Source organism: Cyprinodon tularosa, unplaced genomic scaffold, assembly GCF_016077235.1.
Source record: "Cyprinodon tularosa strain WSP-4 unplaced genomic scaffold, ASM1607723v1 ctg39, whole genome shotgun sequence".
NCBI lineage: Eukaryota > Metazoa > Chordata > Actinopteri > Cyprinodontiformes > Cyprinodontidae > Cyprinodon > Cyprinodon tularosa.
This window is the reverse complement of record NW_024039107.1, coordinates 1-69,679: the sequence shown is the minus strand read 5'-3', so window position 1 is coordinate 69,679 and position 69,679 is coordinate 1. Positions and strand designations below refer to the sequence as shown.

Genomic DNA, 69,679 nt, shown 5'->3' with positions numbered 1-69,679 from the left:
ACAATCCACTGGAGTTTTTTTCCTAGTTTGAAGATATTTCGCATGAAGTGACTGACTTATCAGCTTCTTTTGCAAAGATTTTGGTCCAAAGACTGTAACTTCTGTTTTGTCTGCATTCAGGAGCAGAAAGTTAAGAGTCATCCAGGTTTTTGTGTCTTCAAGACATGCCTGTAATCTATGTAATGGATTAGCTTCATCTGGATTATAGACAGATATAGCTGAGTATCATCTGCATAACAGTGGAAATTAATCCCATGCTGTCTAATAATTCTACCGATTGGAAGCATATAGTAGAGTAAAGAGAATTGGTCCTAGCACTGATCCCTGTGGTACTCCACAGGTAACCTTTGAGCATGAGGAAGATTTGAGCATTAACGTGACCAAACTTAATCGATCCAGTCTAGTGCTGTTCCTTTAATTCCAACAAAATATTCAAGTCTTTCTAAAAGAATATTATGGTCAACTGTATCAAATGCAGCACTAAGATCCAACAGGACGAGCACAGATACAAGTCCATTATCTGAGGCCATGAGAATATCATTAGTGACTTTCTCCAGAGCTGTTTCAGTGCTATGATGAGCTCTAAAGCCAGACTGAAACTCTTCAAAAAGTTCATTATGGTGGAAGTGATCGCAAACTTGTTTGGCAACTACTTTCTCAAGAATTTTAGATAAGAAAGGAAGATTAGATATAGGTCTATAATTGACCAAGTCATCTGGGTCAAGAGACGGTTTCTTAAGCAGAGGTTTAATTCCAGCAACCTTAAAAGCCTTTGGTACATATCCCTGTAACAGAGAGAGATTAATCACATCTAAAATTGAGGAGATCAAAGGGAATACCTCCCTAAATAAACTGGTTGGAACTGGATCTAACATACAAGTTGAAGGCTTAGATGAAGATAATTTTTTTCTGAAAGTCCAACTGGATCAAAGCAGTCTAAAACCGGTTCAGATACTATGTCTACCTCAGATTAGACTTGGAGACTTAGATTTAGACAGATTTATTTGGTCATTTTGTATACACCCGTGTAAACAAAAATAAATTTTGTTTAGAACAGCTCTCTAGACAATTTCATTATTTAAACTGCAGCCTTGATAAGGTAAGCAGCTGTGATAAAAAAAAAAAAAGCCACACCTTCCAGAGATAAACCAGTCCTTGTTAGAGGAGTGCTAATGATCTTATTTTTAATAAGATCAATGTTTTTGATAAAGAGTTCCGTAAAATCATCACTGTTAAGAGCAGGTGGGATGGAGGGTTCAACTGAGCTATGGCTCTGGGTGAGTTTGGCAGCTGTATTAAAAAGAAAGCCAGGATTATTCTTATTCAGGAGTTACACAGAGGAAGACATAGCATTGGGGTTGGAATCACACAGGTTTAAATTATAGACTAAAATGGAAGAATGTGCATAATTCAAGCTAAGTATTACATAAGAGGTGAATGTAGTTCCTCTGCAGCAGCATAACAATCTGTTTTCATCATTGACCGTTGGGACAAACAATGTAAAGGTATTTTATTTCTGAAACCTTAAACTTTTAAATGAATCTCTTAAATATTTAAACTTTTTCAAGATTTAACAAAATATAAAGGAATATTTTAGTCTGATTAAATGTTGGTGAGTGAGGAAAAAAATGTTTTTTTTTTCTCTCCATTCGATATCTTATCTGTATCAGTTTTCATAAAAAGGGAAAAGAAAAGTTATGTTTTCTTTATTAGTATTTTTAAGGATGTGTTTTCAACTGGGCATAAAAAAACTCAACCAGTTCACCCTGTTCATGAGACGAGGGGAGAAAACGTGTGAAAATGCAACAAAAGTGGTGATGATGATGATGCAGAAACGACCTGAGGATGAGTAACGCCCTTTAGCTTCGGCTACACCTCCGTGCATCTCCAGCTTTACATCGCCTGGATGATTTCACAATGGCATCACCCAGAGCCTCTTTCTTAGCGGTCTCTATGCGTAGCACCGCATCAACCTGCAGCTTTCAGCGTCAACCTGATTGTTTGTATTGGTAAAGAGCAGCTCTGTCATCAGAGCCTTTGGGGAAACTCTTGATCAGATCAGCAGAGCTCAGACGCTCACGCAGCACTCTCACAGCTTCCTGCTACCCACTTCCCTGTGTTGGAAACCATTTGCATGTCCTGTCACTTCACCGCTCGTTGTACGATTGTGAAATGTGAATTGAGCTTTTGCATACAGGCGTGTTTCACTGACGTACATGTGTGGGGCTCGATTCTGAAGGCTCATGTGACATAAGGCTGCTGCTTTTGATCAAAATATAAATATATTTTCTTTCTATCTCAGCAGAGAGTAAATAAAAAAAACAACAAACAGCTGGACTGTTTTGAGGAGCGTCACTAACTGGAGGAAAATTTCCTCTTTACACATTTTAAAAGGTGCTGACTGTTGGTGCCAGAAAGCGACCTCTGTGTGTTTTCCTCCAAATGCCACCAAATCTTTTCTAGATGACTCTCTGTTCATCTCCTCTTACTGTGGAATGTCCCTCAAAAGTCCTCATGTGAAAATATTCTGGTCTTCAGCACAAACTTCATTCATGACACATAATAGATGCAGTGACGGTTAAATACTCCCTCTGTATACGCCTGAGATTTACCTTTAGAGGCTGGTTAAATCAATTCAGGTGTTCTTTAACCCCTCCGTCCCTCTGTCAGGTCTAGAAGCACAAGATCTATATTCAGCCATTCTGCAAAGATACTGCTACATGTCTGTACATGCCATATATGAATTTGACCACTTAAATTGAACTCTTGAATTTTTTTTATTAGTGTAAATCAATTTGAAAAAAAAAGCTATTAAGTAAAAAAAATGGTGAAAAACTAAATGAAAAAGTTAAAAAACAAAGCTAAAAAGTTAATAAACTAAGTTTAAAAAAAGTAAAGTCTAAGATTAGATTGTGACAAAAAAAGTTTCTTTCACTTATGAAAGAAGCGTTTTTTATGAATTTCTTATAAAAGCACTTTTGTTATTTTTCTTAATATTTTAGGGCAAGTGGTTGTTTTTTATTATTACATGTATTTTAATTTTTGCCATAAAAATATACATATTTATTGAATGTTAACAAAAGTAATAAGGTCTTATCCTGTCCTCCAACAACACTCTTGGCTTGAAGTGTTGATTTTCAAAGTATTTCAATTAGCGCTCTATAAAAAACAAAACAAAAAGAAGCACGTGATATTTTGCACTATGATTGTTTGCCATAGCCCTGTTGATGGAATGCCCAGCTCCAGCAGTTATTTGGGTAGAGGTGAGGTCCCCCATGGACAGGTCTCTAGTCCATCACAGAGCAGGACAGAGACACAAATCCCCTTTAATGGTGTCAGGATCGACTCAGAGCTGAACCTTCAGAGCCTCATAAAGTCAGTTACTAAATCAGCCTTTTATCATCTGAAGAACATCTTCAGGATTAAAGGAACAGCAGGATCTAGAAAAGCTCATTCATCCATTTATCTTTTGTAGAATTGATCTCTGCATCAGGGTCTTCTTAGGTTTGCCTAAAAAAAGTCCATCAGACAGCTGCAGCTGATCCAAAACGCTGCTGCCAGAGTTCTCACTAGAACTAAGAAAGTAGAGTACATCAGCCCCGTTCTGAAGTCCTTCTACTGAGTCCCTATAGCTCAGAAAATAGACTTTAAAATGCGGAAGTCATATTTAAATGTCAAATTATTCTGGTTTAAACATATATATATAAATGTACTCTTTATCAGACTATATTGACCCAAAAGTTAGAAAATTTCTATTCTAAAGAAATCCTTTCTTAAAATCTGTTTTTTCTCTTGTTATTTTATGCAGGCCAGTTAGTTATACGTCAGCTTGAACACCTAAACTCAACTAATAATATATCATCGATCATCTGACATATTTTCGGTCATAGCATCTTGATTCATATGTCGCAGCTAATATACGCAACGGTTGAAATCAGAATCCTTTCCTTTCCCATTGAGTTGCGTCCCAGTGTTCACGGGGATGGACGTCTGTGTCTTCTGCAGGCGTAGAGCTAACAGAACTGGCAGCGTTGCGAGGCAAGGGCTCAAACATGTACGGCTGGAAGCCTTCTACACCAAACCAAGCTTCTGCCGCCCTGGCGTCCTCTTCCTCAACATCTTCATCCCCGCTTTCCTCCTCTAAATAAAAAATGAATGACGGAGGAGACTCATCCACGACCTCCGACACTAAACTCTCCTCCTCTTGCATGTTTCCGCTGTCCATAGCGTTCCTTGACAGCGTCGTTTCTAAGTCACCAATTTAGTGCTACTTGGTCCCAATGGAATTTCCCATTGGGAACCTACTAGCACTAAGTTGCTAACTGGTTAGCAAGATGCTTCTGACAAACCGGCCACAACCAAACGTGCTTGCGAACCTTCCGCCACAACAATCCCGCCCCCTCGATAATCAACCAATCACATTCACTTTATTCACTCGTGTAAAGTCGGGCACCACTCGGGAGAATTTTGAAATGCAACCGTTGGAAAAGCCGCTTCCCTACGACTTTAAAATCATTCTGCTAGTCTAAAAATCACTAAATACATCAGCATCTCAATCCATAACAGGTCCATCCAGAAGAAGAACCAAACATGGAGAAGCAGCATTTAGTTCCTATGATCCACTGATCTGGAACAAAGTCCCAGAAAACTGGAAAAGAGTTAAAAGCCTGAGTTCTTTGAAGAAGAGATAAAAACCCATTAGTTTAGAGCTGTCTTTGACTGTTGGAGCTAAAACATTTGGATCACAACATTAAACCAATAATACTTCATTTAATAGTTTGACAAATTTTTTAAATATCTTTATTTTGCTTTTATTTTCTTCTATTTTATGATCTAATTCATGTAAAGCACATTGAACTGGTCTTAAACTAAACGGTACTGTATAAGTAAACCTGCCTTGCCTTAGATAAATCAGTTTACCTAACATTAAGGTTTTAGGTGGTAGCAGGTTGGAGTACCTGGAGGGAACTCGGATGCACCAGGAGAACATGATAACTCCACAGAAAAAGACCCAGATTGGAACTAGAAGGCTGTGCTACCATGCAGCCCAGACTCTATAACAAACAATAAAATCTTAAACAGTTAAACCACCGGCAGCGCATATCAGGAAATCGTTTAGATGGAGATCTAATAACCTGGAAAACCTGTTTTAGACCATTTAGAGAGCGATAAACATCTGGCTTTTCTATCATGAGATGATTTGTTTTCATTGTTGCCTGAATTCAACAGGAACCTGAACTCTTTTCAGAGATTAGCTCCGCCCACGGTCTGTGTGATCATCACCAGCAACTGTGGTGTCGCCTTAGTTTTAGAAACTGTCTTTATCTATTCATTTACTCTGCTGGGATTCAGCACTAATTGGCTTTCTGACCAATTAACTGTCCAAACATCCTCAAATAACTGAACCTCTGCTATAAATTATTAGGAACCTAAAAAAGTTTCAGGAACAAGCAGGTCTTAAACAACTGTAGTTCCATTACCTCCCATGATGCATTGCGTTGGTGTGGAGTGGCTAAAAAGCTTCTTCATCTATTAATTCAATTCAATTCAGTTTATTTTTCAAGGCACGTTACAGTTCACCAGATCATCCAGTCACTTTGATTCAAAGTTTTCTATCAAAGGAAAACCAGTTGATTGCATCGACTCATTGACTCTTCAGCAATCCCTCACACTAAGCATGCTTGTAGCGACAGTGGAGAGGAAAAACTCCCTTTAACAGGAGGAAACCTCCAGCAGAACCAGGCTCAGTGTGAGCGGCCATCTGCTGAGGCCCACTGGGGTTCAAGGAGACAGAAGCAGAGATAGAAAACGCAGCTGTAAAAGGCGTCCCCGTCCAGGAAACACACAGCCAGGCAGACGAGCTCTGAGCCAGCTCCCATGTCAGAGGATGAATTAACATACAGTACGGTCATGGCTCTGAAAATGATAAAATCGCCCCATTTCCTGGAGGACAGTGGTAATCACTCTGGATGAAAACAGGTTTTCTGATTATTCCCGCTTACTTCCAACATTTTTCATCCCGCTGACATTGCAGCGTTCATCTGTGGCTCAAAAAATAATAAATTAATATTGATAATACTTTCCAAAAAAAACATAACACACTTTATTTCATTAAAGCAGAGGTCACCAACACACCCCTTGTGGCCCTCAAGGACGACAAAGGGGGCCCTTAGAGTCTTCTGAAAATAGAACGACTCAACAGTGAGCTACGTTTGAAATTTCATTGTATTCAGTTGCTCTTCTTTTTTAATCAGTTATAGAACATTTCATCATTTAATCATATATAACATTTAAGCATTTATAGATATTTCAAAATGAAAATGTCTAAATTTAAAGAAACGATAAAGTGTGTTTATAATGTATGAAGATTAGGTGAACATTGACCCTTCCAATTTTAGGTCAGTATTGGTAGCCCCTCCTGTGACTCAGTACCCCTGAATTAGCCCTCAACTGTAAAAAGGTTGGTGACCGCTGCATTAAAGTTTAAAAAAACATAAAAATAAAAAAAAAGTTATATAGCTAGCTTAAAATAATTGAACAAAGGTGTAGGGCTGAAACAATTAATTGGATTAATCGTGATTATTCGAATATTGAAATAATCCTCAACTAATTCTGTAATGGACTAATAGTTAACTAGAGTATAGAGACTCTCTGGCTTTAGCTGACAGAGCAATAAACTTAGAGCAGTAATTATAACAAGATTATAAAACAATATATATATTTTGCATTTAAGATAAAAAAAAAAAATCCTTTTCTTCTGTCAATATGCTAAACCCAGAACTCGTCAAGTGGAAAAGTTTTAGTCTCTGCTGCTTTAATGTAGTAAATACTGTTCTTTATGGAACCTTTATTCGATTATTAATCGATTAAACAAAAAAATAATCGACAGATTAATCGATTTGGAAAATAATCGTTAGTTACAGCCATAAGCTCCTATCAGACTAAATTTATTTAAAACTTTTTTGAACATCTACATATAAAATATCAATGGATTTTTCTATACCGTTATTTAAAATATGTACTTAATTTAATCTATATGATTTTGTTTTCTGTTAATCTATAAAACCACGTTAAACGTATTTAAATAATGACTCATTTTAACATGCACATGTGCTTTTGCACAAAGCAGTATGTTTTACAGGGAGTTGTTTTTTTTATTTCTCATAGTTTTTTTTTTATCAAATATTAAACTTTGAATATAATTTTAAATAGAAGTTTCTATGCTGCATCAGTCCAGGTCCGTTTCTTCTCCAAACCGGCTGATTCTGACCAAAGAGAACAGCTGGAAACACCGAGCCTCAGAAAAAACGATTCAGCTGCAGCTTAAAGAGAAAAGACATTTAAATGTGTTTAATAGCTGGTTATGGAGGTCATGGAGGTGATGTCATCACTTGGTCTGACAATAATGTTGCTGTCAGTGTGTGGGAGAAAAAACCCTGGTGATGATTAGGATTTAAAAACAGAAATAAAGAACCAATTGGCCAAAGTTCAAGATCACAGAAAAAATAAAAAAGATAAAGAGAAAGGAGGAATAAAATTCACTTTTCTGTTGGATTAAGGGGTAAAAAATGCTCTTTTATAACAGTTTTCCTAATTAAAGAAATGATGAAGGATTAACCATAAATCATGTGACATCAATAACACTGTATGTAGGCCTGGAGATAAGATGACATTTATTTAAAATGGCGTTAAATCCTAAACGGAAAGTTATTGTCTTGTTAGTAGATCGATCTGCCCTTTCAAACTGTTTTCCACTGAGCATATGAACCTCTAGACCAGGGGTTCCCAAACATTTCAAACTGCAACAGACTGCAGACCCCCTAATAAAGCAATTAAATACTTCAATCCATATTTATTTATGTAAAATATATAAAAACAAAGTCTTTATATTGATTTTACATAGTTGTTTTTGTGGACTATATGTATATTTCTACTTATTTAATTGAACATTTAATTATTTAATATTTTAAAATGATTTTAAATGCAAAAATCTGTTTATTTCCCGGTGGGTTTATTTATTTAAAATTAATTATTTTAATGATATATTTACCATAGAAACCACATCTTAATGATTATGAAAATCATTTATAAATCTCCCCAGGGGGCCCCAACCCCTACTTTGGGAACCTTCTGCACTAGAGGATCAACCTGCTTCCTCACAACCAGTTGATTTGGCTTAAATCTCCCAGTTAGTCTACTGGTTTCAAGCTTTATAATGTTTAGAGACGTCGTTTAGGAATATTCAAACCATTAAAACTTGTGGTCAGAGTCGCCTTTACTAAGTTCACCTGCTTTATAGGGATCTTAAAAAAATGTATTCTTATAATTCAAATCTAGCGACAAACATTTGGAGTGAAGCTGAATGAGATCATCATCCAATATGGCTTCCAAGCCAATAACAGGAAAAAAGATTTAGATTTTGCTCTTTAAATCCCCTGTTCACCCCCACACTATGAAATCACCAATTAAATCCATGACAACCTGCAAGCAAAGCGCTTTAGCGTGCGGATAACCGACATCCTGAATGCACCTTCCCTAAAGCACGGTGGTGGCAGCATCATGCTAGAGACTGGCTTTTTTTAACAGGGAAAGGGAGCTGGAAGTCCTGCTGGACAACCAGTCTGAATCCCAAACCCAGTGGTAGGTCCAGTAGACGCTCAGCCCTTTAATAGGTAGTTTGCATCAGTGCAGAATCGCTAGAATTTGGCAGCAGGTGTAACGGTGAACTAGTGGCGTGGGAAACACGTGCATTCAAATAAAAGTTCCTCTGGTGCGCTGCATCTTCATCGCACCAAGAAAAAATCCCAAGTTAGGAAAAAGAGGAAAAAACGTCATTAATCCCTAAATGGAAGGTCCTCTTTGAAATATTTTCATTTGCCTGGATAGGTTTATTTTTAAGAAAATGGTAAATGTTTGAAGTTATGTTAACCTGCAACACAGAGCTACGGGCACGCATGTGTTACCATAGGAACGACTGTTTTCCATTTAAGTTGGAGGGATGAGGCAGTCACGTTTTTACCCCCCCCATGTACATCTAGGCGTCTTCCACAGCTGAGAGGGGGACTTTATTACGAGGGACACTTGATAGTTAAGGCTGATTTAAACACAGAGAGAACGCGCAAGAACGCTGGGATCCTTTCTCCACCTGAAACCCCGCTCTTTTTGGCCCTCATGTCCCTCCGTTGTCGCACAAACTTCCTCATCGCCTCGGCCGCGTCTAGACCAACCGCTAGTTCCTGATTGTCCCTCTTGCTTTGTGGCGTGGAATAACATAGCCCAGACCATGCTATCAATAGTGGGCATAAACAGGCTTGGACAATGCATGTAAGACGTGAAATGTTAGAGATTAGATGCAAAACCCCATCATGCACTGCAACATATTGTTGCAAAATATTCAAGCATAAACTCACCAAATATAAGAGGATCATCTTAGTTTGGTTTAAAGAAAGAATTTTTGCTTTATTATAATTTAGTTTATTGCAAGGATTTTACAGTTTAAAGAAATAGAAAATGACAGCATATGCCAACGTCACAAGGAAGTGCATGAAGACGAGGGCTACATATACTGCATGCATCATTTAGCTAGTTAACATTTGATTACTTCTTGAGTTATTTCCTGTCACAGGTAGGAGCCTCGGTTGGAGAGTAAGTGTTGGGGCCGGTGTGATTTAAGGAAGGCGCACGCTGGAATTAGGACCGGCTCGGTATCACAGATTACCAGTTCAAGCCCTGGGCATAAATAAATAAAAAATACACTGCTGCAGCCCTTTAGGGGTTAGGGAGCAGTTTTGGATTCAACCATAGTCAGGGCTGCAATTTGATGCTTTACACTCATGTAAGAATGGCCTAGTTAAAGTCCAGACTTAGATCATAGAGAATATGGAACCAAACTTTAAGACGTTCTCCATTCAATTCTGCAGATGTTTAAAGTTGGTGGGAAAAAAGATCGGAAATCTTAAATCCAGAAGAAGCAAAACTTAGGAGGGCTGAATGCAAATGCACGCCACACTTTTCAGATTTCATTCATAGAGCAAAAGGTGCAAAAACGACGCTTCTTCCTTCTACTCAGGTGAAGCATTTCTTTCTGTTTATCGATATAATAAATAAAATAAGAAGCCATGAAGCCTTTTCTTTATTAAATGTTGATTTCTGTCATTAAAACCTGTAAGATGAGCAGAAACCTTGATCAGCTCAGACTTGCTGCTGAAACCTCTCTGCGCGCTTCGTCAGGGAGCGTCTCCGCGTGTCTCTGTGGGTGTAGAACCTGCCTGTGTTTGGTATTCCGTGCAGAAAGCCTCCCACGCCCCGTGTGTCCACCCACGCGCGGATTTGCGTCACGCAGGGAGCAGCGTGGGCGAGAGACAGAGAGAGAGAGAGGAGAAGCAGGCTCTGTGGCGACCGCGCGGAATATCCCACTTTGTTCGGCTGCGCGTGAAGCTGCGCGCGGTGAGGACGCGGAGCGCGCGGAGGCTTTCCAAAATAAAAGCACCTGGGTCTGGATTATAGAGATCAATGAGCAACAGTGGGGAAAAAAAAGGAGTTTTAAGGCTAAAAGGTGTTTAAAAAATGCTAACCACATAAAGCTTTATTATCAACTTCAAAAAAATAACTTTTTGTAAATTCATCCAAATAAAAAGGAAAAAAAAGCCCAAACAAATTTTTTTTCTTCCATGTTTTCTTTTTATTTTCTTATATTTTTAGGAGCGTAAACCTCCAAAAATTGTTTAATCAGTTTATTAATATTTAACTCAATGCAACTTCTTTAAAACATTGAATCCTAATCCATTCTAGTTTGCATAAAAAGGCGAAATATACATTATAACAAAGCAAAATCCACACATTTACTTATTTTCTAAACTGAATAATTTAGTTTAAACAATTTAAACGCATTTTTTAAATTCATTTTTTGCTTTGCTTTAGGATCTTTTTGTGTTTAGGAGCTTCATTAATGGGCCGGTCCATTTTCTACAAAATTATTAAAAATAATCTAAAGATTACATATTTAATTTACTGTAAGAGGCTTTTTTTTTTTTTTTTTTTTTTTTGCAAACGGCAACAACAACAAAAAGTCCCATGTGCTAAAGACTCTGGGCACCCATAGAAAAACTCACTCAGTTGTTTTGGTCTAATCCACAAAACTAAAAGCAGAATTTTGTTTAAAATTGGTCAAACTGCATAAAAAGCTATAAACAAACTGCATAAAAAACTTTCAGCTTAGATGAAATACTGAGGAATGTTTGAATAATTGTGCTATTAACAGTAATTAATCACTAAGTAGCCCTACATCATACATCCTTTTTCTGTTTAGAAATGTTTTAAAGATAAATTCAACATCATCTTCTTTTATTTAACAACTAAACCAAACGTTGACATAAATAATTAATCTAATGAACATCTGGTTTCCAGATCCATCCTGTTTGTTCCGTCAGTCATTATCAATTATCATACCATTATAAATGAGCTTTTAATTCATATAGCGGCATCTGGCTGTTTTTTTTTAAAGATTACTTTATACTTTTATACTTTTAGTAGTTTTTGAGGCACATACTTTTTCACTTTTACTTGAGTAAAGAGGTCAAGTTGATACTTCAACTTTTACCAGAGTGTTTTTAAACTGCATTATCTATACTTCTACTGAAGATTTTTACAGTACACCATGTTTTTTTTCTCCCAATGCTGGTGAAGGTTCTCAGTTATCCCGGTCATAGTCATTTAAAAAAAAATAATTAAAAACAATCAAATGGACTTGGTTTCCAAGTTTGAAGACATTTCGCTTTCCATCCAGGAAGCTTTTTTAATTCAAAATTGGTAAAACCTCGAACTCAATGCTATTCCTGACATTTTGAATTGAAAAAGCTTCCTGGATGGGGAGCAAAATGTATTCAAACTTGGAAACCAAGTCCATTTGATTGTTTTTCTTTTTTTTCCCCCCCAATGTCTACATTTGATCACTGCTGCACTTTAAGAAATGGAAATGTCATTACAGCTGTACAAAAGGACAATAAATTTAGTCTTAGTCAGTTTAATCACTAAACTGAGCTTTTATTTTGTTGCGCTCAGAGATGGGAAGCGAAATGTCTTCAAATTTGGAAACCAAGTCCATTTGATTGTTTTTCTTTTTTTTTCTCCCAGTGTTTACATTTGATCACTGCTGCACTTTAAGAAATGGAAATGTCATGACAGCTGTACAAAAGGACAATAAATTTAGTCTTAGTCAGTCTAATCACCAAACTGAGCTTTTATTTTGTCATGCTTAGAGATGGGAAGCAAAATGTCTTCAAACTTGGAAACCAAGTCCATTTGATTGTTTTTCATATTTTTTTTCTCAATGTCTACATTTGATCACTGCTGCACTTCAAGAAATTGAAATGTAACGACAGCTGTACAAAAGGACAATAAATTTAGTCTAAGTCAGTCTAATCGCCAAACTGAGCTTTTATTTTGTCGCGCTCAGCCGGAAGTGTTTGCGCGCGCCTGTGCGTGTGGTTTGACCTTTGAAAAGAATGCAGGGGAGTGGAGAGGCGCTGGGAGAGGACTCTCACACACTCCCCACATACACACTGAACACACAGTCCGAGGGAAGAGGCGCACAAAGCCCCGCAGCTCTGCACCGTCTGCGCTCCTTTCTCTCGCAGAACCACAGAGGAAAAGTTTTAAGGCAGACAGGAGAGGATTGGACCAAAAAAAACACGCACAGCCGCTGCTTTGCTCCTGCTCCTGCCTGCGTCCTGGAAGTGGAAAGGTTTTACGCGCTCCGGTCCTGCTGATCTCATTCTGTGGGATTCCGTTTCTCATATTATTCTGCGCTAAATAACAACCAGTAGTTCTCTGGAGAAAACCTGAAGAGGAGGAAGAAGGAGGAAGATCAAGGATCCGGAGCAGGGCGCGCGCCAGAGGGGCCAAAAACTCAGCAGGTAGGAACGGAGAGCTCAATCAAACTATTGCTGTTTCCTCTTTATTCTTCATCTGCTGCAGAGGATGATGTATGATGCAAAGATAAACCATGCTTTGGAGAACAGAGAAAATAATAGCAGATAAATATGTGTATGCATAAATATGTTTAATCAGATTCAGTTCTCATAGAAATAAAACCGATAGATGCTGCTTAAACTGGGTATATTCTACACTTGCGCACCAAAAAAGAGTGGAAATAAAACGCATAAAATTCTTTCCTGTGCAGAATAATAATCAGAATGATTGTAGATTCCATGTTTACAGTATCATCAGCTGTTTGGCTTCCTCTAGCTGCTATACAGGAACTTTAACAAAGCATGTGAGCATCTGCTAAAGAGAAACACACCATACTGATTTATTTATAAAGCACTTAAGAAAACATCAAAGGTCAAAGACAATAAAAACACACTGACCAGAGAGTAAATGCTGCTCATAGAAGGGGGTGGAAATGTGGACAAGAAGCAGAGAAAACATCTTAAATGTGTTTTTTAGATGTAAAATCCACCCATCCCTGGGTACCTCCAAAAGTCCCCTTCTTCCAGGAACCACTTAAAACCTCCTGATGAGTGTAGAGATCCAGGTAAAGTGCGGTTAGACAATTAAGACATATAAACAAGTTAAGGGTTTTAAAGTCAACTAAAAAGAAATCTGAATATTGTGATAAAATAAGCTGACGTTGATTTACTTTAATTTAAGATAAACTGGCAGTCATCTGCATATAGGTAACATTCATTACATTACATTTATTTCCAGAAAATGAAGGTAGATACAGTGATTAAAAAAGAAAAAAGAGAGGGCTGAGAGGAGTGCCCTGTGGTACACCCTATGGAAGTGAATGTTTTTGAATGTTAATAGGTGTCAGTTTGAACCCTTTATAGGGCAAGTTACAGTTTTTGATCACTTGCGTACCCCTTACATATGGAGTCCCCCCCTCACCCCTCTCCTCTGTCCCTCAGTGAGATCTAGAAGCACAAGATCTATATCCAGCCATTCAGCAGAGATACATTGACCAATTAGATGAGCACTTGAATGATACATCACCTATTACAAATTAATTTTGAAAATAAGGTTTACTTGGTAAGAAAAAAAGGTAAAAGGCTAAATGAAAAGTTAAAAGTAAAATTAAAAAGTTAATAAGCCTAGTTAACTATTATATTTAGGTCCAAAAACAAAAAAATGTCAGTGCCAGTATCAGCATTAATGCCTCTAAGGTTGTGTTGGACCAAAAGAAAAATGTGTTTATTTAACTCTCAGAGTGTTTTTCCATATTTTCTTATAGAAGCACTTTTGTTATTTTTTAAATATATTTGGGCAAGTTGCTGTTTCTTTTTATTACATTGACATTGATTTTTGCCATCTGAATATCCATATATTTTAAATGTTACAAAGGTAATCAGGTTTTGTCCTGGATTTCAATAACACTATTGGATTGAAATTTGGATTTTCAAAGTATTTCACTGAGTGTACTATAAAGGGCTAAGGAAGAAATGTTATCCTGAAAAGCTTTGTGTCAGAAAGCTATTGCTTCTAACTGACAGGTCAGGTGCAATCCCAAAGGGTGTGGTGATGTTTTACACCTTTTAGTTAGGGAAGAAAGAGCAAGACATTAGGTCCTGCTAATACCTGCTGGGCTAACGATAATTGTTTATTCTCTTTTAGAATTAGGAAGGCAATGCTTGAGGATAACATCAGCAGTCATCTGCATAGAAATGATTTTAAATGTTTCTGGAAACTAGTGCAAAGTTTCCACAGGTGAGAAGAGTAGTTATCCAAACAGTGAGAAAAATAGGTGTCCAGAAATGGTGCCTTGTGGGACTCCCCGTGAGAAACAATCATTAAAGCTGAGCCTGAAACTTCAGTTCCAAGAGAGGAGGAGTCCCTCCCTGTCTGTTACCATGGCGAGCTTCCAGGGATGCAACCTGAAATTTGTTTTAGCTTTTGTTTTTTTCCAGAATCAGAGCAGTCAGATGATTCATTATTAAAGTTAGGAAACTCCACCTCTGTATGTCAGAGCGAGGGATAATCCCTGCATCTCCCAGCTACAGCTGATTTCTGCCTGGAAGGATCGCTTCAGTTTTAAAGGAAGATTGTCTGTTTACCTGCAGCTCTGATCTCATCCTACAGCTAGGTGGGAAACACCTAAAACATCACACAAACAAACAATACTTTGGTTAAAACTGAGTCTCCCAGGGATTAATATAGAATAATCTGCTTCCTGAATGCATTTTACACAAAGAGATGACATGTTTCACACCGTCTCTTTGCAGAGATCCACTCTATCACATTTAGGACACCAGAGGCAGAGAAGTTTAGGCAATTTTTTGCAGAAAATTTGTAACTAAGGAGTGAACATTTGAAGGTTGTGTGAAATCACCCCCTCCTCACTATTAAGGAGTCTACAATGATCCGTGCAACAATAGCAAAAGGTGCCAAATGAGCTGCTAACATCTGTGGAATAAATCGCCTTAAGTCCAAACTCACCGGCGTTTATCTGCAGTGAGTGACTCCTAAACCGACGGAGGAGGACGAGAGCGCCTTAAGAAGCTCCACAAGCCCACATGTTTTTATCATCAATGCTAATGTTCTTTAAGTGACATTTCACGTTCCCTTTATTTTCCACCTCTTCTTTTTCAAATCTGCTCACGTCCCGCATATCCTGGTTTGATTTAGAGCTTCAAAGCTTCAACTTTTATCTTTATTTTCCTTTTTTTTTTCTAAGATTGATCTAATGGAGAAAGTTATCAGTCCTCTTTAGGTTTATAAACCCACAATAACATAATCGTGGAAGTTATTTTTTTACCACTGATGGAATAACTGGTGATTCACGAGGGAGTCGGCAAGGAGATTTAGAACTGCTAAACAAATAAATCGATAAAAAGGTGATTGTTTTGGAGAAAATGAGCTGTTTCTGGGAAGTTTTAGAAGGAAAGCTGTGAAACTGTGACTCTTGATGAGCACCATCGTCCATGGCTGACCTGCACATCTTTCCATGTAACTCTAATACAGATTTTTAGACGGATATCTTCACCAAAAACACAAATATTTGCAAAATCCATGTTTAATGAACAGAACTCGTCCAGACTCTCCTCTGGCTCCTCTGCAGATCTAAACTCCTCCAAATGTGTGCAGCATCATGAAAAACAGAAATCTGAGGAAAGCAGTGGAGACCAGGGGTGCTGTAAAGAGGGGGCTGAAGGGGGGCCACTTCAAAGGAAGCATTATGTTTATTTTTAGGGCCGAATCAATTAATCTAACAAATCGTGATTAATGCACTGCAAAAAATGTAAATCTAAATAAGTGCATTTTTTCTTGAATTGAGGAGATAAGTGAGACACTTTACCAATCGAACAAGACAGTTTATATTTGAAACAAGAAAAAAATTATGCATTTTCTTATTTCAAGTGCATATTATCTAATTATCTTATTTTAAGTGTAAAAATACTCATTCCATTGGCAAAATATCTTATTTACCTGCTCAAATTAAGGGTAAATACACTTGATTTAAGATTTTTTGTTTTACTTATTTTCAGGTCATTTTTGCAGTGTGGATTATTGAAATAATCTTCAGATAATTAAGTAATTGAGTAATCGTGATCTTAAAACATGCCTTTAGCTGACATAAAAATCCACTTAGAGCTGTAGTTATACCAAAATTAAAAAATATATATATATTTTTTGCATGGCTATCAAAAAAAATGTCAATATGTCAATATGCTCTATAATCCAGAACTCATTAAGTCAGGAGTTTTAGTCTTAATTCTTTTATTATTATTAATCGAATGATCAAAAAAATTATTGTCAGATTAATCAATTAGAAAAATAATAGTTGCAGCCCTTTTTATTTGCTATATGAGTGAAAGAGCAGAAAATTATTAATCATTATCTGGATTATAAACCCATAATTCCATTTGTGGTTTTGCAAATTTAAGTTAGACAAATAAAGATTTTTATTTTTATTTTTTCATTCTAATTTATTCTTTTATTTTTTTACTTTAAGAATTTTAGATAATGCACTTTAATTTTTCATGAACTCATGATTTGACTGAATCATATAATTTTTTCTAATAAAAATATTGTTTAGAAAATGAATAACCTTTATCAAAAATGCTTTTTTAGGAGGGGTAGTTTTTTTATCATCTGGGTTGATTCTGTTTTATTAAAAACTGACTCAGCAAATAAATTAAAACTGTAGGGATCTTAGAGGGTGTGTTTGTTTAAACATAATTTTAAAAAATGCAGTAAACAGTAGGTGAACTCTGATTGTTTTTTATTCATGTGGGTTTAAATTATTTACATTTTAGAAGGTTATTAAGAACAAATCATTACAAACTAGAACTAAATGAGGGATTGTATTTTAATTTCTTTTTTAACAGTGCAGTAAAGTTCTAGAAAGCCTTTGGGAAGCTTTAGTTCTGGTTCTGTTTGGTTCTCCTCCTCTAGACTCCAGGAACCGTTTGGTTGAAGCAGATTCAGGGTTTATTTCTTCTCTGTAAGTAAAGTTACTTTAAAGATCTCAAATGTTTTTCACATTTGATCCAAACTTCTTTCTCCTTAACCTTTTAAATATCAAACCGATGAATTCATCGATTAACCCTCCTGCTTTACAGCACCTCTGCGTTTCCATCCGTCCCTATATGCTAATTAAAAGCTGGACTCCGGTGAAGCAGCCTCCCTCCCTTCCATCAGTCTGCACATGTTTGTTTGCTTTAGGTTTTCCAGGAGCTTTTATGTTCGTGCTGCAGATAAGGAACTCACTCCGTGGCATGACTTAACTCTCCCACAGAGGGTTTTTTTCCTCCTAACGTCTTTGTTTTGCTGCTCTGATCTGCTGGCAGACGTCCGTACAGGTCCTCATAAGAGAGTCAGTGCTGAGTCACAACAAACTGGAATAAAAGAGGCGTCCAGGCTTTACATTTGATTAAACCTACGTGTGGAAATAAGCTTTAATCGCCTCGTGTTGATGTCCAGTGCAGCTGTGGCTAATTGTAAGCTGTGTAAAAATGTTCTAGATGGAAGAATTTATCGGCTGTAGAGGTTTATTTCTGTCGGTTTTGTCTCGGGCAGCTTCTGTCTGTGTCATTATTGGAGCCGACGCCTGCCTGGCTCCACCGGCCTATTCTGGGCGAGGCAGGCCCACCACCTACACATCCTGCAGGGGTGGAGAGAGGCATGTGGTCCTCCCGGCAAGCCGGGCCGGCCGGCTGCCACTCCTCAGTCGGCCGAGCCTCGGCTGGGCCTCACATGCACCCAGGAAAAGTCAAAGCCAGGCCTGTTCTCCCTGCCTTGGTCTAAAGGGGCGAGCGTCCGGCGGGGACCGGCTCTGACAATGGAGGATAAACAGAAAGAGATATTTGTCTGTAGAGATGCCAGATATTTCTCATTTAAATCAAAGTTCACTTATTAAATAATATCTGAAATGTCACCTCCAAAGACCTGTATATAATATATTTTTGTTTTTATTTGTTAAAATGATTTAAATTATTACCGATTATTTATTTTTTTTGTTTTTCTTGTCAGAAATCTGAATTTTTCTTAGTGGTTTGCATTTCAAACTAAAATGTCAATTTATCCTATCTGCCCTTATTCCCGTAGGGGTCACAGCGGGGTCGGCTAGTCCTATTGCTCATTGGTGGAAAGGTCGGGTAATCCCTGGACTTTATAGTCCCTCAAAGGCCCAGAGATATTATAGAGTTAGCATATTACGCTACATTCATTCATTTATGAGCACAGACTGAACATCCAAGCATAAAGAAGCAATAGTTGGTCTGCAAATGTTTGGGCTTTAAGGACGAACATCTTAAGGCTTCTTCAGAAGAAATAACAGATTTTTCCTTTAAAATGAAGTGCTCTACATTCAGAGCAGGACTTTTCTGGCATATCTGCCACTGGAATGTAAAATTCCCCTCAAAATTCAATCCTGTGCTGCAGTCCTGCCTCCTGAAGCTCCACCCCCTCCCTCTCTGCTGTGCTACAGCTCTGCCGTACAGAGGAGGCTTTACTATAACATCAAGAGTTATAAGTAAGCTTCAGAAGGAAACTATGTTGGAATAGTGGTTTCAGTTTCATGAAGGGTTTGTTGTCGATCAAGTTTGTAGAAACCACAACCACATAGTAGATCATAGAAAAACAAAGCAAAAACAAATGTTTAACATTTCATATTTTGTCTGATGAAGCCACATTTTCTCCTCTTTTGATGTCCAGTTCAACAAACACAGTTAAAGCTCATCTCTGAAACTTCTGTCTCCTTCTGTCGTTCCTAAAAAAGACTTAATCCTGATAACTATGCCGGAATATTCTCTATATCTCTGCGTCTCCTCGGACAGACTGCCAGTTCATCCCAGGTTCCCATCATAACTAATCCTGTGTTCTTCCTGTCTCAGGTATGGCGGCGGTGTTGCCGAGGACCCTGGGTGAGCTGCAGCTCTACAGGATCCTGCAGCGAGCCAACCTCCTTTATTACTACGAGGCTTTCATCCAGCAGGGCGGCGACGACGTGCAGCAGCTGTGCGAGGCTGGGGAGGAGGAGTTCCTAGAGATCATGGCCCTGGTCGGTATGGCCAGTAAGCCGCTGCATGTCCGCCGCCTGCAGAAAGCACTGCGGGACTGGGTCACCAACCCCGCCATCTTCAACCAGCCGCTCACCTCGCTTCCCGTCTGCAGCATCCCCGTCTACAAGCTGCCCGAGGGTTCCCCCACACTGCTCAGCGCTCAGGACCGCACCAACACCGCCAGTGTTAAGATTCCCAAAGCCCTCGTTGCCGCCGATGCGGGGAAGCTGGACGTGGCAAGAGATAAAATTTCAAGCGGGTCGCCGCTGCAGGGAGGCAGCGAGGTGCGGTTCTGGTCAGGCCACAGCAACGACAGCGAGCACAGTCTGTCTCCATCAGATCTGGGCTCACCCTCCTCCCCCAGAGACGCCATGGAGGCCTTGGACGCCGCAGCGGTGCAGTCGGTGCTGGAGTGCGTGGACAGGATGGCGCCGGGCCTTCCTAAGACGGACCTGGCTGAGGTCAAAGATCAGCTGAAGAACAACAAGAAGCTGGCAAAGATGATCGGACACATCTTTGAGATGAGCGACGACGACCCGCGGAGGGAGGAGGAGATCCGGAAGTACAGCGCCATCTACGGACGCTTCGACTCCAAGAGGAGGGACGGCAAACACCTGACGCTGCACGAGGTGGTTGACGGAGACTGACGCAGTCCTGGGGACCCGGGGAAGGTGGTTCTCTGTGTAACCTGACTGGTTTGTGTTTGATGTGCAGCTGACGGTGAACGAGGCTGCGGCGCAGCTCTGCATGAGGGACATGGCTCTGCTGACGCGCCGCGACGAGCTGTTTGGACTCGCCCGGCAGATTTCCAGAGAGGTCACCTACAAATACACCTACCGCACCAGCAAGTAAGAGCCGCCTGCACCCGTTACTCCTCTATCTCGCCAGCTTCCTGGGAGCGGCTAACTTTGTCTGTGGTCGTGTTCCTCTGCAGGTCTCGCTGTGGAGACAGAGACGAACCGTCCCCGAAAAGGATCAAAACCGAGGTGAGATCAGAGTGATTACCCTCCATCCCACCTCTGAACCCTAAACTAGGACTAGTCTCCTTTAGTCCGGATTCTGCAGATCCGATATATTTTAAAACCATCAAGGCCTTGAGCTTGAATGTCAAATTAAAGCTCCACATTTCTGAAGTTCAGAGCAAAGTAGATCTGGCAGATGGAGCTCCTCTGTGAGCTCAGAGCAGCATCAGCCTGGACCGGAGTACAAAGCCGACTCTCAGCGCTGAGATCCGGTTCTGAAAGGCTCCTCTTAGACTGCGAGCCGATGATGGAAGCCATGTGGCGGCCGGCGACTCTGGAGAGTTTCAGAGAAGCAGATGAACCGACACCTGCTCAGAAAGAAAAAAAAACATAGCAACTCCTGCACAGATTCACAGCTGCAGCAGGAATGAGACACTTTTAAAGCGACAGGCCTCTAATTCTGCAGTAAACTGTTAAAAAAATGGGGGGAAAAAACAAGAAAAGTAAAACTAATGAAGCCACTCATTGTGATAGAGACTAAGGGAATGTTTCTGTGCTTCAGGAGAACTTCTTCGACATCCAGGAGGCGCTACAGGCCATCCACATGAGGCAGGAGATGCTGAGGGAGCAGCTGGCCTGCGCCAAGTCCAAAGGGGAGGAGACGGTCGGACGCAACCTGCAGGTAGGGGGATGCCATCAGAAGGAAGTCCTGAAAGACAGACACTATAGAAAATATTAAAACCTGACCAATCAGATAACGTCCAGGAAGGAAGCCTTCCAGTAAACACATTCATAGATGATTGAGGATCTCTGACATTTCTAATACTGCAGAATCAAATGTTTGCATTAAATGTTGGGTGTTTAAGGGTTAATGTCTGACCTCATTTTATTTATAATTAAAAAAAATATTAAAATTATTCACAAACTCATAAAGCAGATATGATGCAAAAGCTTTTGGCTTTTTTCTTTGATAGCCATTAATAAAATCTGAGGCAACATATTGCCTTAAAGTCGTAGGGAAGTCATATTTAAATGTCAAATCATTCTGGCTTAAACATGCATATAAATATACTCTTTATCCGACCATATTGTCCCAAAAGTTAGAAAATTTCTATTTTAAAAAAATTCTGTCGTAAAATCTGTGGGTTTTTTCCGTTATCTTCTGCAGGCCAGTTAGTTCTACGTCAGCTTGTACCCTAAATTCGGCCAATTATATATCAACGGTCATCTGTCAATCAAATTTTTATTAATTTATGTCGAAGCTAATATACGCAACGGATTTGCTCCGCATATCCATCTGGAAACCTTCCGTTGAAGTAATTTTGGGAAGGGGCGAAAATACTGGTTAGCTGATTGGCCTATGTTGGTGATAGACGGGCCAAATAAACCAATCAGATCAACGGAGCATATGACGTACTAACAGAGCGACGACGAAAACACAACCACAAGCCAGGCTACTCTTGCTGCTGCAGGTAAAGGCGGGTTAGCTCAGCAAATAAGCAACATGTCGGCAAAGGATATTTATATACTCTGTAATTCCGATAAAACTTGCTCGATAGCCACGCTAACGCTAGTTTCATCGGCTGAAGCCGCCATGTTCTTTAGACTGAACTGTCACGCTTCTCGTTGCGTCACACCTCAACCCGCCTCAAAGCCAACGCTGATTGGACGTTCGTTTGGTGAACGGCTTCAAATTTTCTTTAACGGAGAGTCTCCAGACTGATCTGCGAGTGAAACCTTGAAAGCTCGCGAGATCAGGATGGTCTCACGAGGCTAGTTGCTAAGTGCTAATTGGTCCCAATGGAATTTCCCATTGGGTACCTACTAGCACTAAGTTGCTAACTGGTTAACAAGATGCTTCCGACAAACTGGCAAAAACCAAACTTGCTTGCTAAACTTCCGCCACAACAATCCAGCCCCCTTGATAATCGACCAATCAGATTCACTTTATTCACTCGTGTAAAGTCGGGCACCACTCGGGAACTGCAACTGCATTCGGAACTGCAATGGCTGGAACAGCTAATGAACATAGATGGATTATAAATCAATATCCCACAGAGTTTAAACCTACCTGGAGAGAAGCAGCCAACAGGCTGATAACTCTGGAGGAGCTGCAGAGATTGTCAGGTCAGACATTGAGAGGAAAACTATTAGATATAATCCCTGCCATGCTGGCATTTTTGGGAGATTGACTTAATGAAACCCTTAAGGAGTCCAGTTCTGCTACGATAAGAACAGCGACAAACGTTCCGACCTTTAATGGTGGCAGCATCATGCTGTGAGGAGGCTTTTCTTCAGCGCAGTAAAGCTGATGGGAAGACAGTTGGAGCGAAACCGGGACAATCCTGGTAAAAAACACACTACCAGAGTTTGGATCCTGTGTTAGAATGGCCTAGTTAAAGTCCAGGCTAAAATCCAATTAAGAATGTTTGACCAGACTTCAAAGTTCATTTTCAAAGATTTGTGTCAAGAAACTGTAAAAAATCATCAAGTTACATCTTTACTTTGTGTTACGGCATCATAAAATCCCAACAGAACACAATGTTTTTTGGGGTTTTTGTTGCCAGGCAACAGAAAGCATCCCCACAGCATTACGCTACCACCACCATGTTTCACCAGGACCATTTTTTGAAAAGGTTGAAATAGTTTGGAAAATTAAAGAAACCATGGATGACCTTTTTCGGTTTTAATAGCTTCTTGTGTTTTTAGGATGAATAAAATCTTACAGAGCAACAGGAAACATGAGAGCGTATCTAGAAAAGGCTCTAGAAGAGGCTGTACTCTCCCAGACCTCATGTGGCTGCAGTTTTCACACTTGTGATGCTGATATGACTTCTCAGAAACCTCATTCAGAAGAAGAACTGTTTAACGCCGCTGGCTGTCAGATCGCCCAAATGTTAAACACATCATACATTAATTTAAAGAGCAGCAGAGGAGTCTTATTGGTTATTGGTTAGTTCATGTTAAGTTTGCACATTCCAGTAGCTTTCTACTATTTGGAGCCGTTCTCTGAATAGAAGCCCTCTGATTGGCCAGATGTAGCTCCTAAATAGAACTCAGAACAGCTGTTTAACCCACCTGCAGATGTGCATCATCATAATGTCTTACTGTTGCAGGGAGTCTAGTATTAGTAGAACCCCCCCCCGTGCTCCCGGTTGAATCTCTCATTTTCTGTGTCAGATGCAGCTGGAGCGTCTGCTAGCCAGGCAGATGGAGATCCTGCAGGACGCCGCCGTGCAGGAGCGGCTCCAGGCTCTGGACTGGAGGATCCCGCCGGCCGCGTTGAAGTATCTCAGCGACGCCCAGAACACCAACGGAATCACCGCCGCCGACTCCAGCAGAGACAGCCAAGGTAGGAGGAGAAAAAACCCCCTGCAGAGACAGACAAGTGTTTGAATATGTTAAGAGATTTGGCATGAAACCAGAAAATGTGAGGAATGCAGCAAAGTTTATATCATAACCTGCTTTTTTAAGCACTTTTCACACCTCTTCTTTGCTCACTGCTGCCCCTGTGTCCAGATAGAGGAAAGCCTCCAGCTGCGCGTTGTTTTCACACGCTCTTGTTCTTTGAGCAGGGATAAAAACTAACAGCGTGAACCGTGCAAAGCTTCTCTCTCCTGCTGGATGCGCTGGAGTGGATGAAAACTGAACCTCCTAAAAGGTGCAGCTTCTCCACTCTCAGCCGCAGCAGCTGTCGCCCCTTTCTGTTCACAAAAACAGCGGCGGGGGACAGAAGACGAGAGGAGAGAAGGCACATCATTATTCAGATCTTTCTTCTCCTCCAGGCCTCATCTCATTTTCATCCTTTTTCCTCCCTCACCCACTCCCGACAGCTCATTATAACGCTGTTCCCACAAATCCCACAATGCATCTGTAATTATGGCGCCCACGCCTGTTTACCTCTAGCCAGAAGCCTGGAGGGGGGCGTCTCTCTCTCTCTCTCTCTCTCTCCGTCTCTCGCTCCTCCTCCGATTTTCCTCTACTTTTCTTCCTCTTTTCTTTCCCTTGAACTTTTAGTGACTCTGTCTGTCAGTCATAGATAGATGGATAGGTGTTTACAGTTAATGTGGCATTAATGCAATGTCTTTGATTCTTCTTTTGTTTTCTAGATGATCGACCAATCAACTTGCGAGTGGTCAGTCAGAGCATGCAAGAAGGCGACCTCCCATTGGGCAAGCAGCTAGCTAATGAGCTGAAGCGCCATCATAACCACAACCACAACAATAACAACAACAACAGCAGCACAGATGAGGCCAAAACACCAGCAGCAGGTTAGTGATCTCATCCTCTTTATTAACGCCGGCTCTGGCGTTTCACCAAGTTAAACGTTCAAACCTCTTTATCTGATAAAAATCTGTTGTTTTTAAATTGAACCTGTTTGTATCTGAGTTTAATAGAAAAACTGCTTTTATCTCCCTGTGGGATTAAATTATTCTGGCCCCAGGCGGTAAATAAATTAGGAAAAAGACGAAATCCCTCATGCGTTTGTCAGCCAATGGTAGCCAATTTCAGAGCCAATCAGAAGAAGAAGGGGGCGGGTCTCCAGAAAGCGTTTACCTCCTCCTCTCTTTTCTTGCTTAAGTCGGCGGATAGATTGTGGTAAGATGCTGAAGGGAAAGTCACCTTGCACCGTTTACGGCTCTATTCAGCGGAGAGACGTGTTAAAAGTAACAAAAAAAATAAATAAATGAAACTTTGTGATGATTAAGAGAACTGAATTGCATGGAGTGGGAACAATGCAGTTCATGAACTCCGGCATGCTGTGCTCCAGGAAGCTTATTTACGCATCCAGCGGCAAAAAGGTGCTACGCAAACATGAATTAGACCCTGGTCATCAAGCTGCTGTTCGTGCAGCCGTGCACACTACACAGGAGCTATGGCAACAGCTGATGTACCACCGTCAATAACTGACCGTGTATGCTAGTTATAAGTAAGGTTTTGTGCTTTCCTCTCCGAACACGACCTCTCATTCACAAGTATATCTAATAATAATAATAACCATCGCCCAATCGCCCGGGGCAAGCAGTTTTTATTGTTGGGAGAGTTAAAATTTCATTGCATTTGTTTCCCCAGAGAATGGGACGTCCCATCGGGCACGATTTTTGAATATTAATCGCATTTTTTTTCTGGAATGGTTGTGTCATAAACCGCTATGCTGACGATGACGTGCTTTATTTGTTTCCCCAGAGAATGGGACGTCCCATCGGGCGCCATTTTTGAACATTAATCGCATTTTTTCCTGGAATGGTTCTGTCATAAACCGCTATGCTGACGACGACGTTCTTTATTTGTTTCCCCAGAAAATAGGACGTCCCATTGGGCACCATTTTTAAACATTAATCGCATTTTTTTCTGGAATGGTTCTGTCATAAACCACTATTCTGACGATGACGTTCTTTATTTCTTTCCCCAGAAAATGGGACGGCCCATCGGGCGCCATTTTTTAACATTAATCGCAGTTTTTCCTGGAATGGTTGTGACATAAACCGCTATGCTGACGATGACATGCTTTATTTGTTTCCCCAGAAAATGGGACGTCCTATTGGGCGCCATTTTTGAACATTAATCGCATCTTTTTCTGGGAAGGTTCTGTCATAAACCGCTATGCTGACGATGACGTGCTTTATTTGGTTCCCCAGAAAATGGGACGTCCCATCGGGCGCCATTTTTGAACATTAATCGCATTTTTTCCTGGAATAGTTCTGTCATAAACCGCCATGCTGACGATGACGTGCTTTATTTGTTTCCCCAGAAGATGGGACATCCCATCGGGCGCCATTTTTGAACATTAATCAAATCTATTTCTGGGAAGGTTCTGTCATAAACCGCTATTCTGACGATGACATGCTTTATTTGTTTCCCCAGAAAAGGGGACGGCCCATCGGGCGCCATTTTTGAACATTAATCGCATCTTTTTCTGGGAAGGTTCTGTCATAAACCGCTATGCTGACGATGACGTGCTTTATTTGTTTCCCCAGAAAATGGGACATCCCATCGGGCGCCATTTTTGAACATTAATCGCATCTTTTTCTGGGAAGGTTCTGTCATAAACCGCTATGCTGACGATGACGTGCTTTATTTGTTTCCCCAGAAAATGGGACGTCCCATCGGGCGCCATTTTTGAACATTAATCGCATTTTTTCCTGGAATAGTTCTGTCATAAACCGCCATGCTGACGATGACGTGCTTTATTTGTTTCCCCAGAAGATGGGACATCCCATCGGGCGCCATTTTTGAACATTAATCAAATCTATTTCTGGGAAGGTTCTGTCATAAACCGCTATTCTGACGATGACGTGCTTTATTTGTTTCCCCAGAAAATGGGACATCCCATCGGGCGGCATTTTTGAACATTAATCGCATCTTTTTCTGGGAAGGTTCTGTCATAAACCGCTATGCTGACGATGACGTGCTTTATTTGTTTCCCCAGAAAATGGGACGTCCCATCGGGCGCCATTTTTGAACATTAATCGCATTTTTTCCTGGAATAGTTCTGTCATAAACCGCCATGCTGACGATGACGTGCTTTATTTGTTTCCCCAGAAAAGGGGACGGCCCATCGGGCGCCATTTTTGAACATTAATCGCAGTTTTTCCTGGAATGGTTGTGTCATAAACCGCTATGCTGACGATGACGTGCTTTATTTGTTTCCCCAGAAAATGGGACATCCCATCGGGCGCCATTTTTGAACATTAATCGCAGTTTTTCCTGGAATAGTTCTGTCATAAACCGCTATGCTGACGATGACGTGCTTTATTTGTTTCCCCAGAAAATGGGACATCCCATCGGGCGCCATTTTTGAACATTAATGGCATTTTTTCCTGGAATGGTTCTGTCATAAACCGCTATGCTGACGATGACGTGCTTTATTTGTTTCCCCAGAAAATGGGACGTCGCATCGGGCGCCATTTTTGAACATTAATCGCATTTTTTCCTGGGACGGTTCTGTCATAAACCGCTATGCTGACGATGACGTGCTTTATTTGTTTCCCCAGAGAATGGGACGTCCCATCGGGCGCCATTTTTGAACATTAATCGCATCTTTTTCTGGAATGGTTGTGTCGTTAACCGCTATGCTGACGATGACGTGCTTTATTTGTTTCCCCAGAGAATGGGACGTCCCATCGGGCGCCATTTTTGAACATTAATCGCATCTTTTTCTGGAATGGTTGTGTCATAAACCGCTACGCTGACGATGACATGCTTTATATGTATCCCCAGAAAATGGGACGGCCCATCGGGCGCCATTTTTGAACATTAGTCGCATCCTTTTCTGGAATGGTTGTGTCATAAATTGCTATGCTGACGATGACGTGCTTTATTTCTTTCCCCAGAAAATGGGACATCCCATCGGGCGCCCAGCAACGCAGAGAAGAAGATCATCAAATCAGAGCCAGAAGACTCCACATAGTGCCTCCCGCCTCTCCATCAGCCTGCCCTCTTCATTCTACTCCAACTTTGACAGTATGCAGTTTTCACCCATCAACGGATACTAAGCAAGCACAGCCACAGTAAAGCCTTAACAACCAACGTTGCCTCATGAATAGCATTTATTTTTATTTGCCTTTTTGTTTTTAAAAGTATTAGCCAAAGCACCTAGAGGGCACATCAGGAAGCCCCTCGGTGCTCTGCAGGTCTTTGTGTTTTCATCAGATGTTTTGTGTGATTTTAAACTCGGTACCTCTGGCTGGGAGCTGCTTTCTGTGGACAGGCTGTGCTGCCGGGCCCTGAATCTTAACTCCGGTCTCTCTGCGGAGGCTGAAGCATCGGTTTGTGTCGATACATTAACAACTTCTATTTAAAAATGTGTTGCGAATGTGATGGAACTGCTTGTTAAAATTCACCCTGTTAACGTGCTCAGTGGGGTGTTCGGTGCAAAGTTCACTAAATCAGTCCTACCTTTGTGCTGCGAGTCAATCATGAAGGCATCCATAATGGATTTTAAATGCTCCTGTAATGTCTTATGACTCTGCTGGTATTTGGAAGCAGAGGGTGGAGGAAAACGGAGGCCGAGTTAAGGTGCAGCCCAGCAGCAGGTTGTCATTTTTTTAACCTCTGTGTCGTTTCCTTCACACCCTCACACATCTGAGGCGGGATGGAGCGCCGTGTCTACACTCCTGCACGATCATGACGGGTCATTTGTGACGGGGATGGACAGCAGCGAACGTCTCACTCTGTAATTTAGCAGAACGCTGCTGTTGGAGGTAAAAAACGCGATGCAGTAAAAGAATTAAAGCTCACAGGTTTGGTGGGTTTTGGTTTTAGCAGCTGCAAGATAGAAAAAGAAAAAAACAATAAAAAAAATCAGAATAAAAAAGTTTATTTCTGTTGTTGAAGCAACAGCTTGTAAATATAACAAATAGCCTAATCTGTCAGCCAGGGTTTTCTGTGTCCGGTGTAACTTTGCTGTAGATTTTTGGTGTCGGTTCAGTGTTCATGTATGTAGAGCTACGACAGAAAAAAGTAATCTTAATTGTCACTAAGGAAAAAAAACAAACAAACTGGTGTATAAGAACCTGCTTTTAGCCTTAGCTCTAACAGTGTTTATGGCCGATTTCCAACGTGTTGTTGATGTTTAGGCGTAGAAACATGGCGGCTCAGTGTTCTTTCTGTGTGTAAATACATCTGTTGACCCCCCGTTCACATAGGTTAGTCTCGCCCAGAGAGATCAATGCAATATTTATGTAAGTAATAAGTCTATTTGCATCCTAAATGCGTTGTTTTTGTGATGTGCTCTGTAACTGTACGTCTGTCGGCGGGGGCGGGGACTCTTTGGGAGATCAGTCAGCGCTCTGTCTGGATTGGAGAAGCTCTGCAGGTTTACAATGACTCCACGTCTCCCTGGGTTTTTAAAGAGAGCGCTTGCATGTCGTCTCACTGATCACCGTTTCTTTCAAGTGATAGATTAGGCTTTCACCCAGTTATGCACCTGTTTTTTAAACACTAATATATTTTATTTGTTATACAGCACATAAACATTAAACTTTATTTTTTGAACTCTATGTTTTGGAGTGTTTCTCTTCTAATCCACCTCAGTATTGTTGCATTTTCATTGATTTTTGGGTAGAATCAAATTTTGACTTTAAAGATGTATTTAAAACCAGTTTATGCATTTATTTTTATATAAAAAAATAAATTTTATATTTATTATCATTGTTTAGTGGAAGTTAAAAGATAAAGCGCTGGGAAAATATTTATCGGGTAAAAAAAACTATTTTTTAACAATTTTTAACTTAAAATATTCCCTTAGATTAGATAATAATCCTCCATCTTTCCATATTATTACTACATATGACAAAAATGTACACCATAAAACATCATTTTTAGAGGAATCATTAATATTTATAATATTTATAACAGCAGAGGTAATGATGGAATTTTAAAAAACTCGAATCCGAAGGACTCGGAAAAAGCTACTTGTTTTCAACTTACAATAAACAAAATAAAATTCTTTTTTTAAATGAAGAGAAAAAATAGTAAAAATAACATTTTTTACTAATAAAAACAAACCTAACAGGATGTTTAACGGGTAAAAACAAAACTATATTTTATTAAGTGTTCTATTTTCTAAACTGAACACAGATGGAGTCATTTGTTTACATAAAGAATTTTTATTTTTACAAATATTAATCTATTTGATTTTTCCCTAAGCAGGAAAAAAATACGCATTTTTGACAAATGGCATTCGAGAAAAATAAAATGTCATCAAACTTGCCTCCCACTGGAAAATTCCCACTTATTTTGGATGAAAGGGGGGAAATCTTTGGGGATTTTTCTCTGAAACAAATAAGATTTTTCTAAAGAGGCTGAAATCTGAAATTGATGAAAAAAATCACATAATTGGGGACTAAATTTATTAGCATTGAAACTAATATATATAAAAAATGATTATAAATGAAAAGAAGCACATTTTCTGCCTGGTTTTGGTTAAAAACTCTAACCTCATCACAAATGTCTCTTTTTAAAGAAAATAAATAAAAACTATATATAAAAGGTGTATTTTGCAGTGTTAAAGTAACACTTTTTAAGAGTTAAATTTAACATCTATCTGAATGCATTTGGTCCCACTCAGAATCAGTGTTAACTCTCTACATCAGGGGTCACCAACGCGGTGCCCTCAAGGACCGCATGGGGGGCCCTCAGAGTCTTCTAAATAAACAACCCACCAGTGGGCTAAGTCTCAAATTTTATTTTATTCTGTTGCTCTTCCTTTTAATCATTTATAGAGATTTCATAATGACAATGTCTAAATAAACTTAGAAATTAACAGAAACAATAAAAATATGTTGATAATGAACAAAGTTTAGGCTAACGCTAACCCTTGCAGCTCATGGGTCAGTAATGGTCGCCCTTCCTACGTCTCGGTACCCTTGAAGTGGCCCTCAGCCTTAAAAGGTCGGTGACCCCTGCTCTACATAGTCTATATCTCTTTCTCTATCTTTTTATGTTGAATCTAGAAGAGTCAATGTTAAAGTTAATGATAATGACTCTTATTGCCCTAGAAAGACACAAACAGTTACTTTTCAGCACAAGTACTGGAAAAAATCTAAATCTAAATAAGTGCATTTCTTCTTGGATTGAGGAAGTAAAAAAGACATTTTGCCAATGGAACAAGACAATTTACACTTTAAATAAGAAAAAAAAACAATTGCATCGTCTTATTTCAAGTGAATGTTATCTAATTATCTTATTTTAAAAGTAAAAATACTAATTCCATTGGAAACTACCTAATTTATCTACTCAAATTAATGGTAAATACACTTAATTTAGGGAATTGTAACTTATTTCTAGATGTTTTTTCCAGTGTGGACCCAGACAGAGAATTACACTCCCTGAATGTTTGTGGTCAACTCTGTCAGGACATTTCTTTTATTGTTGAACTTCAAAGAAGAATCCGGAGAAGTTAAAGCATGACAGTTATAGTGTAGTTTTATTGCGGGTGATGAGCAGATAAGGCCCGACTGTCCCTGGGAGAAACAGTTGAAGTTAAACCAGTACAGCATTCCTAGCAGGGTGAATGCCTGTAACTTAGATCAAATAAAAAGATGACATTTTTAACAGTCAATGAACCTTGACGCTGCATATTTAACACTGTGTAGAGTCTATGGGGATAAATGTTTGGTTTACTCTGTATTTCCTCCCATCTTCTGTCCTTTCCTGGCTGAACAGATGAATCTCAGCGTAAAGAGATGAGGGATGTTTGAAGGTGTGGGGGCCACCCTGTTCCCCTCAGGTGCCTTTACCCCCCCCCCCGGTAAAGAAAGAGCTTGGTCATCAGAGGCAGGTGAGCTGGAAGCAGCAGAACCAGGAGGGTTTTTCAGCAGGAGATGAATCCCTGTGCAGGCTATTTGCATCAGCGTCACATCTACACATTGTGAAAGTGGCTGATGACTCACTCTGACGCAGGCCTCCTTCTCACGTACCTCCCATGGTCCTCTCACACGCTCACACACATACGTAGACAGATTTTCTCTGGAGAAAAGCTCGGCTCCTGAACGCCCACGCTGAGCTCTGCTCACAGTGGCAGCCCGGCTCAAATGGCCGCCCCTCCTCCTCCTCCTCCTTCCTCCTCTAAGTCACAGATGATGGTGATGTGTATCCATGGCGACGGCTGGAGGTGGGCGGCGGCTCCACCGGCTGGTGGGCGGAAGCCAGCCACTGAGCAGCGTGGGAGGGATGTGCAGCCATCACCCTGCTTTAGAGGAAGCTGACTGCTTTAGAGAAGGTGTGGGTGTGGGTGAATTATCGCCTCTCCTCCCTGCAGCTCCATCAGGGATCGCCTTGTTTCCCTCCCTCCTTTCCTTTGTTTTCTGCTTTAAAGCTGCAAGTAACAACAAAATTTAACTTAGAAAGCTTCTTTAAGGTTAAATAAAAGGTTTTAATCACCAGTTTTTATTCTCAAAGTTTCCCAACTTTTAAAAAATAAATACACTTTGTGTTGGGCCATAACTGCAAAGTTTCCCAACCCTTTAAACCTTTTCATACAACCTGAAAGAACTAGCAGCTGGAGCCGCACTGAGATATGGCTTAATTGGATTAAGACTTTGCATGCAACTGTAATAGAGTGAAATTAAACAATGAATTGAAGGTGCAGAATGCTTGAAGCGTGTTTGGACACATCTCATTTTAATCCTGTCGATGGTGGTTGCAAAAAAACAAGCACAAAGCTACAGATATGAACATCAGGCAACTGAATTTCATAATTTCCTCTGCATCTGAACAAAACAAGGGATTTTTTTTTTGTTCGTTTTCTGTAATTTTCACTGGAAGTCCCCTTTATTTCTGATCAAACGAAGGAATTTTTTTCTTCTCTTTGCTTTCAGATCTCAGCCCATGAATATTTCATGTCCAAGTTCACAGGAGTCAGCTCTAATCTGTTTTGTTTTATCCTCCTTCGAGGTGCAGGTGGGAGGAGTTTGCAGAGATTTAGATAAAGCCTACAAGAGCCAAGAGAGGAAAAACAGATCAGCAAATAGTTTCCAATGAACAAATCGTTTTAGTGGGCCATTAGTTTACGCTCTGTGTCAAATATCACCTACACGGGTTAAAAAGGTCAGAATAAAGATTTAAACTGCAATATTAAGTTCCTCCAGCAGATGGCGGTGGTGTTTTTAAATGCCAGTAAAGGTCACATTCACTTATGAGTCGACTGCGTGCAGTACCCAAATCTGTCCACAAGGTGTCACAGCAGGATAAGATGGTCCCCAGCAGCAACGGAATTTTATCTCTTTTCTCCATCTTATCTTTTAAATTGTTTTTTAACACGAACTTATCCGTTCATTTTTTTTTAAAGAAAACCAAATAAAAGTTTGTAAGTTTATTTTTTAAATCATTGTTTTCAAATAGATGTAAATGGTATAATTTATTATTCCCTTTCTATAATTGCCATTTTATCTGTTATTTATTTTTAGGTGTTTTAATGTAATAAAAATATTGTGTTTTGTTGGAATTAAAACGCATTAAACGGCTCTGATAAATAATAAAACACGTAAGGACACATTTTTTAGTATTGTTATCAGGTCAACAGTGGGTGGGACGGTCTTAGTGATTGACGGTCATATCAGCCAATCGGATACAAGCAGGGGAGGAGCTCGTCCAATGAAATGCGTTGCCGGGAGAAAGGGTAGGTTGTGTCATTCAGAGCCGTAGAGTCGCAGGAATAACCATTAGTAGGAATTTATCAGGAGCAAAAAGTCACTTTTCCTGGTTTATTTCAACCTTCCTGGAATTGATAAAGTCAGAGGAACTCAGTCGGTCTTTAAAGGCAGTCTTAAAATGTTGCCTTTCCGCTCTTCGGCGGCTGTCTGGGAGCTGCTCCAGAGCCCGCTGAGGTTGTCGCTCAGAGCCGCGCTGAGAGGTCCGTTCAGCGGGTGGGCAGCCCCGCAGCCCGCCGGCAGGGAGGGCGGATTCCGGGGCTTCTGCAGCCCGGTTCAGGGCCACAGCGATGCGGGCAGCGAGACCTCCGCGGACAAGTGAGTAAGCCGGGTTATGGTGGAGACACCAGCGGCGGTTTGAAACCTTTATGGTTCTAATAGTCACTGGAATTATGTTTGTAATAAATGGGACCATCCATTTAAAACTGAGAAAAAAATAAATATAAATAAATAAATAAAACTGAACAGACTGGTATAAAAATGGAGGCATGTGAGGTGAAATAAGCATGAATCGTGACCAGCATCATCATTATCAGCTGGGGACTCTGGTTCAGACATGAAGCTGCTTTCTGATAACAACCAGCAGCTCAAAGTCTGATGAAGGTCAGACCTGACTGAGCAGCTTTAACCCAGAGGGAACCACAGATGGATGTCTGCTGCCTGTGGGAATCCATCACTGTTGCACGGTGGAGACGGAATCAGTCTGTGGTCCTGCAGTCAGAGGGTCCATCTACCCCAGAACCACCAGCAGCCTCAGACTGGGAACCATTTTTGGCCCTGGTACCGGCCCGCTGATTTAAACTTTAGAATTAAATAATGACCCAGTTACTTGGTTTATTTTATTGTTTTCTAACAAAGAAAATGTATTAATTTGTTTAAACTGTTTCATTAACTCCTACATGCTGTGAAATCAGAGCCACATATCAACCTCCGTTATTCCTAATTTAAACTTTTAACACGTTTAACTAAGGTGACCAGATTTCTGAAATCAAATCTGGGGACATTTCTTGCTCGTGGATAAAAATCAATACATCTTATCGAGATGAAATTAGGAAACGGGGACAGTAATGGTTTCATATATTTTTTACATATTTATTAATATTTAAACAACAAAAATCAAGTGTAAAAGCCAGGAATGTGCCTTTCCAAATGTTTAGTATATCCTAAGATTAATAACATGAATAGTGTTATTAGTAGAAAACTAGAACTGTGTCTCTGGGTTGGGGCAAAGTGGTGGGGGTGGGAGCGGAGGGGTCAAGGGTCATTAGCAGGGCTTTCCAATTTTGTCGGGCCCAAAGAGCTCTGCCGCCTCCTAAGGGGAGAGTGACATGAGGAAAAGAAATTTAGAAAAGTACATACAAACATTTATTCTATGCCTGTGGCTGTCTGTTGAGACAGAGTTCCCCCACCTCTTCAAAAAAGTGCAACAAATACTTATTCTGTTTACATCTACTGTACATACCTATAAGAAATATTTTTTTTCTTCATTAACATAAAAAAACAAGTAGTAGTCAAGCCTGCAGGTAAAGGTTCATATATGTTTCTTACTGTCACCTAGCCACATCAGGGGCCTGTGTGTCTCAAAGTAGCAGGTTCATTTTTCCTACTAACCTGAGTATACAGCCACTCTGTGTTCCACAGCATACTTTGCACACTACATCACTCAATATGTTAGTTTATCACTCAAATCATGTCAACGCTTTATCACTTGAACTTTATTAATACATATTATACATTTTAAATGTTTGAAACAGAAATATTAACTGAACAGGGTCTGAGGCAGTGGCCCTGGGTTATCAGAGTTCCTAGTTTCCTCCTCTCTCATTCAATCTCCTTTCTGTCTTTCTATCTTCTTCCTCACTCCTCCAGCATCAATCTTACATTATTCTAAAACAGAGACATTATATAATCAAAATCACCTCCAAAAAAATTAGGATGTGCAACATGAAAACTTATTATTATTAATATCTCATCTAAATACTAAAAATGCTAATAACCACAATATTAGGAGCTACAAGCAAAAACCACATAATAAATGAACATTAAACAGGTGGTTATCTCTTCCTCCATCATTCTTAGATCATGTAGATCTTGTCTTATTCAGTTCTCCTGTTACTGAGTCCTATTTTTTCACAAGGAACTTTCATATATATCCAAACTGAGCAGTAAAAAAGCACACCAAAAACTGGAAGTCTATGCTCATAAATCACAACCATAAATCATCAAAACAAATTGAAATAACTCTACTTATAATAACTATCTCAAATATAAACTAAAGGTCACCTATCCATTCTAAAACATCTTTATACAAACCCTTGTTGATCCCTGGAGAACCAGCGTACCAGATTAGCGCCTTACAAGGAGTTTTCAATCATTTTGCTACATTTTAACCCAGCGTCTTTTACTCATGCTCAACTCGTGGTCTTGTCTTACTTTTTATTATTGTTTTAACCTGGACACAAACCAAACATTTATCACAAGATCAGCCCGATCAGAATAAAATTAATTGATTAACACACTCACCATCACTCAGCGTAGCTCCCCATCAGTTGCCACAGGTTGTAAAAAACGAACTTCCACTTCTTCTTCTTCTTCTGTTTTAAAAGTGATGCGCTCTTCTTCTTCTTTGTGTTTTAATGGCAGCTGACATCCAAAAGGATCATTACCGCCCTTCTAGTGGTGCGCTCTGTTCCTTATCTTTATGTTATCAGCTGCGCAACCAGCTACCGTAATACCTATCTTTGCGCGCAACAGCTCTACCGTAATAACAGTCTACACGCAACATTTTTCGCCTCGGTAAAATCGGGGACATTTCCGGGGACAGGTTTAGCCGGGGACAGGTGGTCCAAAACGGGGACAGTCCCCGGAAATCGGGGACGTCTGGTCACCCTACGTTTAACTCCCTGCTTTGTTTTGAAAACAGGTCAGGGGAAAGAATGAGCTGCAGAAACTAGAAGCTGTCCTGTTTTACAGTTCAAACTGAACTATTTAATCTCCTCTATTTACCCAAGACAAAAATATCTAAATTATCATTTCACAAATGGACAATCCACAAACTACAGACAAGAGAAACAACAAACAGAAAACAAACTCCCGTAATATAAATGATCGGGGTTGTTATGTCTGCTGCCCCCGAAAAAAAAAAGATTGAAGCACACTCTAACGCGTGCGTCTCAAATGTGAAACACAATATGAATATGCACAACATCCGCACTCACCATTTTAGCAGGGTTGCCAGATGTCACTGACTCACGTTTTCCAGCTCAGAAATTGTTCATAAACCGCCTGGATATATGAAATCTCGCCCAATTTGAACCAAAGTCTATTGATCTCTTAGGCCATAAATCTAAAGAAAACATTTTCCACCCATAGACAGCCGTCCTAAACTGCCAGATTGGGAAACATCCCAACCTGGCAACAATGCAGGTAATGCTACGTTCAGACCAAAGGCAGCAGAGGCAGCAGGAGCAGCTAGTTTATGCAAAGTCGATGATTGATGCGTGTCAAGGCGCAGCAAAACGTCCTGCAGCGCGCTCTGAGCTTCTGAGCATCTGACGCGCGGGATGTGCTGCAAATGCGCTGCTGCTGAAGTTGGAAAAATAGAACCTTAGCTGCTCAACGCGCCACATCAACCAATCAGAGAAGCTGATCTGGGAGCTGGCAGGGAGACAGACACAACACTGCTGATGCAGAACGATGTGATCACTCCTCTAAAACAGTTTATTAAAGCCTAAATTAATTTAAAATGCAGAAATCTGCCGGCAAAACATGTTCGATTTTATTATCCTGGTGCCTGCAGTTTGGATCACATACATGAAAAACACCTTCCAGCGGCCACGGCGAACCGCAAAGAGGCGACCGGGCCAGAGGCTGCTGTTGAATGGGATTCCTATTGACAGCCCACCGCCACTATGTGGGGGTCTGAGCCGCTCCGACAGAAATAATATTTGAAGGCAGGATGGTAATCCTGACCCTGCATGGACAGCCAGCGGTGGATGGAGTCGTTAAATCCTTTATTTTTCATTCAATCAACAATAGACTTTAGATTGAAGCAAAGTGGCAAAATGAGATGCTGTTTGAGTTCTAAACAGAACGACCAGTTTCTCTGATGACCTTTTAACCTCTGTCTGTCCTTAAACAATAAACCAGCTGACTGGAGAATAGAGATCTATCAGTCAACTCACACAAAACGGTTCTCAGCTGTTAAATGATGTCAGGTCTGTTGTTCTGCTGCTGGGACCAAATGAATGCCGTGAGGAAAGAAGATGAAGCATCATCAGGGATGCGTGTCAAACTTTTTGGGTTGATTTGAACTTTTTGATTTCTTGAAAAACGAAAATGTAGGAATTTTTTTTTATGAAGACCAAAAGCAGCTCCTGTCTGCTAACCGTCTTCCTCTTCATCACCTCAACCGTCTTCCTCTTCATCACCTCCACGGCGTGGGCAGTAAATCCAGACAGCTGGCGTTCTGCCCACCGGCTGTCGGAGCCTCCGGCTTATCACTAGCGCTGATGGATTGGTACGGCGGCGCCTGTCAGCGCTGCACGCTGTGGGAGGGAGTGGAGCCAGGAAACTTAATGATTAATTAAATAATAATAATAATTAATGATTATTAGTTTGTCTAAACATTCAGTTTATCCTTTGCTGTATAAATCTTGTTCTAAAAGGTCGACAGCTGTTCTTATCCGGCTGTTCCTCTCAGTCTTCCAGTTCTCTGCTGCTTGTTGTGAGTTTGAGTGTCATTAGAGTAATGATGCTGATCCAGATGTTGCAGAGGAACCCCCCCCCCTCCAGCCTCTGCATCCTGATCAAGGTTTGGGTTTTCCTCTCAGGAATGTTTCCTCCTCCAGCAGCAGGAACGTCCCGTTCTCTCTGTTCCTGCTTTGTTTCTGTTGATGGACGACGTGTCGGTGTCTCGTATTAACGCCTCCTTCTCCCCTCTGCTCCTCTCTCTCTCTCTCTCTCCATGTTGTTGGTCTCCTTGCTTTTCATTTGTAAGTATTTTTTCTTTTATTTTCCCTCCTAAGCTTTAGTTTCACTCTCAACCTGTTTTCCTGTAGAGGTAGAGCTCCGCTCCTGGAGGCTGATTCTCACCCCCTCCTCCTCCTCCTCCTCCCAGTGGCCATGCTGTGGTCCCCCCTCCCCTCCCCTCCCCCCTCCCCCTCACTCACCCTCTGGTCTCGTTAACGAGGTCAGAGGTGAAGGGACCCCAGCAGGCTGCTCTCTGCTCCAAACAGTGCTGCATGCAAAAGAACCAAAACAACCAGCATGATTGGAAGTAATTGGTCGAAGACTGGAAATCTGAGAAGTGTGGCATGCTTTTTCAATCTTAAGATTGGACGGCGAGCTTTTAACTGACTGATGTGTTGGTCTGGTCTTTAACTAGGCCGTTCCGTCGTACCTCTGGCTGCTTGAGGCAAACGGTTGGAGGCGTTTCCCTGAAAAAGCTGGAGCTGAAACCTGAAGCATGCTGAGCTTTTCAGATCTCCAGGAAAACCTGCGTCTCCTCCTGAGGCTCACATTGGTGTGGTCACCATAGCAACTGAGTCAGAAGGATAAGACGGGGAGTCGAAGATGCTTTTCCAGCCACCTTCATCCCCTAACATGCAATGCAGAGCTCCCATGATGCCTTGCGGCAGACGGTGAGCGATCTGGGCTTTTATTAAATCCTCTTTGGAGATGAATCATAGCAGAGATGCTGCTGGGAGCTGGATGCCCCGCCCACTAACGCTCCTGCTGCGGTGCAGGTGTGCTGAGCACCAGCAGGACCTCCAGAACCTCTGATTTATCAGGTTTGAGTCTGGAAACCGTCTCCAGGCTGGTCTGCTGCTGATGCTGAGCTCCTCCAGCTCAGACGGTGAAACTTGGCCCCGCCTCCCTGGATGGTTTCCATCCTGTCCAGGCTGGTGCTGCAGCACCCTGACACCAGCTGACCTCCATGGCCCTGTGGCAGCAGGTCCACCTGTGGAGGACCTCTTCCTTCTCCTCCTCTTCCTCGCTGATCACTCTGAGCTTCTGTTTGCAGTGCCAGAGCTGTTTCTCCTCCCTCCTTGTTTCCACCCTCAGCACCCCCCTCTGTTCCCTCATCCTGCCTCTGTGTGTGTTTCCTGCAGGAGAAGGAAGGCTGGCATCCTACCCAGCCTGGAGGACCTGCTCTTCTACACCATCGCCGAGGGACAGGAGAAGATCCCTGCGCACAAGTTCACCACGGTGAGCCTCCTGCAGAGGAAGCAGCAGCAGGCTGGTTAATCCTGATCAGAGCCTCGCTGCCGTGTTGGTTTCCCGTCTCTCTGACACTCATGTGGTCTTTCCAGGCTCTTAAAGCCACGGGGCTTCGGACAGGAGACCCTCGGCTCAGAGAATGCATGGAGATGCTGAAGGTGACTGTAAAGACCACCTCAGACGGAGCGCTGGACCGACACCTCTTCAAGAAGTACGCTTCACTTTCTGCCCTATGCTTCTAAAGATCAGCCTCTTTTTATTTAAATAAAACTATATTGTTGGTACAAAAGATTTCTATTTTGTTTTAGGTGTTAAATGTTTAGGATTGTTTGTGGATTTTAGGTTTAAGTTTACATCTGGATCAGTTGTGACAGATGCAGACAATAATATTCTTGACTTTTGTTACGACCACCCAGGCCACAACATATTTGAGGACATGAGGTTCAAAAGAATTATTTTATTCTTAATCTCTGGAACTTCTTTTTAGATCAGTTGTTTTGTTTTTCTGCAAAGAGACAAAAACACAGAGTCAGATTTTTCCCCAGTTCCCCATGTCCAAAAAAACTCTAAGAGAAAAAAAAACCCCAAAGTATGAACAGAAAGTTGGACCTGCTGAGCCGATCCAAAGAAACAAAATGTTACAGCAGAGGGCCAACCCTATACAGGGCAGTCGAAGCCTCTGCTAGCAACAAACTAACGGTTAAAACCCTAAAAAAATAAAAAAAGAAGGAAAACAGGACAACCGGTCCCACCAGGTCAAAGTTACAAAAAATCAGCAAAAAAACAAAGGCTAACGAACAAAAATACCACATGGCAGGCTGGAGAGGTCAGCGGCGGCCTACAAAGACGGGAGACGTGCGCATCGCGTCTGGACGCTCCCTCTGTGACGGTGGCTCGATCAGAAGGGAGAGAGAGAGAGAGACTAACAGGTGGAAACCCAGCCTACTTACAGGTGCTGGTCATAAAATTAGAATATCATGAAAAAGTAGATTGATTTCAGTAATTCCATTTAAAAAGTGAAACTTGTATATTATATTCATACATTACATACAAACTCATATATTTCAGATGTTTATTTTGTTTAATTTTGATGATTACAAATGACAACAAATGAAAATCTCAAATTCATCATATCAGAAAATTAGAATATTACTGAAGACCAATAAAAACAAAGGATTTATAGAAATGTTGGCCAACTGAAAAGTATGAACATGAAAAGTATGAGCATGTACAGCACTCAGTATTTAGTTGGGCCTCCTTTGGCCTGTATTACTGCAGCAATGCGGCGTGGCATGGAGTCGATCAGTCTGTGGCACTGCTCAGGTGTTATGATAGCCCAGGTTGCTCTAATAGTGGCTTTTAGCTCTTCTGAATTGTTGGGTCTGGTGTATTGCATCTTCTTCTTCACAATACCCCATAGATTTTCTATGGGGTTAAGGTCAGGAGAGTTTGCTGGCCAATTAAGAACAGGGATACCATGGTCCTTCAACCAGGTACTGGTAGCTTTGGCACTGTGTGCAGGTGCCAAGTCCTGTTGGAAAATGAAATCTGCATCTCCAAAAAGTTGGTCAGCTGCAGGAAGCATGAAGTGCTCTAAAACTTCCTGGTATGTGGCTGCGTTGACCCTGGACCTCAGAAAACACAATGGACCAACACCAGCAGATGACATGGCACCCCAAACCATCACTGACTGTGGAAACTTTACACTGGACTTCAAGCAACGTGGATGAAGTGCCTCTCTTCTTTTCCTCCAGACTCTGGGACCTTGATTTCCAAAGGAAATGCAAAATTTACTTTCATCAGAGAACATGACTTTGGACCACTCACCAGCAGTCCAGTCCTGTTTCTCTTTAGCCCAGGCAAGACGCTTCTGACGCTGTCTGTGGTTCAAGAGTGGCTTGACACAAGGAATGCGACAGCAGAAACCCATGTCTTTCATACGTCTGTGTGTGGTGGTTCTTGAAGCACTCACTCCAGCTGCAGTCCACTCTTTGTGAATCTCCCCCACATTTTTGAATGGGTTTTGTTTCACAATCCTCTCCAGGGTGCGGTTATCTCTCTTGCTTGTACACTTTTTTCGACCACATCTTTTCCTTCCCTTCGCCTCTCTATTAATGTGCTTGGACACTGAGCTCTGTGAACAGCCAGCCTCTTTAGCGATGACCTTTTGTGTCTTGCCCTCCTTGTGCAAGGTGTCGATGGTCGTCTTTTGGACAACTGTCAAGTCAGCAGTCTTCCCCATGATTGTGTAGCCTATAGAACTAGACTGAAAGACCATTTAAAGGCTTTTGCAGGTGGTTTGAGTTAATTAGCTGATTAGAGTGTGGCACCAGGGGCCATCAATTTTGAACCTTTTCACAATATTCTAATTTTCTGATATGATGAATTTGAGATTTTCATTTGTTGTCATTTGTAATCATCAAAATTAAACAAAATAAACATCTGAAATATATGAGTTTGTATGTAATGTATGAATATAATATACAAGTTTCACTTTTTAAATGGAATTACTGAAATCAATCTACTTTTTCATGATATTCTAATTTTATGACCAGCACCTGTATAGGCGGACCAATATCACGCAAATTAACGTAATCGATTTACAAAAGAAAAAAGATACTTATCAACTCTAAAATTTAAATGACTCAACTAAGGTCTATACAACACTAAAAGGGAAAAAAGAAACAAACATAATTAATGTGCCCGACGCACATAACAACTTTCTATTCCAGATGGTACTTGCTCACCCGTTAATTAACCCATAATAATCTGGACTGAAGGGTCAGAGTTTAGGAAGTGTCGGATTTCGTCATCAGTCTGATTATTTCTTATAACACTTTCCCACTGGCTGAGAAACCTGTTTAAACCCGGGAACGATCGTCTTTTAGTGGCAGTGGGAACAGCTGACTGACCTATGTCTGCCCGATGTAGGTACCAGATCTGCCCTGCCCCTCTGATGACGTCAACATGTGGCAACTCCACTCGGACAAGCTGTATTGCATCCGTTTATTAAGAATATAATTTCTTTCTGAGTCTCAACATGTTATTACCTATATTTGCTATTATTTTACATTTCATTGACCTAAAGTAGCCAAAAGTAGAAAAACAATCATTCTAAATCTTGAAAGAAAGAACTGCATTCTAAGATTGAGCTCTGCCATTTAACAAGATTACAAGAAAAAGTCTTTTTATTAAGATCTGAGGACAGGACGGACAAATGGAACATCTCAAAAATGACTTTCGTAGAGATTTTAGTCAAGTAACAGTTATTTTACTTGTAGAAAACGAACGGTTGTTGACACAAAGTTAAAAGTATTGTAGCATAAAGGGCAGATTATACTTCTGCATCCGTACACATCAAATGTGGCTTGGGTCTGGTCATGAACCAGGTTTGCTGCTATGCTTCTGCACCGTCGGTCTGGAATTTGTAGGGACGCTCAGAAGTTTCCCGCAAAAGCCCAAGGGAGAGCCTATTCGAGAACTTTCGGGTGGTAACACGAACTTCGTTTTGGCAGAGACCTTGGCATCTTTATAAAATTTGTCTGATGCATCGTACAAGTGGTTGTACTTCCGAACCTCTTCGATTAACCTTTCGTCGTAGTTGTAGTTGATCCTCGGTTTTTGAAAATGGCGCGCCCTGGCACCGAATCGAGTAGGACGACCACACAGACAGCTGGAAAGGCATACCAAGGACCAATAACAGCTGCTTTTTGTCTGTGCACTTCCGCTTGAGGACTGCGCTGGTTTGCAACCGTCCGACACGTAGTCAGGATTTTCTCAAGGTGTGCGACGATGGTTGCAGAGCCTCTGCGTGGGGGACGTGGTCGCGCACAGAGACGGATTTGACGGTTGTAGAGGCTATGCATGCGTCAGAAGCATAAATTGGCCTTAATATGGCTAACTGACCAAGCTAAAAGAGGCTAACCTGTTAGCTAATGAGTACAGCTAGCTACAACGCTACCCAGTTCTCCCCCTCTATACCATGGTCTCGCAGTTACTTTGTTCACCACAAACAGATTTGTTCCGATTTTTTTACCGATGAGCTAAAACTTCATCGGTCATTAGACAGGCTAATGCTACAGATGCTCCCGACTCAGAACTCTGACGCTGCACGATGTTATCGTTGTCTGGGCAACCATAATGTTTGACATCATGTGGCAATGTTCAGCCAATCATGTAACATATTGTCACTTGCATGCGCAGGACCCGAGCAGATCTGCTACCTACACAGGTTAAATTACTCGGCAAGCGACCCGCGTTAAAATCACCTCGGCTGTGCGATACCATTGACTGCAACGTACGGTCATCAACACACACCGCCAGTCGCTTCTGATCTAACAAGCAGAAACGGCTTTGCTGAGAGGGATTGAGACAGATAATAGAGGAGAAAATTAAAGCACACTGACTACGCTCTCCATTGTTTACTTTCCTGATTTCTGTCACACTGGTGACATCATAAACTAACACAGCGCGATGATGTCACCAGACGCACAGCCACAGGACAGAGGTCACGCAGTTGCCAGCGGGGGTAAGACCAGCTTTTTATGACAGTGGGAAGAAAGCCGAATCCTGATTGTTAGTATGTCGGCCATGTTTGAAAAACACCCGTTAACCTGCTATTTTCAGTGGGAAAGAGGATTTATAAAAAGCCACGGGGGCTAATTTCAGACTGCAGATCCAGTTTGATCCGTTTTCACTGTTTAGAGTCTAAAATCTAAACCTTTTGTTTTCAGCAGCGATCTTCCATCTCGGTCCATCTTAATTATTGAAGAGGCCTCTGTCTGTCCATGTGGCTGAAAGGGTCGCTGCTTCTGCTGAATTATTAAGGCCTCCATGTTTGAATGCAGGCTGCAGCTTCTGGTGGTTTGAACTGGTAAAGAACTAGAAGAAATGCTGTAGATGAGATGCTACTGAGCTGGATAAACATTTAGACATCAGGACCCCCGCCGATTCAGGTCGTATGACGGCACAGCAGGGGGCGGAGCTGAGAGCCCGCTGCTGCTGGACTCCATCCATCACTTCCTGCTCCTCCGAATTATTTATAGAGCTGGACTCACAGGGAGGAGCGCGTGAACTGGTGGGAGGGGGGGTGTTTCCACAGGGATTAGAGACGCTCTGATAGCTGAAGGCCAAATGTCCGCGCAGCAGGAGAGGCACAGCTTCCACGTCGACGGTGTGATTACTGCTGGATCGGAGCCTTAATCAGCCCAATGGAGAGGATCAGGCAGGAATGTGGCGCCACAGCAGATCTCACAGCATAAATGAGCCTTGGTGGCGTAGCCCAGGTGGAAGGAACGTCACATCTGGTCTCAGGAACAATCTGCAGACAGGCTGAATGTTCTTTATGCAGAACCGGATCAAAGCCTGATTCTTAACTGATGCATGAATGAGGCTCTAGATTAGAGAAGAAAAGTCCAAACAAAGATCCTGTTAGCTTTCAGAGAGGCTGTTTTATGAAACGGTCTAATTATCACAGTTTTATTGTCAGAACAAACCTTCTATTCAATTAGTCAGACAAGTAAAACCGGAGATCCCAGCTCTACTCACAGCTCCTATTTCTTTCCTTTTTGCACCGTTCCTCCTTTATTTTTTATGTTCCTTTATTCATAAGCTGAAAATGAGCTGAAAGTCCCTTTTTTCCCGCCACATTAGCCAATTTATGCAGCATAGATCTAATTGACTGCACAGCTCTTCCCTACACTTAATCCCAAAAAATAGTCCAAGTCCTGACAGAAGATTTAGTTTAACCTAGAAGGAAGTAAAATAAACTCATTAAGAAAGACAAAGGCTGTTTCTCAATTCACTAGAACGTGTGTATGGACTTGTGTCCTCGCCGAGTTTGTTCCGGAGAAGAACACAGGAAAGTCTTGACTTGGGGAGAACAGGAGCACGCAGCATAGATATGGGTCAAATGGAACAGATGCGTACTTGTGGCGTCACCTCACGCTCAGCTCGTCTGGAGCTGCATTTAACCTGTTATTAATAGTCTCTAGATAATAATAAACTCTGACTTTTTTCGTTTAGTGGGGGAATAATAATGGAAACAGTCAGATAAACACAAATCAAATGAACATTTTACCAAATAGAACAAAAAAAACTCTCCATCAAAGCCAGAGGTCCTTTACACTCGGCTATGCAGAGAGAGGGCTGCTGCAGACGGGCTAACGTTAGCCCTGGCTACCATTAGCCTCAGAGCCCCGCTGGTCGCTGCGGTCCTCTCAACTTCTTAAAGTATAATGATGCTTAAAAGTATAATTTTTTCACCTCAAATAATCATAAAACGTAGTTTTATTGAACAACAGTAACAGGAAAGTGACGTTTTAACTTAATAGTCTGAGCTCTGTGAGCGCTCAATTGAAAGCTGCTGCTGCCACAATGCATGCTGGGACAGATGTCAATCTCAACCCGGGGACCGTTCTCGGTCTGCTGTTCTTGTGAATTGGGACAGTACCAGGGATGCGGATGATGACGTTTCACGAGTACATGAGAACGCACAAGTACACATATTGAGAATCGGCCGAAATATATATCTAAACTTTTATTACAATTATCAGATTCAATAGAAGATCCTAAATTACAAAACATTTTATTTTTTTAAGTCACTTTTTCAATTCTAAGTCTGTCAGGAGAGTGAAATATTTCAGGGCTAACTGTGACTCTGAGGTCGTCTCCTCGATCCAGTTTGTTTATTTCAGCTATGTGTTGTTTCGCACCAAAAGGCTTTAAGCTAATGCTAAAGCTAAAAATGCGTCATTCATTTGATTATCATTGGTTACATGCAGGAGGAACATTTTTAAAATGATGAAACTGTCAATAAAACAACTTCAAACATCATAAACTTCAATAACTACAGCTGTAAAACAATCATTGAGATAAATGCGATTTGTTTGGATGTCAATACGATGTTTGTTGTAATGATACTCCACTCGAGGAATCGAATTAGAAAGTCTGTGATCAATGTGTTTCAATCTAACCATAACATCTTTATCGACTAAAACTAATAAAAAAATAATAAAGATAGATCACCTGTTCAGATTCTGACAGCAGTCGCTGGAGCTAGCATATTCTAAAGATACACACCAATGGTCCGGCTGCTGACTCACTGCCAGAGCTTTCTGTTGTGGCTGCAGTGAATCATGCAGCGTTTTCATTCCATTATGTTTGCTCTGCATGTTTTAAGCGAAATTTATTGTTGCTTTATAATCCGACTGCATTTAGTGGAAATCGCCTTTGGTCCATAAGCTCCGCCTCCAGTCCAGGAGGCGGAGCTTATGGACTAAGAAAGTTAGAGTCCTTTCAGTGTTAGTTTTTTTTGGTTTAAGCTGTTTTATAACGCGGTTCTAAGGCTTCCTGTGGTTTTCTGCTCTCAGATGTGTGCAGAGCAACATTGTCCTGCTCACCCAGGCCTTCAGGAAGAAGTTTGTCATCCCGGACTTCCAGTCGTTCTGCGCCCACATCGATGAGCTCTACGACAAAGCCAAAAACATGTCCGGAGGGCAGGTACGGCAACAGGGGACGCATCATGGCTGCTAGGAAGTCAGTCAGAGCGATAAACATTCACACAGGGATCAAAAGTTTTATAGTTTAGGCGTTTGTGTTTTAATAAGGCAAGTTTTTTATTTTTAGAGTTCTGACTCCATACCGTCTAAGATCTGCTTAATGCTGCTGTGTCCGTGTCTTCCTGCAGGTGGCAGACTACATTCCTCAGCTGGCTCGCTTCAGCCCCGACCTTTGGAGCGTCGCTCTGTGCACCGTCGACGGCCAGCGGTATCATCCCGTTTTTATTTATAATTATCAGCTGTGATCATGTGTGATTTATGGATTTGTGAAGTTGAAGTTTAGAAAGCCGTCTTCCTCTCAGGCACACGGTGGGAGACACCAAGGTCCCCTTCTGCCTGCAGTCGTGTGTGAAGCCGCTGAAATACGCCATCGCCGTCCACGACCACGGCACGGAGTACGTGCACCGCTTCATCGGCAAAGAGCCCAGCGGCCTGAGGTTCAACAAGCTCTTCCTGAACGAGGAAGGTGAGGACGCGCGTCTACGGTTTCACGTGTCAGCGTGCGTCCGCCGGCCGACCCGGGCAGCCCAGGATCCACGTCGTCAAACTGCGATCCGGTGAAATAAGAGGCGGGATAAAAACACAGGCCGCGCTGTGTGACAGAGCTGAGCGGCTCTGGCTGAGTCCTGAAACGACGGACCTGATCACCTTTCATTCGGCCGTTCCCGTTGTTTATTCAAACAGGTCTTTGTTCCAGGGTGGAATGAATACGATGGATTTAAAACAATGAACAATGCAGACCTGAGAGGTTCTGATCAAACACAGATTACTTTAATTTTTTTAAAAGCAGTTTTTATGGACGTTTTAGTCAGTAAATACTCTAAAGTCCACTTTAATAGAATAAACATTTTCCTAAAAGTCTCCAGAAAACTTGAGATGTTTTTGTTTAATATGAGTCCTGCTGAGTTCCCTCGGGTCACCGGCGGTTCTGGCTCGTTTTAGCTCATTGTTGTTGAATCAGGAACCTTAGCTGAGGCAGAGCAGCCAGCACCAACATGTTAGCTAACCCGTTCTGGTGCCTTTCTGCAGATAAACCCCACAACCCCATGGTTAACGCTGGAGCCATTGTCTGCACCTCCCTGATCAAGGTAAGCTCCACTCTCTGTCTGCAGAGCGCAGTTCCTCTGCTGTAACAGGAAATGATCCACAGAGCGCGCTTCTGCAGATTAACGTTTACAGATTAAGGGTATGGAGAATCATGCTAAAAGGGGATTAGGCTGATGCAAACGGAGGGAGCAGAGGTGGAGCTCCAGCTTCCATCATGGATCCAGAGACTCCTGATGGTTTCCTTGCATTTCCTCGTCTGACCTTCATCCCAACCCACGGAGCGGATTCCTCAGAAGCACTACAGCGCCACCTCCTGATCCAGTCACCTTTAAAAAGGCCCATAGAGCAGCTTCATTCATTCTGCCTGCTGTTCCTGCAGGAGGAGGAAAGATCTACTTTCTGCTGTTTATTGAGCTCTGCACCGGTGGCTACAGGGTTCTCTCTACCTCTTTATGACCCAGAAACCTTCAGAAGTTCTTCACCAAAGGGAGCTTCTGTCTGTTTAGCTGAGCTTTTTTGTTGGACCTTAAAGTTCTGAGCTGTGTTCTGGTCGGGTCCATCAAGGCTCTCTGCCTCTCTGTTCCAGCTGCAGGCTCTTTAGGAGATAATCTGCCAGGCAGCAGGTCGATGATGCTGGTAACTCTTCTTCTCTCTTCGCTCTGGATGTTTTCATCACTGACTCACTGACGGTGTGGCTGATCACAGCATACAGTAGTTACCATGGAGACAGAGCTCCAATTAGCCTAACACTGAGTAGATGAGTTCTTTCCCGTCTAATCTAAATGGAGCACAGCTGAATGACCTTTGACCCCACAGATCTGTAGTGATTTCTGCATAACATAGATGAGCAGCTCTCTGTGTGTCCGTCTGGTTCTGCTGCTGTAACCTCATGCTTTGTTTTGCAGCAAGGAGCCAGCAACGCCGAGAAGTTCGACTATGTGAGTATGACTGGGTTCAGTTGAAGGAGGCTAAAGGTCAAAGTTCATCTGCAAAAAGAGGAGAGAAGGCCTTTAGTTTCCTTCCTTCTCTACAACCTTCCTTTCCTATTTTCTTGCTCACTTTCTCTGTTTCCGTTTCCTATATTTTAACCCTTTTCCATCCGTTCATCCATCATCATTCATCCATGTCTGTCCTTAATTATTAGCAATAAATGTTTTGATGACTGAAAGTATAAGAAAGGATCTAAACCTGGCATGCTGGGATGAACCCTGATCTAAGGTCAGCGTAGATCTAGATGTTCAGAGGTCGTCATAGATCTATAGGTTCTGAGATGAAAGATCTATACCGTCTGAGGTCAGCTTAGATCTATAGGTTAAGAGATCAAAGATCTAGATGTTCTGAGGTTGGTGTAGATCTAGAGGTTCTAAGGTCAGCATAGATATATAGTTTCAGAGGTCATTGTAGATCTAGAGGTTCACAGGTCAGCGCAGATCTATACATTTTTAGGTCAGCATAGATCTAAATGTTCTGAGGTCATTGTAGATCTAGAGGTTCAGAGGTCATAGTAGATCTATAGGTTCAGAGGTCATAGTAGATCTAGAGGTTCAGAGGTCAGCGCAGATCTATACATTTTTAGGTCAGCATAGATCTAGAGGTTCAGAGGTCAGCGTAGATCTATACATTTTTAGGTCAGCATAGATCTAGAGGTTCAGAGGTCAGCGTAGATCTAGAGGTTCAGAGATCAGCGTAGATCTAGAGGTTCAGAGGTCAGCGTAGATCTAGAGTTTCAGAGATCAGCGTAGATCTAGAGGTTCAGAGATCAGCGTAGATCTAGAGGTTCAGAGGTCAGCGTAGATCTAGAGGTTCAGAGGTCAGCGTAGATCTAGAGGTTCAGAGGTCAGCGTAGATCTAGAGGTTCAGAGGTCAGCGTAGATCTAGAGGTTCAGAGGTCAGCGTAGATCTAGAGGTTCAGAGGTCAGCGTAGATCTAGAGGTTCAGAGGTCAGCGTAGATCTAGAGGTTCAGAGGTCAGCGTAGATCTAGAGGTTCAGAGGTCAGCGTAGATCTAGAGTTTCAGAGATCAGCGTAGATCTAGAGGTTCAGAGATCAGCGTAGATCTAGAGGTTCAGAGGTCAGCGTAGATCTAGAGGTTCAGAGGTCAGCGTAGATCTAGAGGTTCAGAGATCAGCGTAGATCTAGAGGTTCAGAGATCAGCGTAGATCTAGAGGTTCAGAGATCAGCGTAGATCTAGAGGTTCAGAGGTCATTGTAGATCTAGAGGTTCAGAGATCAGCGTAGATCTAGAGGTTCAGAGGTCAGCGTAGATCTAGAGGTTCAGAGATCAGCGTAGATCTAGAGGTTCAGAGGTCAGCGTAGATCTAGAGGTTCAGAGATCAGCGTAGATCTAGAGGTTCAGAGGTCAGCGTAGATCTAGAGGTTCAGAGATCAGCGTAGATCTAGAGGTTCAGAGATCAGCGTAGATCTAGAGGTTCAGAGGTCAGCGTAGATCTAGAGGTTCAGAGGTCAGCGTAGATCTAGAGGTTCAGAGATCAGCGTAGATCTAGAGGTTCAGAGATCAGCGTAGATCTAGAGGTTCAGAGGTCAGCGTAGATCTAGAGGTTCAGAGGTCAGCGTAGATCTAGAGGTTCAGAGGTCAGCGTAGATCTAGAGGTTCAGAGGTCAGCGTAGATCTAGAGGTTCAGAGATCAGCGTAGATCTAGAGGTTCAGAGATCAGCGTAGATCTAGAGGTTCAGAGATCAGCGTAGATCTAGAGGTTCAGAGGTCAGCGTAGATCTAGAGGTTCAGAGGTCAGCGTAGATCTAGAGGTGCAGAGGTCAGCGTAGATCTAGAGGTTCAGAGGTCAGCGTAGATCTAGAGGTTCAGAGGTCATTGTAGATCTAGAGTTTCAGAGATCAGCGTAGATCTAGAGGTTCAGAGGTCAGCGTAGATCTAGAGGTTCAGAGGTCAGCGTAGATCTAGAGGTTCAGAGGTCATCGTAGATCTAGAGGTTCAGAGGTCAGCGTAGATCTAGAGGTTCAGAGGTCATTGTAGATCTAGAGGTTCAGAGGTCAGCGTAGATCTAGAGGTTCAGAGGTCAGCGTAGATCTAGAGGTTCAGAGATCAGCGTAGATCTAGAGGTTCAGAGGTCAGCGTAGATCTAGAGTTTCAGAGGTCAGCGTAGATCTAGAGGTTCAGAGGTCAGCGTAGATCTAGAGGTTCAGAGATCAGCGTAGATCTAGAGGTTCAGAGATCAGCGTAGATCTAGAGGTTCAGAGGTCAGCGTAGATCTAGAGGTTCAGAGGTCAGCGTAGATCTAGAGGTTCAGAGGTCAGCGTAGATCTAGAGGTTCAGAGGTCAGCGTAGATCTAGAGGTTCAGAGGTCAGCGTAGATCTAGAGGTGCAGAGGTCAGCGTAGATCTAGAGGTTCAGAGGTCAGCGTAGATCTAGAGGTTCAGAGGTCAGCGTAGATCTAGAGGTTCAGAGGTCAGCGTAGATCTAGAGGTTCAGAGGTCAGCGTAGATCTAGAGGTTCAGAGGTCATCGTAGATCTAGAGGTTCTGAGGTCAGCGTAGATCTAGAGGTGCAGAGATCAGCGTAGATCTAGAGGTTCAGAGGTCAGCGTAGATCTATAGGTTCAGAGGTCAGCGTAGATCTAGAGGTTCAGAGGTCATTGTAGATCTAGAGTTTCAGAGATCAGCGTAGATCTAGAGGTTCAGAGGTCAGCGTAGATCTAGAGTTTCAGAGGTCAGCGTAGATCTAGAGGTTCAGAGGTCAGCGTAGATCTAGAGTTTCAGAGATCAGCGTAGATCTAGAGGTTCAGAGATCAGCGTAGATCTAGAGGTTCAGAGGTCAGCGTAGATCTAGAGGTTCAGAGGTCAGCGTAGATCTAGAGGTTCAGAGGTCAGCGTAGATCTAGAGGTTCAGAGGTCAGCGTAGATCTAGAGGTTCAGAGGTCAGCGTAGATCTAGAGGTGCAGAGGTCAGCGTAGATCTAGAGGTTCAGAGGTCAGCGTAGATCTAGAGGTTCAGAGGTCAGCGTAGATCTAGAGGTTCAGAGGTCAGCGTAGATCTAGAGGTTCAGAGGTCATCGTAGATCTAGAGGTTCTGAGGTCAGCGTAGATCTAGAGGTGCAGAGATCAGCGTAGATCTAGAGGTTCAGAGGTCAGCGTAGATCTAGAGGTTCAGAGGTCAGCGTAGATCTAGAGGTTCAGAGGTCAGCGTAGATCTTTAAGCAGAACTCTTTTTTTTATTTCTGCAGGTGATGAACTTCATGAACAAACTTGCAGGAAACGAGTACGTGGGTTTCAGCAACGCCACGTGAGTCCTTTAAAGAGTCAATCTATACCTGATCCTAGATCAGCTGAGCAGGAAGCAACCCTCTCTGCTGCAGAAGGTTCTAACTCTGGGTTTGGGTTCCAGGTTCCAGTCGGAGCGCGAGTCTGGAGACAGGAACTTTGCCATCGGCTACTACCTGAAGGAGAAGAAGGTGAGCCTGGTGTTGCCTGCTGTCCGCCTACAGCTGTTTCTCAGGTTCTGATGCTGTTTCTCTCCGCAGTGCTTCCCTGAAGGAACCGACATGACGTCCATCCTGGACTTCTACTTCCAGGTCCGTCTCAGGTTCTGTTCATGTTTGGACCGCAGCCGTTTCTTGGTTTGACCTCCAGGATCTTCTCCTGCAGCTCTGCTCCATCGAGGTGACCTGTGAGAGCGCCAGCGTCATGGCGGCGACGCTGGCCAATGGCGGCTTCTGTCCAATCACAGGCGAGCGCGTGCTGAGCCCCGAGGCGGTCCGGAACACGCTGAGTCTGATGCACTCCTGCGGCATGTACGACTTCTCCGGGCAGTTCGCCTTCCACGTCAGTACCTCCCTCTGCTCCCGGCCCCTCCCCCTCTGCTGGGGTGCATTTACACCGTTTCCATGGATACGAGTCACCGCGGTAACGCTGTGGTGTTGCTCTGCTCCAGGTCGGTCTTCCGGCCAAATCCGGAGTGGCTGGTGGGATTCTGCTGGTGGTTCCCAACGTGATGGGCATCATGTGCTGGTCTCCTCCTCTGGACAAACTGGGAAACAGCGTGAGAGGAATCCAGTTCTGCACGGTACCGCGGTTCTGTCCCGGTTTCACGTCCATTCTGACGTCAGCAGGTCCAAAGGAGACCAGAACCTCTGGATCCTGATTCTGAGCCTCTTCTCTCTCTGCAGGATCTCGTTTCCCTCTTCAACTTCCACAACTACGACAACCTGAGGCACTTCGCCAAGAAGCATGACCCTCGGCGGGAAGGCGGAGACCAGAGGGTGGGGCTGCCGCAACCTAACCCCCCCCCCCCCTCCCCCAGTACCTGAACAGACACAATGGATGAAGGTTTTCTCCTCCTCTTCCTCCAGGTGAAGTCCGTCATCAACCTGCTGTTCGCTGCGTACACCGGAGACGTGTCGGCGCTGCGCAGGTTCGCCCTGTCCTCCATGGACATGGAGCAGAGGGACTACGACTCCAGGACGGCGCTGCATGTGGCTGCAGCTGAAGGTCGGGTCCAGATGGGGGGGGGGCAGACCCAGGTGTTTGGTGCTGACCGGGTTCTGGAAGCTGAATGTTGTCTGTGTTTCAGGTCACGCTGAGGTGGTCCGCTTCCTGCTGGAGGCCTGTAAGGTCAACCCGGTGCCCAAAGACAGGTACAGAACCCTGATGAATGCAATGCTTTACAGGCCGAGAACTTCTATTTATTTTCTATCTATCTATCTGACTGACTGCTGTGCATTGATGTCAGTTAATATTTAATCAAATTGCTTTCTAGACTGTAGCGTTTTCCTGTAAACAAACACCCATACATCCTTCTTAGAACAATGGAAACTCTGACCACATGATGAAATAATCTACAACTTTTATTCAGGATATAAGAATTTATTTACAAGAATAATATTTTGGTTGAAAACTCTTAAATAAGTGAAACTCAACTGCTGTAAACATTAACTACCTACGCAGAGAAAGAAAATGCAACTAAAACAATTAATAATGAATGCAGTGATGTCACAAGAATTAGGAATGAGGTTAAATATCTTCTAAGCTCTATTTGATCGTATTCATACCAACTCCCAGCGCTAATCCAAGAGGTAAATAAAACATTATTTGGTAGAATTATGATTTACTTCATCAGAAGTCTATAACTTTAAATAAATGAATCTCAATGTCATGATTATTAGTGAGGGAATAAGGGAACGTTAGGAACCTTTGGGGGAACCTTTAACAGGGGAACAGAAGACCTCGCCTATTCAGCCAGGCCAACAATTCCCTTTAACGACCCTCCGTTCAGAGACATAGACTGTTTCTCAATGTGTGCACTTGTGCGTTCTCGTGTCCTCATGAAACATACCTAGTACTGTTCCAATGCATAAGAACCGCAGACTGAGAACGGACAAAGGCCCTCCCTAATTACCCAGCATGCATCAGAGCAGACTTTTCCGTTATGTTATTGACAGCTGTCCCAGCATGCACTGCGGCAGCAGCAGCTTCCAATGGAGCGCTCCACTGAAAGTTAAAAGTTCTTTTTTCTGTTGCTGTTGTTCAATAAAAGTAGGTTTTAAGATCATTTAAGGCGAGAATATTAACTTTAAAGCATCACAATATGGCCCATTTAATGCGTAATTTAAAAAAAATTTCCGAAGTTGAGAGGACTGCGGCAACCAGCGGACCTCCGAGGCTAACAGCAGCCAGGGCTAACGTTAGCCCGTCTGCAGCGGCCTTCGTGGCCATTTTTTTTTTTATTATTGGCAAAATGTTCATTTGATTTTATCTGAGTGTTTCCATTATTATTCCCCACTAAATGGAAAAAAGTAATAATTTAATATTATCTAGAGACTATTAATAGCAGGAGGTTAAATGCAGCTCCAGACGAGCTGAGCGTGTGATGACATCATCAGTACGCTTTTGTTCCGATTGACCCATATCTATGCTGCGTGCTCCCGTTCTCACCAAGTCCAGACTTTCCTGTGTTCTTCTTAGGAACATACTTGGTGAGGACATGAGTCCGTACTCTTGTTCTAGTGAATTGAGAAACGGCCGTAGACAGGTATGCGGTATTGCAGGCTAACAAAAGAAGCCAAACCACCCCCATTCCAAAGGGATGGAGCCGTTTGTTGTGTTTCAGTTCGCATGTTTTCTAAACAAAAACGAGGCTTTGTTGGGCTGCTGTATAAAACCTCAAACTCAACGTCTTTCTGATATTTGAATTGGAAAGGCTTCCTGAATGGGAAGCAAAACGTCTTCTAACTTGGGGACAAAGTCCAGTGGATTGTTTTTGTTTTACTTCTTTGTAATGACTGACCTGGATGACTGAGAATCTTCATCAGCACTTTGAGGGAACCTTTGTTTACACCAGGGAAGGCATCTAAGTGATGCACTATAAGTGAGCTGTGATGAAAACAAAGGAGTTAAATCTTTCAGATTAGATTTAAAGAACTCTTTGGTCAGTTCTTCAAATGTAGAACAAACATTTTAAACTTCCAGAACAGTTTAGTTCAGCTGCTTTATTCTGGTTCTCAGCTTTGAGACCAAAGAGGAGAGAAAGCTGCTCTCATTCAGCCTCTGCTTAGCGCCTGGTTTAAGTCAGACTGAACCAGGTTCAGAACTTTAAAAGATTCTGTTAATGACCCAAAGCGACGATGGCCTTGTCTGCAGGTGGGGCAACACGCCTATGGACGAGGCGGTGCACTTCGGCCATCACGACGTGGTGACCATCCTCAAAGATTACCACACCAAGTACAGCCCTCAGGACAGCGCCGCCGAGAAGCAGAGCGCTGAGAAGAACCTGGACGGGATGCTGTGAGTGATGGAGGCGGCGGCCTGCGGCCAGGCGGTCCTGCAGGATAAGCCCGACATCCTTCAGTATAAAAGCTCCTCATGTGTCTGTTGCTTTTATTCTGAAAACCAAGTAGCAGCAGGATGTGGGGTCCCACCTTTTTAACGTTTCTCCTCAGAGCCGTGGGCTGTGACCCCTGACCCCGCCCACTGGGTGTTCCCTTCCTCCTGAGGTGTTTGATGTCATCTGTGTAAATATGTAGTCGTCGGTCTGCAGTCACCTTTTTTCTTTTTCTGGTGTTTTATTTAAACTTTGTTTTTACTTTTCCTGTTAAACTGAACTGTTCTCGTTCCAAAGTTTCTGTTTTTTCGTTCTTCTTGTTGAACCTGAAGGGGTTAAAGAAGCAGCCAATCAGAGGCGGCTCTGCCAGGCTGCATGGACCCGGTTCTGCTTTATGGGTCAGAATGAGAAGCTGCAGGTCAGTCAGCTGTTCTCCTATAGGACGGCTCGGATCTTTACCAGAACCGGAACAAATGCAGTCCTGCAGCTGGATTTATAAACAGCAGTGTTTATAAATCCAGCTGGAAACAGGCAGGCAGAAGGTAGCTGTTTTTAAATCACATAACCAGTTATTATCGGATGCTCCTGATGAAGCGGAGCAGAACCTTCCCGGCCCGCCAGACTGACCCACTCTGGGAGTCATCACAGAGTTTACCCATAATGCAGCAATCAATCAAAGATTGAAAACCTGTGTATTTATAAGCGTTTTAAGACATAAGTCCTATTAAGTGTTCAACATCTTTATTTCTAGATTTAAAAAAAATATTGTAAAGTTTTTAATTTTAATCTTTGTGTAGCTTTTTACTATTTAGTTTGAATGATTTTAGAAACCCTCTCTGTGCAGTGTAAAATTCAAGATGGCCGCTGAAATGGAGCAATCATTTAATGATGAGTTTTGTTCTTTTTTTTGAGTTTTTAAGGCGCTACAGGTCAGATTCAAACCCGGGTCGCCTCCGTACATGTTTAACATTTTATCGAATTGCTTCTATAAGTTTTCTTTAAATGTGTTTTTGCATCCCATCCGTATTTATCCGACTGGTTCTGATGCGTTCCTGCTGAGTCCCGGTTCCTACCTGCTCCTTTCCGTCTGGCTGGCCGGGTCCATCCCACCTGCTCCTTCCAGAACCTTCCAGTTTCTGTAGAAAACTGCAACAATTCACCTGAATGTAGGGAAGCGGACCTGGAGGAAATGGGTCCGAAATGTTCTCCCTGCCGATGGATGGTGAACCTGAGCGGGCCGTTCCACTCGTACCTAAAGGTTTCTGCAGACATTCGGTTGTGTTTGTAACACGTGGAACATTCCGGTCCTCAGGTCGGAACCAGGTCCGTTAGCGAAGCACAAAGTTGCAGCAGCAGCTCTTTCATTCATGTGACGTTTGTTTGGGTCGGTGCAGCTTTCTGAATGTAACATGTCGGTTCTGGTTCTTCTTCGTGTGTTTTTGTTGCTGCGCCTCCATCAGTTATTTATGTACACTGAAAAAAGAAACTAATAAAACACTGAAAAACAAACATTTTCTGGTATTTTATTATTATTATTACTTAAATTCAGGTTCTGACAGGTTCTGTATTTTAGGGTAAATTTAAAACTTTGTTAATATGAAACTAAAACATTCTAATTTAAGATTGTTTTAAAAATCCTTTAAAATAATAATTTTGTTGTTTTTCCACCAGATGAAGATAAAAGTTTCTTAAATCATAAATAAACCTGTTTACAGACGTTTCCATTAGATTTCATGACTTAGAAGCAGAACTGCTGACCGTGTTGGACCTTCCTAGACCGAGACCAGAACCTTCTCCTGCCTTCAAACTCTAGTTATCGGATCCAAATCAAATCTTCTGCTCTCTTTAGAGAGAAGCAGAAAGTCTGATCTTTTTAAAACATTTCTAGGTATAGACTCAGGTGGAGCAGTAGATGTAGAGATGAAGGGTCCAGTTCTGGTTCTGAAGGGGAACATCTTCTGTTAGGGTATAATTTAGTGATGGTTTTTGTATTTTCCAAAAATGAGCTCAAACATATATTTAATAAATGCTTTCCTATTGTTGAGAACACAAGATAATTATAATACACTGATATTTATAGTCAGAGAGATGCTTTTTAGTCCATTTTATATATATATATATATATATATATATAGCCAATAAAACATTAATATATAACAAATAACAGCCGATTCCGATGCATTCCGATGAAGTACGATTTTAATTCCATCCATCCAGAAAAATATGGATATGCTTAATTTTAAATATAGCAAAGCATATTTTTTTCTTGTACTTTCTGGTAAACTTGGAAATATATTTTATTGCATGTTGCATATCCCAGTAAATCTGTTTCACCTTTAACCCTGTAATGCCAAATGTATCATATTGATACATACGGTTTCTGAAATGTTTTGCGTCTGACACCTTTTGCATAATTTAATGGTAAAAAGCTCAAAATCCTATTGTACACAATCAGATATACCTGATAACAGCCAGTAGAAGACTACACAAAAAATAATCTTGACTTATCGCATAGTAATAAATTATACTATTATAAATTATAGCAAAAATGTATTTCAGTTTTTTCTTTTTACATATTTTGGTAAAAGGGCAAATAAGGAATTCAAACCCAAAAAAAGTAATTTTCTGTTTTTTTTTATTCTTGGATCGGGCTTTAAAGGGTTAAAGCTGCAGCTATGCCTACTTCTCTCTGTGCTGTTTAAAAAGATTTATGGACCTATTTACTGATATAATGAGGCCAGAAACAAAATTTCAAGATCTGTAGAAGCTCTTAACTTTTAACTGGGAGTCATGGTCCTCTGAGAAGCCCAGCTTTTATTAACTAGTAAAGAAGATTAAACTGTTTTCTCAAGCTTCTGGCGTTACAATACTAACTTGTATAAACTTACATTTTTAGCTGCCATTTTTAGCTGAAAAAGCTTGGTATGTCTAATAAACAGATTTTTCTGTGGCATCTCTAATGTTTTTTAACCAACTGGCCTCCTTTCTTTTACTTAAACATTGAAATAGCTGCTGGTTAATATTCACCTATGCCTCAAAGTGACAAATCTGATGATGTTACACTGAGAAGCGAGACAAAACACGGACTCAAAATGCTCTGAACACAGATAGCTGCACCCAACCCCAGTTACTGTTGGCTACAGTAAACCAGCAGAAAGGGGGAAAAAAAGCTGAACTTATTGGTGGAGACATTTCCACTCCAGGCCTTCAGAAAGATACACCTGTGATGTTCTGGTCTGACAACCTGCTGTGGAGTGAATCCAGAACAGAAGATCCACCCTAACAGGGATGAGTGAGATCAGCATCAGCGGTTCTGATGGTTTGGACCTTTTTCCTGAAGAAAATGAGAATTTGGGAGTAAAACGTTCAGTCGTCACAAGAACGGTGACTTTTCCACCCAAAAACACAAAAATAGAAGACAAATTTATAAAAAAAAGATATTATAGTAGATGAACATGTAGCACAGCTAGTAAGAAGACTGGCTGATAAATATAAAGGTTGCGGGTTCAAATCCAATAAGGGCTCTTGGTGCATTTTGATCTAAAAGTGGTTAAAAACAGGCAAAAACAAGAGAGTTCCAGGTCTTGAACCTGCAACCTGTGGGGTCCCATCCCCTTTCTTTTCCCCCTGAGCCACCGCTCAGTACACTAGTTAAGGTTTTCGGGGTAAATTTATTTTTCAAATTTGAGCAAATTCGCCAAAAAAAAAAAAAAAAAAAAAAAAAAAAAAAAAAATTTAATGAGTGGAGCTGAAGCTCTAAGCTGAAGAACAGGTTTAGAAGTTCAGACCGAGCTTTGGACTGATTGTTCTGATGGACTTCAGCTCAGGAGGAGCTGCTGAGTCCCAGATCACCTCCACGTGTTCTGGATCCTTTACCTGCTGAGGATTGAGCTTCAGCAGAACCTCCTTCATAAGAACAATCAATCACCAAAGAGTCAGTTTCTACATAAAAAAGATTTATTTCTCACATTTACATAAATAGACTTCAAGACACTTTAGCATAATTTGTGATCCGGTCCAGAAGTTCAGAACCAAAGATTTAAACCCAACAAGGCTGCAGAGTCACAGAAACAAGAAGGAATGGAAAGTTTTTCTTTCTCTCAGCAGAGTGATGGAGGTTAGTTCAGTTAACTATAGAAACCCAACATGCAGGGCGAACCGGGCCGGGCCGGGCAGAACCATGGGGAGAGATACGGGCTCAGAACCATCAGCAGAGTTCGACTGAGACGTCAGTTTTCATCTGGAAAGTCTGTCATCTGTGGAAAGAGAAACAAGAACTTCATGGTTCTGTACTTTTCAGACCAAATCCAGGCAGAACTGGTTCTGATAAACACTGGATTGTTCAGTAGAACCGGTTCCAATGAAAAGTGGATTGTTCACCGGAACGGTTTCTGGTGAACGGTGGATTCTTAACCGGGCCACACCTAGAACTCATGTTTAAACCTTAAAGTTCATCCTGAGGGCGGAATCAGCTCCTGGTTCACACCTTTGGTTCTGCATCTTTTACTGAGTTCTAATGGGTCAAATGGACCCGGTTCTGTTTCACCACATCCTGTTTGACCATTGGGATGATGTTCTTTCATCCCAGAAGTCTTAGAGAGATGTTTGTGTTCTTTATTGGGTCGGCTGTGGTTCTGTTGGGTCTTGGAGCCCTGATGTGGTTCTGGGTTCTACTGGGACCTCCTAGATGTGCTGCTGATGATCTCATAGAGTAACTTTGGTGGACCCGACTTTCCTGGAAGGTTCTCTGCTGTGGTTCTGGACCCTTTCTGGACTCATTTCTTTAGTCAGTTTTGGTTCTATGGTTCAAGCAGTACATGAACAGCTGTGGAACTAGACACATTAGAATGTGTTCAGAAATCATTCAGGTCAGATCTGATATACTTACATCTACAGCGGGTTTTAGGGAAGGTTAGAGGTCGCATAAAGACTGAAGGTGCAGCTCATGTCTTGTTCCTGCAAGCAGAGATCCGTTTAGAGACACGGACACTGGGTCCAAACAGAACCAAGCATGCAGGACCAGTCGGGTCCAAACAGAACCAAGCATGCAGGACCAGTCGGGTCCAAACAGAACTAAGCATGCAGGACCAGTCGGGTCTAAACTGAACCTAACATGCAGGACCAGTCGGGTCCAAACAGAACTAAGCATGCAGGACCAGTCGGGTCTAAACGGAACCTAACATGCAGGACCAGCCCGGTCCAAACAGAACTAAGCATGCAGGACCAGTCGGGTCTAAACGGAACCTAACATGCAGGACCAGCCCGGTCCAAACAGAACCAAGCATGCAGGACCAGTCGGGTCTAAACGGAACCTAACATGCAGGACCAGTCGGGTCTAAACTGAACCTAACATGCAGGACCAGTCGGGTCTAAAGGGAACCTAACATGCAGGACCAGTCGGGTCTAAACTGAACCTAACATGCAGGACCAGTCGGGTCTAAACGGAACCTAACATGCAGGACCAGCCCGGTCCAAACAGAACCAAGCATGCAGGACCAGTCGGGTCTAAAGGGAACCTAACATGCAGGACCAGTCGGGTCTAAACTGAACCTAACATGCAGGACCAGTCGGGTCCAAACAGAACCAAGCATGCAGGACCAGTCGGGTCTAAACGGAACCTAACATGCAGCACCAGTCGGGTCCAAACAGAACTAAGCATGCAGGACCAGTCGGGTCTAAACGGAACCTAACATGCAGGACCAGCCCGGTCCAAACAGAACTAAGCATGCAGGACCAGTCGGGTCTAAACGGAACCTAACATGCAGGACCAGCCCGGTCCAAACAGAACCAAGCATGCAGGACCAGTCGGGTCTAAACGGAACCTAACATGCAGGACCAGCCTGGTCCAAACAGAACTAAGCATGCAGGACCAGTCGGGTCTAAACGGAACCTAACATGCAGGACCAGTCGGGTCCAAACAGAACTAAGCATGCAGGACCAGTCGGGTCTAAACGGAACCTAACATGCAGGACCAGCCCGGTCCAAACAGAACCAAGCATGCAGGACCAGTCGGGTCTAAACGGAACCTAACATGCAGGACCAGTCGGGTCCAAACAGAACTAAGCATGCAGGACCAGTCGGGTCTAAACGGAACCTAACATGCAGGACCAGTTGGGTCCAAACAGAACCTCACATGAAGGACCAGTCGGGTCTAAACGGAACCTAACATGCAGGACTAGTCGGGTCTAAAGGGAACCTAACATGCAGGACCAGTCGGGTCTAAACGGAACCTAACATGCAGGACCAGTCGGGTCTAAACGGAACCTAACATGCAGGACCAGTCGGGTCTAAACGGAACCTAACATGCAGGACTAGTCGGGTCTCAATGGAACCTAACATGCAGGACCAGCCCGGTCCAAACAGAACCAAGCATGCAGGACCAGTCGGGTCTAAACGGAACCTAACATGCAGGACCAGTCGGGTCCAAACAGAACTAAGCATGCAGGACCAGTCGGGTCTAAACGGAACCTAACATGCAGGACCAGTTGGGTCCAAACAGAACCTCACATGAAGGACCAGTCGGGTCTAAACGGAACCTAACATGCAGGACTAGTCGGGTCTAAAGGGAACCTAACATGCAGGACCAGTCGGGTCTAAACGGAACCTAACATGCAGGACCAGTCGGGTCTAAACGGAACCTAACATGCAGGACCAGTCGGGTCTAAACGGAACCTAACATGCAGGACTAGTCGGGTCTCAATGGAACCTAACATGCAGGACCAGCCCGGTCCAAACAGAACCAAGCATGCAGGACCAGTCGGGTCTAAACGGAACCTAACATGCAGGACCAGTCGGGTCTAAACGGAACCTAACATGAAGGACCAGTCGGGTCTAAACGGAACCTAACATGCAGGACCAGTCGGGTCTAAACGGAACCTAACATGCAGGACCAGTCGGGTCTAAACGGAACCTAACATGCAGGACCAGTCGGGTCTAAACGGAACCTAACATGCAGGACTAGTCGGGTCTCAATGGAACCTAACATGCAGGACCAGCCCGGTCCAAACAGAACCAAGCATGCAGGACCAGTCGGGTCTAAACGGAACCTAACATGCAGGACCAGTCGGGTCCAAACAGAACTAAGCATGCAGGACCAGTCGGGTCTAAACGGAACCTAACATGCAGGACCAGTTGGGTCCAAACAGAACCTCACATGAAGGACCAGTCGGGTCTAAACGGAACCTAACATGCAGGACCAGTCGGGTCTAAACGGAACCTAACATGCAGGACTAGTCGGGTCTAAACGGAACCTAACATGCAGGACCAGTCGGGTCTAAACGGAACCTAACATGCAGGACCAGTCGGGTCTAAACGGAACCTCACATGAAGGACCAGTCGGGTCTAAACGGAACCTAACATGCAGGACCAGTCGGGTCTAAACGGAACCTAACATGCAGGACCAGTCGGGTCTAAACGGAACCTAACATGCAGGACCAGTCGGGTCTAAACGGAACATAACATGCAGGACCAGTCGGGTCTAAACGGAACCTAACATGCAGGACTAGTCGGGTCTCAATGGAACCTAACATGCAGGACCAGTCGGGTCAAACAGAACCAAACATGCAGCAGTGGGCCTGGATAAGTCATGCTTGCACTTTAGTTCCTATCATTTTTTTTCCCTCTACAGCCTAAGTTGATCCAAAGGTTCCGGCGCTATTGGACCTGAACCGGGCTGCCAGCGGTTTAGCATTTAAACTCTTAACATCCATCTTATTTTGGGTAATCCTCGCCTATTTTGCATGGATAAGAAAATGGAAATGATCGGGTCTTTTTTGAAAAGCAGTAATAAAGACATTCTTGGGAAAAATAAATTGTATTATATTGGTTCTACATCATTTCAACCACAAATGCAGAAACTTTCAGAGCTCTAGTTATAACAGTTCCAGAGCTGTTAGGATTAGATCTGTTGGTCTCAGCTTGGAGCTGCGCGCAATGGCTCCACCTGCTGGTTAAAATGTTACCGGTGGAATTTTATGCATCTGAATTATTACCCCCACTTAAAGGTTATAAAAGGTTAACTGGTTCTGTGAACGAACCAATCTGAGGCATGCAAGCGATCCAGAACCAGAACCGGTCAGAACAGATTGGCTGAAATCACTTCAAAAACTAGAAACGGACGGAACTCAATCTGTGCTGGTTCAGAACCAGAGGTCCGAATCACTAGATTCTGGCTCTGTTCGGGTCGGGTCAGACACGGTGAACCCTGGCGGTGTTAAAGTGGGGAGGTTCTATGAGGTGCGACCATGCAGGGTTACTGGAGCTGCACATGCAGGCCTGAGCGACACGAGGATTTACCTGAGGATCAAAGCCCTGAAGATCCATCTAGAAAAAGAGCGAGACACAGGAGACGTTCAGAGCTGCAGCGTTGCCACGGCAGCAGAGGATAGCCTCAGGCTGTGTGTGTACGTCCGCCCTAAATCCCTCCATCACTATATAGAGCGGGGACTCTATAGTGAGATGATCACTACTTTTCGCGGTGCCTGCGCCATCTTTGTCATTTGTCGCCACAACAAATCCCATCATGCTTTGAGAGGAGAGCTCTCGCAAAGCATTCTATGATACATCTGCTCGCCTACAGACCATGGATGATCACTTCTTTCCAAGGTGCGTTGCTGGAAATTTTGAGTCCCAAACTTTTTCCTCCACTAGACGTTCGAACACTCGTCCAAAATGGCGTAACCACTATAGTGATTAAGGCGGACATCAGACACAGCCTCAGTGAGACCTGAACATACCCAGTTTGCTTCCTCTAATGGTCCTGACCGCCCTACTGTGAGGACACCTACAGCCTGGGAGTGGAACTACAGCTAAGCCCATCAGATTGATCCATAATAGAAGCTAGACGTCTCCATCATCATCAGCGGCAGACATCTTGTCACAGGCAAGCTTTCTGCGGTACCAAACGTCGAACAAACATTAATGTGGCTTTAATTCTAGATGCTGAACATAATCCAGCAGTTTAGTCCACCATCATGGCTACATAAGCGATATATTAGCCTATATTTGGGTCAGTGCGGTTTTTAAAAACAACACGAACCATTAGTCAGCTGCCTGTGACAAGATGGCCGCGAGTCGACCTCCAGCAGCAGGAAGAAAATACTTAGCCTCTATTATATCTATGGCATCCTCTACCAGCAAGGCTGAATGCAGTTAAATCTTCAGCAGAACACGTCATAAACTAGTCCTTCCTAAATGAAAAATAATTTGTTTTAATAAAGGTTGAAATGTTAAAAATAAAAGCAGGAACTTGTTAAAAACAAATAACCAGGATGTTAAATAAAAGTGATCCGTTATCTCTGCTCCTGGGCTGCAGAATTAATTTAAAAACGAATTAATTTAAAGCTTCCAACCTTTTAGGGTCATTGAACAGCAGTAATCATCGCCTGCCACCAGGTGGCAGCATTGGAGGCACCTGAACTCTGATTTATTTGTTTTCCTGAACTTCTCAGCTGCTAAATGACCCATTTGGCCTGATCCTGATGGTTAAGCTTCAGAAAATTCCTAAAAATCAGGTACTTTCTAGAGTTGATGGTTCATGAAGGAGCAGGAAGTGTGGGGACTAACCACGGCGTCGATGTCTCTGGGGCTGACGTAGCGCTCCAAGGCCTTGTAGTTGTCAGGAGACAGGGGCATCATGTTGTCCTGCAGTCTGGATGGATGTCTGCAGCAACAACAAGCCTGTTAGTTTCATCTAGTTTTAATAATTAAAAAAAAGTCAGAATTCTCTTTTCTCTTATTATACTGAAAAAATAAAAAAAACATCTGGTGATATTTTTTTTATTCTTTCAGTGGCCCTAATCCTCTTCTGTAACGCTCTGATATGTCTGACAGCAAATAAGAACAAAAAGCTCTGCTCTCAGCCTGCATCCATGTTCCAGACTCTTATTTTGAAGGAAAGGAAACATTTTTGGACAAAAAATAAATAAATTGTGCCGTTTTGCACCATTTTAGCATCTCTAGAGAATAAAGAACCAAGAACAGAAAAAAAACAAACATGGACGAACTGTAGACACATTATAAAAGCTGCTACTCCAAAATAAAAGAGCCGACATAAAGACGGAATCTAAATAAAGACAAAACCCAGGATTAGAATGAGGATAAAAACCACAACAGCATCTCAGATAAAACCGTTAAAGTTCTGTGTTTAATTAGTGTCTTTTATCATTTCTTTAAATTTAAACTTAGATTATTCTAAATAGCTAATCTAAAACGTAAATGAACTCTTGACTCGTTGCATCCGGCCTGCTGTTCATCTGCTGTTATTGTAGCAAATAAAAAATTATTTTTTCTTTAGAAAAGGGATTTCTTTCTTATTTAGTCTCCCTCGAAAAAGAGATTTTATCTCAAGGGACTTCCTGGTAAAATAAAGGTTAAATAAAAAAAAAAAATTGTTTTTTCTTTAAAGAAAAAATTCAAACTTCTGAAAGTACTTTAAATTTTAATTATTCCATCCTGTTCAATAAATGATCAGTGTTTTTAATTCAGAGTAATTTTCATGTGAATGTGCTTTACTGGAGGCATCCATTTTTGATAAAGAACACTACTGCCACCTACTGGTTTGTGACGTCACGGTGCGGTATCGGCTGTTGATCAAGTCCCAGTGCTGTATCTGGTGTTTGTCACAACACGCTTCAAAACGTTCTTCTTCCAAATGTTGGCTACATGTGACATGTTTTTTTTTTTTTAACGGCACTAGTGACTCGTATTTTCGACAGTAGGCTGACGGTAAAGGGGGAATGACCACAGGTTGGATTCAAACCGCATCGAGGACCACGGCCGCTGTACATGGGTCGTACGCGCTAACCACTGCGCCACCTGCATGTCCCGTATGACGTGTTTTTTCTCTGGTCTGAAGTTCGATGGCAAATCCTCCCTCTTCAAGTTGGCGATCCAACGACGAACCCATCAGTGGGGGATCATGAATCAGAAAGGTGAAATAACTCTATTTTTTTCCCCTTTACCCAAGTATTCCAACATCCAACTCAATAATTGTTTTTAGTTGAAGATGTATTTAGTAGTTCGCATTGATTTTAATTGTAAAGCGGGCAGACAAAAATGGCCGCTCCCAGACTCAGAAATAGCGACGAAAATTATTATTTTTATTTTTTTACTGATTAATGCTAAATTCATGAAACCACCACGAACATATTAGTTTAAGGTATCAATAATGACGCATTTGTTATTCCTTGCTGACTGGACTTAACTAGAAATAATAAAACCATTAGTTTAAACTGAGCTGATTGTCTAAAATGATACAAACTAAACTCCCGTCCTCTGCAGTCATGACTCCTCATAAACATGTTGAATTCAGAGGATTATTCAGAATCTTACACTTCAGACACAGATATGAGCTCCGTCTTCATGTAGCCGTTGGGCTCCGTGCTCTCCACGTCCATTGGCTCTTGAGCTGCGACAGAAGCAGAACTCTAGTTATCGTCTGATCGGGTCGGGCTGTAGCGGGATGAAGCCGCGGCGGGTCTTACTTTCTGAGGGTTTGGGGTAGTACTTCCCGAAGGCCTTGTCTTTGGGGACGTCGGGGTAGAGGAAGCGCAGCGGGTTCTCCGGGATGTTCTCCGCAGCCATCACCTTGTAGGTACGGATGATGTCCGGCAGCGACACGGCCGTCAGCTCCTTCTTAGTGTACGGCTCCACCGAGTGATAAACCGGCTTGTCTGAATCACAGAGACAGAGTTGATTCATCTGAGATAACAGCTCTGCTTCCTGTAGTCCCTTCACAATAAAAGCTTACCGTGGACGTCGTGCTCGATCCAGGTGAAGGTGATGGCGCCCTCCTTGCTGCTCTCACTGAACCTCAGCAGGAAGGTCCCGGGACACTTGTCGCTCAGCAGGGCCTTCTCCCTCTCCTTGCTGATGAAACCCATGATGCAGCTGCAGAGAAAGCGTTATGAGCCTGAACAGTGGAAACGCAGAACCAGAACCAGAACCGGAGCAGCTCTCACCCGTCGTTCCACAGAGACAGCAGATGTCTCTTTATCAGGTCCAGGATTCCTTCGATCCACAGCCAGAAGGGGAAGGATTTCTCATTGGCGCTCTGCTAAAGTAACCATAGAAACATATTAGCTCCTTCTGGAGCGAGTTCCACCTGAGGACGAGCCGATGCACGGCCATGGAGGCTCACCTTGCAGAACTTGGTCCAGGGGATCAACCCGTCCGGATTCCGCTGAGCTTTGGCTCCTGTCAACAAAAACAGTCGATTCAAACATTTCCTCCTCTACAGATTCCAACATGGAGGTCTTTATATTCCCCTTCTGAGCAGCCAGAGTCAGTTTCCCTCCTGCTAACCTGATCTAACCTGATCTAACCTGATCTAACCCCAAATCCTGGATAATCTGGGTGGAAACAAATGAGAAAACACCGATCAGTGCTTTTCTAACCCGGCTGGCAGAAATAACCTAAGATCTACTCTGGGTATCAGGGGAAAACTGGGATTAAAATGAGTTAAAACATAAATAAATAAAAGAGGGAGAGCATTAAAAAAAAGAGCAAGACTAGAGGAAATAGAAAAAAAAAAACGAAAAAATATAATCTGGACCGAATCAGGATCAAATTAGAGCAGAGCCAGATAAATATATCAGGATAAAAATCTGACTAAAACTGGAATAAAAATAAATACATCAGAATAAATGTTTTTTTTTACTCAACAGAAACTTGGATTAAATATATATATATATATATATATATATAGAAAAAGGGGAAAATTAAAAAGACATGTAGAGAAAATAAGAATAGAGATAAAAATGGATCCTAACAGAACACAACCATTAGGAAATTAGGATTAAATCAGATTAAATTAATACAACAGGCAAAAAGAATGAAGCTGGACAGAATTAGGACAAAGAAAACAGAACAAAACCAGAAAAAAACTGGATTAAACTAAGAGTCAAAAACTGGATTAAATTAGAGTCAAAAACTGGATTAAACTAAGAGTCAAAAACTGGATTCAATTAGAGTCAAAAACTGGATTCAATTAGAGTCAAAAACTGGATTCAATTAGAGTCAAAAACTGGATTAAATTAAGAGTCAAAAACTGGATTAAATTAGAGACAAAAACTGGATTAAACTGAGTCAAAAACTGGATTAAATTAGAGTCAAAAACTGGATTCAATTAGAGTCAAAAACTGGATTAAATTACAGACAAAAACTGGATTCAATTAGAGACAAAAACTGGATTAAATTAGAGTCAAAAACTGGATTAAATTAGAGTCAAAAACTGGATTAAATTAGAGTCAAAAACTGGATTAAATTAGAGTCAAAAACTGGATTAAAGTAGAGTCAAAAACTGGATTCAATTACTGACAAAAACTGGATTAAATTAGAGTCAAAAACTGGATTAAATTAGAGTCAAAAACTGGATTAAATTAGAGTCAAAAACTGGATTAAATTAGAGTCAAAAACTGGATTCAATTACTGACAAAAACTGGATT

The 69,679-nt window shown here is 42.2% G+C and overlaps 3 protein-coding genes across 5 annotated transcripts; 2 read left to right on the top strand and 1 right to left on the bottom strand.

Annotated features, from left to right (window-relative positions):
• The first annotated feature begins 12,494 nt into the window (after positions 1–12,494).
• Positions 12,495–29,466, top strand: LOC119791435 (NGFI-A-binding protein 1-like). 2 transcript variants are annotated; one of them, XM_038297515.1, is made up of 8 exons: positions 12,495–12,914; positions 19,335–20,131; positions 20,217–20,350; positions 20,437–20,488; positions 21,027–21,146; positions 23,645–23,816; positions 24,574–24,735; positions 27,347–27,612. In XM_038297515.1, the coding sequence occupies exons 2-8, from the start codon at positions 19,337–19,339 to the stop codon at positions 27,490–27,492; spliced, it is 1,581 nt and encodes a 526-aa protein (XP_038153443.1). In that variant the 5' UTR covers positions 12,495–12,914; positions 19,335–19,336; the 3' UTR covers positions 27,493–27,612. The 2 variants fall into 2 exon arrangements, with proteins under 2 accessions (XP_038153443.1, XP_038153444.1); XM_038297516.1 differs by lacking the exon at positions 27,347–27,612 and adding an exon at positions 27,799–29,466 and having other exon boundaries at positions 12,498–12,914.
• Positions 29,467–33,582: 4,116 nt separating this feature from the next.
• LOC119791443 (glutaminase kidney isoform, mitochondrial-like) lies at positions 33,583–56,219 on the top strand. 2 transcript variants are annotated; one of them, XM_038297528.1, is made up of 17 exons: positions 33,583–33,936; positions 39,738–39,828; positions 39,933–40,051; positions 47,211–47,340; positions 47,528–47,607; positions 47,702–47,865; positions 48,429–48,487; positions 49,352–49,384; positions 52,642–52,700; positions 52,803–52,869; positions 52,939–52,989; positions 53,063–53,239; positions 53,349–53,480; positions 53,584–53,676; positions 53,767–53,905; positions 53,988–54,051; positions 56,054–56,201. In XM_038297528.1, the coding sequence occupies exons 1-17, from the start codon at positions 33,740–33,742 to the stop codon at positions 56,199–56,201; spliced, it is 1,803 nt and encodes a 600-aa protein (XP_038153456.1). In that variant the 5' UTR covers positions 33,583–33,739. The 2 variants fall into 2 exon arrangements, with proteins under 2 accessions (XP_038153456.1, XP_038153455.1); XM_038297527.1 differs by having other exon boundaries at positions 33,740–33,936; positions 39,732–39,828; positions 56,054–56,219.
• Positions 56,220–60,173: 3,954 nt separating this feature from the next.
• On the bottom strand, positions 60,174–68,429 carry LOC119791436 (signal transducer and activator of transcription 1-alpha/beta-like; the record flags this gene model as incomplete). The annotated part of the gene is made up of 9 exons (XM_038297517.1): positions 60,174–60,490; positions 61,123–61,190; positions 64,530–64,556; positions 65,799–65,895; positions 67,566–67,641; positions 67,718–67,906; positions 67,984–68,123; positions 68,195–68,289; positions 68,374–68,429. Coding segments are annotated over 8 exons (734 nt in total), but the record flags the coding sequence as incomplete, so codon positions are not given.
• Positions 68,430–69,679: the final 1,250 nt, after the last annotated feature.

Bases quoted from the DNA above. Each gene is read 5' to 3' on its own strand.
- LOC119791435 (XM_038297515.1), top strand. From the start codon at position 19,337: ATGGCGGCGGTGTTGCCGAGGACCCTGGGTGAGCTGCAGCTCTACAGG. The intron at 20,351-20,436 runs GTAAGAGCCGCC...GTTCCTCTGCAG, and splicing joins TACACCTACCGCACCAGCAA to GTCTCGCTGTGGAGACAGAG. The intron at 23,817-24,573 runs GTAGGAGGAGAA...TTTGTTTTCTAG, and splicing joins CTCCAGCAGAGACAGCCAAG to ATGATCGACCAATCAACTTG.
- LOC119791443 (XM_038297527.1), top strand. From the start codon at position 33,740: ATGTTGCCTTTCCGCTCTTCGGCGGCTGTCTGGGAGCTGCTCCAGAGC. The intron at 52,990-53,062 runs GTCCGTCTCAGG...CTTCTCCTGCAG, and splicing joins TCCTGGACTTCTACTTCCAG to CTCTGCTCCATCGAGGTGAC. The intron at 53,677-53,766 runs GTGGGGCTGCCG...CTCTTCCTCCAG, and splicing joins GGGAAGGCGGAGACCAGAGG to GTGAAGTCCGTCATCAACCT.